Genomic DNA, 72,089 nt, shown 5'->3' with positions numbered 1-72,089 from the left:
CAAAACTGGATACTCTCATAAAAAAACAACCTTCCACACAAACTTCTTTGTGGTTGGACTTTACAAAAACTAGACAAGCCATTTACAACACACACTTTGCTTCTCTACAAAAGAAAAAGGACACTAAACTATCTAAACTACTGCATGCCACAAGGGGCCACAACAGAGGTTCCTTTAACCCACCCAGCAATATTGTTAATCTATCCAACTATACTCTTAGCCCAGCAGAAGAATCTGTCCTATCTCGGGCCCTCTCCTTCTGCCCCTCCCCCCCGACGAACATGATACAGTTCTGGGTGACCTAGAATCCTATTTTTGAAATCTCTGACTCAAGGACTATTTCCAACACACCTCTGAACAACATACTAACTCACAGAGACCTTCCTACCAAGACTACAAAAAGAAGGATTCTGGGTGGACTCCTCCTGAAGGTCGAAACAACAGACTGGACTTCTACATAGAATGCTTCCGCTGACATGCACGGGCTGAAATTGTAGAAAAGCAGCATCACTTGCCCCATAACCTCAGCCGTGCGGAACACAATGCCATCCACAGCCTCAGAAACAACTCTGACATCATAATAAAAAAAGCTGACAAAGGAGGTACTGTCGTCATCATGCATAGGTTGGAATATGAACAAGAGGCTGCTAGGCAGCTTTCTAGCACCACTTTCTACAAGCCATTACCCTTTGATCCCACTGAGGGTTACCAAAAGAAACTACAGCATTTGCTCAAGAAACTCCCTGAAAAAGCACAAGAACAAATCCGCACAGAAACACCCCTGGAACCCCGACCAGGGGTATTCTATCTGCTACCCAAGATCCATAAACCTGGAAATCCTGGATGCCCCATCATCTCAGGCATTAGCACCCTGACAGCAGGATTGTCTGGCTATGTAGACTCCCTCCTCAGGCCCTACGCTACCAGCACTCCCAGCTATCTTCGAGACACCCTGACTTCCTGAGGAAACTACAATCCATCGGTGATCTTCCTGAAAACACCATCCTGGCCACTATGGATGTAGAAGCCCTCTACACCAACATTCCACACAAAGATGGACTACAAGCCGTCAGGAATAGTATCCCCGATAATGTCACGGCAAACCTGGTGGCTGAACTTTGTGACTTTGTCCTTACCCATAACTATTTCACATTTGGGGACAATGTATACCTTCAAATCAGCAGCACTGCTATGGGTACCCGCATGGCCCCACAATATGCCAACATTTTTATGGCTGACTTAGAACAACGCTTCCTCAGCTCTCGTCCCCTAATGCCCCTACTCTACTTGCGCTACACTGATGACATCTTCATCATCTGGACCCAGGGAAAAGAAGCCCCTGAGGAATTCCACCATGATTTCAACAATTTCCATCCCACCATCAACCTCAGCCTGGACCAGTCCACACAAGAGATCCACTTCCTGGACACTACGGTGCTAATATGCGATGGTCACATAAACACCACCCTATACCGGAAACCTACTGACCGCTATGCCTACCTACATGCCTCCAGCTTTCATCCAGACCACACCACACGATCCATTGTCTACAGTCAAGCTCTACGATGCAACCGCATTTGCTCCAACCCCTCAGACAGAGACAAACACTGACAAGATCTCTATCAAGCGTTCTTACAACTACAATACCCACCTGCTGAAGTGAAGAAACAGATTGACAGAGCCAGAAGAGTACCCAGAAGTTACCTACTACAGGACAGGCCTAACAAAGAAAATAACAGAACGCCACTAGCCATCACCTTCAGCCCCCAACTAAAACCTCTCCAACGCATTATCAAGGATCTACAACCTATCCTGAAGGATGACCCATCACTCTCACAGATCTTGGGAGACAGGTCAGTCCTTGCTTACAAACAGCCCCCCAACCTGAAGCAAATAATTAGCAGCAACCACACACCACACAACAGAACCACTAACCCTGGAACCTATCCTTGCAACAAAGCCCGTTGCCAACTGTGTCCACATATCTATTCAGGGGACACCATCATAGGGCCTAATCACATCAGCCACACTATCAGAGGCTCGTCCACCTGCACATCTACCAATGTGATATATGCCATCATGTGCCAGCAATGCCCCTCTGCCATGTACATTGGTCAAATTGGACAGTCTCTACGTAAAAGAATAAATGGACACAAATCAGACGTCAAGAATTATAACATTCAAAAACCAGTCGGAGAACACTTCAATCTCTTTGGTCACTCGATTACAGACCCAGAAGTGGCAATACTTCAACAAAAAAACTTCAAAAACAGACTCCAACGAGAGACTGCTGAATTGGAATTAATTTGCAAACTGGATACAATTAACTTAGGCTTGAATAAAGACTGGGAGTGGATGGGTCATTACACAAAGTAGAACTATTTCCCCATGTTTATTACCCCCCCCCTTCCTCAGACGTTCTTGTCAACTGCTGGAAATGGCCCACCTTGATTATCACTACAAAAGATTCCGCCCCCGCCCCCCCCCGCTCTCCTGCTACTAATAGCTCACCTTACCTGATCACTCTCTTTACAGTGTGTGTGGTTTCAGAATAGTAGCCGTGTTAGTCTGTATTCGCAAAAAGAAAAAGAGTACATCGGATGCATCCGATGAAGTGAGCTGTAGCTCACGAAAGCTTATGCTCAAATAAATTGGTTAGTCTCTAAGCTGCCACTAGTACTCCTTTTCTTAGTGTGTATGGCAACACCCATTGTTTCACGTTCTCTGTGTATATAAATCTCCCCACTGTATTTTCCACTGAATGCATCCAATGAAGTGAGCTGTAACTCACAAAAGCTAATGCTCAAATATATTTGTTACTCTCTAAGGTGCCACAAGTACTCCTTTTCTTTTTACAGTCTGTAATGATTCCTTTAACAAGAGTTCTCTTAACTGTTAAAATGAAAAGAAAAATAGAAATCAAACGTCTGTGTTAAACATTATGTTTCCAATTCAGGAAAACACTTAAGCACATGCTTAAAGTTAGGTGTATGCTAACTGCTTTCCTGAATAGGGAGGCTGTTTTAAGGATGTTCTTAAGTGCTTCTTGAATCACGGTGGTGAAAAATATTGCGCAAGAATTAATTTAAAGAAATTTCTGGAAACATATCACAGTTCCTGGAACACTTTAGATCAATGGTTTTCAACCTTTTTTCATTTGCGGACCCCTAAAAAATTTCTAACGGAGGTGGGGACCCCTTTGGAAATCTTAGACATAGTCCACGGACCTGGTTAAAAACCACTATTTTAGATTAATCACATTAGATTCAGAAAGTATTTTCAAAATTGATATTTGTACACATGTAAATGTTGAGGTTGAAAGATAACTATCAGCTATTGTAGGAAAAATTAATATTAAATATTTTGTTTTCCAAATCAGCATACTTTAAAATTAAATGCTGAAGTTTAACTTGATGTCTACATTGTTAGTTATATCCATAATTCTATGGTGTATGACTTCCAAAAAACAAGGAGATTAAAATACAAAAACTCTACCCAGTGTTTCAGTGAAGGTTGCTCAAGTACAGTAACCAACAACCCAAATATTAACAAAAACTAAACAAACTAGGAATCCCCAGCAACAACTAGAAAGTGCAGTCTTCCTCCAGCACCATTAACACGTGTCACTCATCACATGGATTAGCAAACTGCCCATCTAAACAACCTTAACTCTGCTCTGGAGCAATGCAAGCATAAAATCTGAATAAATCTGAGACAGCCATCTCCATCCATAACAAAGAGGTTTAAAATCCTCAACAGCCACAAGTTGCTAGAATAATTTATTCTTGGTTGTACAGTTATTCTGCAAACTTTGGCCTCCTTTAAGTCCACAGAGTAAGATGTACTTAGGGAATTAATGAACAGACAAATTGCCTGCTGAAAGCCAGCTGTTACAAAGCTGTTCTGTTGGGATGATTGCTCTTTCAGGTTACTTTTGAAATGTTCTGTGATGAATCAGCTCGGGACAGAGCTCGAAAGAGCTCTTAGGAAAATATAAAGCTTTGCAGAAGATGGCTGAGAAACAACTCAAAACACAAACACAAAACTGATTTGCTTCCTTTTTGGGGTCAGATGCTAGATGAGTCCATTTCCTCTGCCAAACTTCTGGAGATGCTTATTTCCAACTGTGCCAAAGAAATCATGTGAGATTACAAGCAGTGTCCTTACTGTCTGGGCTTTCATTTAATTGAGATAACCAAGCTCATTTTTCTCAGGACAGCAACCTAAACTTAAAACCACAGTTCTTCCTCCATGAAGATACTAGAGCTCTGTCTACACTTAGGAAATTTTCTGAGAATTTCCCAGTTGCTAACACCAGTTTAGTAAATTTCCCTTCAGACACTGGATAAGAAGAAACCTGACAGACTAATGAAAGTAAACCTGTTTGACGCTTGGCTTTAGAATGTTTTCACTGAGCTGAAATGTGAAATTGTGTTTGCAAGAGGAAATACGTCAGGCAAGTTTTTCAAGAAGTTAAGATCATGCTTTTAAATGTTTTGCTGAACTGGGCTCTGGGAGCTGTTGTGTGCTCAGTTCTTCTGGCCACTTATTTAGAAGCCTAAATATGGATTTAGAAGCCTAATTTTAGACCATCCTAACAAAAACTTGACTTTACATATATCATCTGAATGACAGATGCCTAATATAATTTATTCTTTTTAAACATAGTAACTTAATTTTTGATGACCAGGCTGCACTAGGAAAATACAATATTAACAATATTGTGTTGCATCTATTGATGCTAACATAGGCAGGGAAAAAAGCTGAACGAGAAATATAAAATGCAACAACTCCTACTTGCAGATGTGAAATGCACATTACTTTGCTATTGCACTGCAAGTAATTAATTATAGAAACACATTGATGGGGCATCTGCTCACTTTGCCTACATAACTCTGCATTAGAATGTGCATTTCCTGCTGGGTTTTTAGCTTTTGCTCTCTTTAATTGATGGCTTCCACACTTCAGTTAACTCTTCACCCTTTTCATTGGCTGATTGTTTGTATATTTCTGCAGTGCAGTGACTTTGTTGCTTGCATTGTTATTCACATGAGGGGGACAGAATAGCTGAGAAAAAAGTCTCCTTCAAATATTTAGTAAACTCTGAAGAGCAGTTTTCTTTCTTACTTTGCAAGCTTGGCACATGCCTTCTGTTACTAAGTGGCCTCTCATTCAAAGGCTCCCCATCTTCTATTCTTCTTCCCACTAGGTGCCCAGACTTACAGCCCTGGCAGCTGCTGTGCTTTCAAAAGGACTATAGACTCCTCTCTGCAGGTGAGCCCCCCTGCCAAAGCAATTTCCAATCAAAGGCTCTTTGAGAACGTCACTAGGAAGCTGACTTTGTATGTGCCACTGCTCAAAGTCCCTTCACAATGGCTGTCCTCACTAAATATGCAGCTCATACTGAGTGCAGCCATTGGACTCTTTTTGTGTCACATAGGAGTCATTGGCTAACATGCGCTGTCTCCCTTGGTTCAGGGGCAGGACAGTCTTACAATTATCATATGTGTTACCCCGCATTAGTCAAAGGTGTGGTGCTCCTTCAAAGAGCTTTTCTGTTTTCAAAGCTGCTGGCAAGCTGTAATATCTATTCATTGCTTTACTTAAGTATAATTGCTTTCTTTGAAGCCTGACAGAGGCAAATAATTTGCACTGCCCTCAGGCAGCAATGGCAACACATCACCCCCTTCCTGGAAGCTGCCAGCACCTCCGAGAGGGCAGCTCCCATACTGAGAAGCAATAATACAGCTTGGGCTGCTCAATTTCATCTTCTTTTCATCCCTTCCTTTTTAACTTTATTAAAAACAGCTTTTGTATCCAGTGACAACTTTGCACAGCGAGACAGAGGGCTCGGAAAAAGTACGTTTTTAGGGGCATGCTAGTGCCGGAGCCACTTCAGAGGAGGGTTGAGGGAAAGTGGGGAGAGGTTATACTGCAGAGGGCAGCCACTTTAATTTAGATCAAAAAGAGTCTCTGGAATGCATGCGGCCCTGCCCCCTCAGCCAGGGAATTAAGGATATAAACACCATTCCGCCTCTCTGTGCTAGGGACCTGCAAAAGGCTCGCAGAGCTAGAGCTCAGCCTCTGTCTTTACCTCACAGCTCTGTAACAAACAAACCAATCAAAGCACACAAGGGCCTGGGCTGGGGCCTGCACTTTACAGTGCCCAGCTTGCTGCGGTTTGTTTCACGCAACTGTGATGTTCAACAGTGCTGGCTTGGGGCCTGATCCTTGACAGTCGCTGGGTCCTGTGCATATTGGTGATGGTAGTTGGGCCATCCCTGCTAACTGAAAGTGCCATGGCAAACACTGACACATGCTGACATTATCTCCCATTGTGTGTTGCCTTCAAAATGTTAAAGTGGGTTGAAACGCCCTAGAATTATGACAGGTGTCAGAATAACAGCCGTGTTAGTCGTATTCGCAAAAAGAAAAGGAGTACTTGTGGCACCTTAGAGACTAACCAATTTATTTGAGCATAAGCTTTCGTGAGCTACAGCTCACTTCATCGGATGCATACTGTGGAAAGTGTAGAAGATCTTTTTGTACACATAAAGCATGAAAAAATACCTCCTCCCACCCCACTCTCCTGCTGGTAATAGCTTATCTAACGTGATCACTCTCCTTACAATGTGTATGATAATCAAGTTGGGCCATTTCCAGCACAAATCCAGGTTTTCTCACCCCCCCCCCCCCCACAAACCCACTCTCCTGCTGGTAATAGCTTATCTAAAGTGACCACTCTCCTTACAATGTGTACGATAATCAAGGTGGGCCATTTCCAGCACAAATCCAGGGTTTAACAAGAACGTCTGGGGGGGGGGTAGGAAAAAACTAGGGGAAATAGGTTACCTTGCATAATGACTTAGCCACTCCCAGTCTCTATTCAAGCCTAAGTTAATTGTATCCAATTTGCAAATGAATTCCAATTCAACAGTTTCTCGCTGGAGTCTGGATTTGAAGTTTTTTTGTTGTAATATAGCAACTTTCATGTCTGTAATCGCGTGACCAGAGAGATTGAAGTGTTCTCTGACTGGTTTATGAATGTTATAATTCTTGACATCTGATTTGTGTCCATTTATTCTTTTACGTAGAGACTGTCCAGTTTGACCAATGTACATGGCAGAGGGGCATTGCTGGCACATGATGGCATATATCACATTGGTGGATGTGCAGGTGAACGAGCCTCTGATAGTGTGGCTGATGTTATTAGGCCCTGTGATGGTGTCCCCTGAATAGATATGTGGGCACAGTTGGCAACGGGCTTTGTTGCAAGGATAGGTTCCAGGGTTAGTGGTTCTGTTGTGTGGTATGTGGTTGCTGGTGAGTATTTGCTTCAGGTTGGGGGGCTGTCTGTAGGCAAGGACTGGCCTGTCTCCCAAGATTTGTCTCTCAAGCTCGTTCACCTGCACATCCACCAATGTGATATATGTCATCATGTGCCAGCAATGCCCCTCTGCCATGTACATTGGTCAAACTGGACAGTCTCTACGTAAAAGAATAAATGGACACAAATCAGATGTCAAGAATTATAACATTCATAAACCAGTCGGAGAACACTTCAATCTCTCTGGTCATGCGATTACAGACATGAAAGTTGCTATATTACAACAAAAAAACTTCAAATCCAGACTCCAGTGAGAAACTGTTGAATTGGAATTCATTTGCAAATTGGATACAATTAACTTAGGCTTGAATAGAGACTGGGAGTGGCTAAGTCATTATGCAAGGTAACCTATTTCCCCTTGTTTTTTCCTACCTCCCCCCCAGACGTTCTTGTTAAACCCTGGATTTGTGCTGGAAATGGCCCACCTTGATTATCATACACATTGTAAGGAGAGTGGTCACCCTAGAATTATGTTAGTTGTGAGGGATCACTGTGGGACCCAATTGAATGCAATCCGCCCAGATAGTTATACTTGTGCTCACCGCTGTACCAACCCAATGCCTGACTCTGGCTGTTTTCATTGGCTAAGGAGCAGGGTTATCTCTCTGGGCAGAGTCAACTTTTGTCAACTAGTGCCCGCTGGCAACGGAAGTGAGGAAAGTGGGTGAGGCTCTCTGATTGGCTGGTGGGTGGGTCTTCTGTGGTTTGGGGAGTTTTTGGTTGATTGGTGCCAGTGGGGAGAGTTAGTGACCTTTTCTGTCACTGATGAGCTGTTAAGAAAGAATGTTCTTTTAAAAGTATTTGTTTATTTTTCACTCAGTAGATGATTAATTATTATTATTATTTATTATTTGTCAGGTGCTAACAATGTCCTTGTGAAGAAAAATAAAGATAGCCTGTGCCCCAAAGACTAACAATATTATATCTGCAATTAGACCAAATTAAATCTAGATGCTTTCTTTGAAACTTATCATTTCCTCAGGGCAGGGATCATTTTTCTTATATGTTTGTACAGCTCCCAGCATAGTGGGAACCCAATCTTGATATGAGTCTTTAAGTGCTACTTTAGTGTAAATATTAAATTACATACAAAAGCTCCATTATTAAAGTTATATAGGTCTCAAAGTCAAGCACTCAGTAATCAGGAAATGGCAGATTTAAGGTTGCCTGATGTTATGTATTTATATTCATATACAATCTTTAATTACATGGTCACATGCTATTTTTTCCCTCACAGTACCCCTGTCTCAGTCAGTGCACAGGGTGGATGGTGCTGAGGAATGAGAGAACTGTTCAATATTTTTTTTCTCATCATATTTTAGCACATGCCCCCTGCTTTGTGTAGTGCATCCCATTCAAACCCTACTTGGAAGATGGGATTAGTAATGGCGTAGTAGTGGCTGTGCCACTGTAACGCCATAGTGTAGATGTATCCTACATCGAGAGAAGGGATTTTTTTCTGTCAGTGTAGTTAATTCACCTCTCTGGATGGCAGCTAGGTTGATGGAAAAATTCTTCCATTGACCTAGCTGCATCTACAGTGGGGGTTATGTCGACCTAACTATGGCACATTGGGTGTGAAATTTAGGTGTAGTAATTTTTAGGTGTAGACCGGGCCTAAGAAATGAGGCACTACGCATGCATGGGCATTACTAACTTCACTGGATAATGACTCCAAACAGCCTTGGCAACATACCATGCTAAGAACTCCTCTGCTACTCCCAGAACAAAATTTCTCCTCCCTCCTAGGGCTGCATTCTAATCCCCCATTTCCCACCAACTGCCCTCAGTAATTGTTTATACTATACAGCCCTTGTTTAGTCAGACCAGGACAGGGCTACTGTAAGGCCCAGAAGGTCTAGAACCCAGGCCTGCCAGGAGGCAGACATCTTCATGCTGCACCCAGTAAAAGTTGTAACCAGCTTGTGCTCCACTACCCATGACTCGCTGTGAACACAGACCATGGGAAGTCCTGTCTCAAGGGGTCTAAAAGGCAGCAGCCTCATGGCTCCTGATTGGCTCCCTGCTGTATATAAACCCAAGGGCATTCCAGGAAATGTCCAGGCAACAATGCAGATCTCCTGCTCTGCACTCCTGGCATTGGCCTTGATTTGATTTGGAATTCACTCCTGATCTGGACCCTGAAGCCTGACTCCAACAGTTGGGGTCAACCCTGGCCTGGAACCTGACTATGAACTCTTTTGCTACTCCCAGCTTCAGGTTTGACCCTGCTCTGACCCTTGGTCCTGACAGCCCTTGTTAGGATCCTAACAGTTTGCCTGGACCACCCTAGACTGTGGGAAGGCCTACGCTGGGGGAACATGGTGGCAGCAGACCACTCCCCGCCTGGCATTTCCCCGCCAGTACTGGAGATGCCTGAATGAATTGACCATTCCCAGGAGGAGCTCCCCATGCTTCAAGCCCAAGCATCACAGCTCACAACAGAGAAGCATACTCTGTTCAGACAATCCACCCAGCTCCATGATGAAAACATGGCACTGCGGGCCCAGCTGGCACAGCCGACTGCAGACCACCATATGCTATGACAGCAGGTTACCCGCCTGCAGGATGAGAACATTGCACTTATGGGCAAGCACTGTGCCTGTGTACCGGATCCAGTCCCCCTCCCAGAACATTTTAATGGGGACCGCCAAACATTCAGGGGGTGTATCAACCAATGCCACCCGCTGTTTCTACTTCAGTCCCGGTCCTACTCCACTGACCAAGCAAAAGTAGAGCTTATTGTTAACCTTCTGACGGGAGATGCATCAGACTGGGCCTTGCCTCTACTCGAATGAGCGGGCCCGATGCTATCAAACTGGGATGCCTTCCTCCATGGGTCCCAACATATTTGATGATCTCCACCATGCCTGCTTGGCAGAGGTGGCCCTGTCCAAAGTCCAGTAGGGGCAGGAACTGCCACCCACTTTTGGCAACTAGTGTTCAACACTGAGTGGAATGAAGCAGCCCAGCTCTACCAATTCTGGTGGGGACTACGCAAGGAGATTAAGGATGAGCTAGCTCATGAGGAGGCCCTGACCAACTTAGATGCCTTTGTCAACTTTGTCATACACGTTAACAATAGGCTTAATGAGCAACGTGAGGAAGAGAAGAGGTCTGTGCTACTACTCGACCGATGCCCATTGATACCTGTTTCCAACCTGGACCCTGAACCCATGCAGCTGGATAGCACCCACTGCCATGTGACCCCTGAGGAAAAAGCATCGTTGCCGCCATAGGCTGTGTTTCTCCTGTGGAGGCTGTGGCCCTACTCTTGCCCACTGCCTATCCTGAGGTCTAGCATGACACAGTTCAGGAAACGACCACACCCAGGCCTGATAAAGGGGGTTGGCCTGGGCAAGCCATGAGATAATGCCCCCTTACTTCTCACCAAGGCATGCCCCTGGCATGGTGAGCATTCCCCACACCTTAAAGTCCAGGTCTGCCTCTGTGTTACAGGGAGCCTTACCGAATTCCACTAGAATGGACATGGTGCAATGACCAGGGCATGGGCAGTCAGGCCTAGTGGCCAGAGCAGGAGTCAGTCCTAATGGTCAGAGTCAAGGGTCAAAACTGAAGACAGCATCAGATGCCAAGCCAGGGATCAGAGCTGGAGACAATGTCAGAGGTAAAGCGGAGGAGCAGGGGTCTGGAGTAAGGCAAGACAGCAGCAACTGGGCGTAGACTGAAGTCTGGGATAAGAGGACGGGAACCAGGAGCAAGCAGGAACCGGGAGGAGGCAAGAATGCAGGACTCAGGAGTCTGGTAAGCAGGAGGGGTCCATAGAAGCAGTAAGCCAGAGATTCCTCTAGTTGCTCAGACAACTTCCTCTTGTTACTTCCTGGTTTATGTAGCGCTCCTCAGCCAACCACGGTTCTGGATGTTTTCCCCCAATTGAGAACTTTGAGAGTGGAGCCCTCTGTGAGCCAACCCTTCTCTGGTTTCTCAGCTGAGCTGCTGGTTGATGTTCCTGGAAAAATCATGGAGCAGGTCCTCAAGGAATCAATTCTGAAGCACTTAGAGGAGAGGAAAGTGATCAGGAACAGTCAGCATGGATTCACCAAGGGCAAGTCATGCCTGACTAATCTAATTGCCTTCTATGACGAGATAATTGGCTCTGTGGATGAAGGAAAAGCAGTGGACGTGTTGTTCCTTGATTTTAGCAAAGCTTTTGACACGGTCTCCCACAGTATTCTTGCCAGCAAGTTAAAGAAGTATGGGCTGGATGAATGCACTATAAGGTGGATAGAAAGCTGGCTAGATTGTTGGGCTCAATGGGTAGTGATCAATGGCTCCATGTCTAGTTGGCATCTGGTATCAAGTGGAGTGCCCCAAGGGTCGGTCCTGGGGCCAGTTTTGTTCAATATCTTCATAAATGATCTGGAGGATGGAGTGGATTGCACCCTCAGCAAGTTTGCAGATGACACTAAACTGGGAGGAGCGGTAAATACGCTGGAGGGTAGGGATAGGATACAGAGGGACCTAGACAAATTGGAGGATTGGGACAAAAGAAATCTGATGAGGTTCAACAAGGACAAGTGTAGAGTCCTGCACTTAGGACGGAAGAATCCAATGCACCGCTACAGACTAGGGACCGAATGGCTAGGGAGCAGTTCTGCAGAAAAGGACCTAGGGGTTACAGTGGACCAGAAGCTGGATATGAGTCAACAGTGTGCCCTTGTTGCCAAGAAGGCCAATGGCATTTTGAGCTGTATAAATAGGAGCATTGCCAGCAGATCGAGGAACTTGATCATTCCCCTCTATTCGACACTGGTGAGGCCTCATCTGCAGTACTGTGTCCAGTTTTGGGCCCCACACTACAAGAAGGATGTGGAAAAATTGGAAAGAGTCCAGCAGAGGGCAACAAAAATGATTAGGGGACTGGAACACATGAGTTATGAGGAGAGGCTGAGGGAACTGGGGATGTTTAGTGTACGGAAGAGAAGAATGAGTGGGGATTTGATAGCTGCTTTCAGCTACCTGAAAGGGGGTTCCAAAGAGGATGGCTCTAGACTGTTCTCAGTGGTAGCAGATCACAGAACAAGGAGTAATGGTCTCAAGTTGCAGTGGGGGAGATTTAGGTTGGATATTAGGAAAAACTTTTTCACTAGGAGGGTGGTAAAACACTGGAATGCGTTACCTAGGGAGGTGGTGGAATCTCCTTACTTAGAAGTTTTTAAGGTCAGGCTTGACAAAGCCCTGGCTGGGATGATTTAATTGGGGATCGGTCCTGCTTTGAGCAGGGGGTTGGACTAGATGACCTCCTGAGGTCCCTTCCAACCCTGATATTCTATGATTCTATGATGGTTATGGCCTGAGCCCCGACTGCCTGGGGACCTGTGGGCCCAGGTTTGAGGCCTGTGATCCCTCACAACTGGTGGATTCTGGGACAGCGGACAGCTTCATAAATGGTGACATGGCCCAAGCCCTGCGTATTTTGGTTCAATCAAAAACTGTCCCTGACCTAATGGAAACTATAGATGGCTCACTCCTGTCATCGGGGCTAATGACACAGGAGATGGTGCCTCTGGAAATTGCCATTTGGGATCATCAAAAAGTCCTTCAGTTTGGAATGATCCACACTTCCCCATAATCCTTGGGATTTTGTGGCTGGTGGCTCATGATCCACATGCCCTTCGCTATGAGCACCAGGTTAACTGCTGCTCCCAGGTCTGCCTATGTATCTGACGAACCCCAGAACCAAGACAGGTCCCCTTTGGCCCTGGATGTAGGTCAGGTGGAGTCCACCCCCAGAGTTGACTCCATCATTGCCCCCCAAGTACAGCAACTACGGTGATGTCTTCGAGGAGAAGAATGCTGACACCCTACCACCACACCAGGATTCAGACTGCCTGATGGAGCTGCAACTGTGGGCCAAGGTGCTGTTCTATGCGGTGTTGGAACCTCAGCTGGCTGCCCTGCGATCCTGTCTCCAGGAGAATCTGGCCAAGTGTTTCATACAGTCATCTACTTCTCCTGACAGAACCCCTGTTCTGTTCATTAAAAGGAAAGATAGAAACCTTCACCTGTATTCCATGCATGGATTACTGGGCCCTGAAACAGGTTACCATCAGAACCGATACCCCTTCCACTCATTCTAAAACTACTGGCCATGTACGATCAGCCCAGGTAGTCACAAAATTTGACTTACAGAGGGCCTACAACCTGGTTTGGATCCAAGCCAGAGATGAATGGAAGACAGGTTTTCAAACCCAGTATGGCCACTATGGTAACGCCATTTGGCCTCATAAATGCCCCTGCAACATTCCTGTACTTTGTAAATGAGGTCTTCTATGACCTCCTAGACCAGTACATGGTAGTCTACCTAGACGGTATCCTCATGTGTTCTGAGGATCCTGAGCAACACACCCAGCATGTCCCATTGGTGCTGAAATGGCTCTGCCAACATGGCCTATATGCAAGGCTAGAAAAGTGCATCTTTGACCAGCACTCAGTGGAGTTCCTGGGCTACATCTTGTCCCCTGATGGCCTCCAAAGAAGGTGGAGGCTGTATGGACTTTGGCATCCCCCAAAACATCAGGGAGCTACAATGCTTTCTGGAGTTTGCTAAATTTTAGAGGCACTTCATCTCTGGGTTTTCAGGCCAAAATACACGATTGACAGTACTTTTCTGAAAAAACAGCACCTCCACCCTTGCACCTACTATTCACAGAAGCTCACTCCAGTCAAACAGAATTACAAAATTCTAGATAAGGAGCTTCTAGCCATCAAAGTGGCCTTTGAAGAGTGGTGCCACTATCTGAAGGGTGCACAGTACCCAATACAGATATACATGAATCATAAAAACTTAGTGTATCTCCGCTGAGCCAAAGTGCTGAATGAGAAGCAGCTTTGGGATTCCGTTTCACCATGCTTCAGTTTCACCATCATGTACCACCCAGGGGCCCAGAACAAGACCACTGGTGCCTTGTCCCAAAAAGGGGAATCCATCAGCCAGGTAATCAATCCAGTGACCATGAAGCTTCAGTTACCCAGATTCCTCAAAATACATCCAGTGTTTCATGTATCCGTGCTAAAACTCTACATCAACAACCCATTCGCTCACTGGGCTCAACCACTGCCCCTTGCAGAGTGGATCCAAGCACACGATGAGTAGAACACAATGAGTATGAGGTCCATGAGATACTGGACTCAAAAATCAGATGTGACTCCCCCTGGTAGCTCATGGACTGATAGGACTATGGCACAGAGGAGCAATCCTGGGAGCCTGCCTTCTAATCTCATGGCAGCCTTCCAGGGGGTAATGTAAGGCCCAAGGGGTCTAGAATGCAGGCCTGTAGAGCTACCAGGCAGCAGTCATCTCCAAAAGCTGTTACTAGCTTGTGCTCCACTGCCCATGACACACTGTGGACACAGACCATGGGCAGTCCTGCCTCAAATGGTCTGATAGGCAGCAGCCTCATGGCTCCCCCACAGGCACCGGCATCTAATTTTCTCTGGGGGTGCTCAATCTCCACTCAGCCCCAGGCCCTGCCCCAACTCAACCCCTGACCCGCTTCTTCCTGCCCCCCACCCCACCCTAGAAGAATGCCCTAGCCAGGGGGTTATGGAATGTTCTACTATAGTGCTTCCTCAATCTCTCCTCTTGGAGCTGTTCCACTTCTTATAACCCTTGATGCGATGTGTCTTTGGAAACAGCACCTTAATCTGTCCCCCGGTCAGGAAGGAACCACTCCCCCACCCAGGGGCTGGTAAAACACAGATTTTAATGAACAATCAATCCAAGGCTTGCCTACACTCATCCTCGTGGTCCATTCTCTCTCCTCCCAAGTCTTCTGTCTCTGGCTTCTCCCACCTTGGTATAACAAAAGGTTTTTGTTAGACCAACTGCTGACTATTCTGTGGTGTTCACAGTAAACCTCCCATAAAATAAAAACACATGATGCTGTAACAGGGACAACTTGTTGCACTTAACATGAGTTATTAAATCTTTATTGCACAGGTGTACAAAGGTTCAGACTAGAAACATCAGTGGAAGGGTGTTCGCCAGGGTGATGGCTTTGGTATGTAAGCGTCAAGCTGCACAGAAACCCTCTGTTTTTCTTTATTGGCACATGCACATGATAATCTTTCCAGACTGCACTTCTAGGGATGTGAATTAGTGAATGTGTTCTTAAATGCCATTCACAATTAGGGTTCCCCAAAGATTTACCGATGCACTATCTTGAGTAAAACTCGATTCACTTCTGTCTAATACTATCTTTCTGCCCAGGAAGCAGTCACATGTCTATCTTAAAATACTTTGATTACATTCCTCCCAAAATAAAATTGCCACCTGTGACTCTCAAATTGTAGCAACCTCCAGTCATTCAGTCCAAAACTCCTTTTGTCTTAGGTGGGGACTTATGATTAACTTCTCCTTTATGTCAATTGAGGGGTGAATTCACACCCATCAATCTCTACAATGTCTGTGATTCATCCAGTCACTAGTACCTCTTTGCTTAACATTAAAAGATAGCAGAAGGAAACTGTTTTTTGGGGGTTGGGTGGGGCTGTAACTTGGGAACCCCTTGCTCAAATGACCTCACATTTCGATCACGATCACAACCCCCGAGCCCCATGAAGCATACTACATTTCAAAGGAATCTCGCTAAGTAAGTCGATTTGAGTACTTAAATGTTGACCTATAAATGGAAGTTGCGATGCATCCTTATCTGTAGTGGTGCAGCTGTGCCACTATAATGAAGATCCCTGCAGGAGAGGAAGACAATTGGCATTCAGATAATCAAGTGATGAGGCTGTATACAAATCTGAATAGAATAGAATCCATCTGGGTGCCTGGAAGAGGGCTGGGCTAAGAGGAAGAGTATATAGGGGAAAGTGTTTTTTGAGTGGCGTGAAGTGGTGTTGGCCCCAGGCCATATTTAGGCTAAATTCACCTGTGGTCAGGAAGGGTCACAGGCAGCATGGCTAAAGGATGGGGGCAGTAGCAGCTATGACTGGGGGCAGGCTCAGATCAAAGACAAGTTTGGAAGAGAGGAAGCCAGGTTTTACTCTCAGTCCCATTGGCACAAGTCCAATGGCTGTAATGCAGTCAGTGTAGTTACTCTTGGTTTACACCCGTTTAACTGAGATCAGCAGATCACCTGTGAAGCATTAAATGAGTGCTAAGTAGATATGAGACAAGGCAACAAAGCTCTGGTCTGAGAAAGACTGGAACTCCCCTTAATCTTGGGGTTGTTTGTACCTGGAGTTTGTTTGGGCCCAACTCTTATGCTGAGTATTACTTGTGTATCTTCATGGGTGGTGCGTGAACCCCCCGTTTGGGGAGAGTAGCCTCCCGTTTGGAGAGACTAGCCACATCATCCCACTTGCCACCAGGGCCCTGCCCCTTCCGCCACCCTGAGCCCCCGCCCGGTGGCCTAACCTAGCCTTGTAGTTTCAAGGAGGAAATGACTATACCTGTGGGTGCAAGAGGATAAAGTGCTAATGAGTTTGGAGCCATGACTATGAAGGACTTGAACTCACCATCATCAGATATAGGATCACAGAAAGCAGCTCTTCAAGGGCAACTGATTTCAAGAAAACAATTTGTGGGGCAGGGAGTAGTTTTTGGGGAGAAACTCTGTAATTACTGCATGTGGAAGGAGGCAGGAAGCACTGACGTTCCTGTGTGAGGAAGCAAGGAGGAATCACTGATGTTCAGACGTAGGGAAGGCGCCTGTGACTGGGATGGGAAAACTGTGGTGACAAAGGCTTTGCCAACTTCCCAGCCTAGTTTGAATTTACCAACTTTTTATTTTCGGTCATTTGAAACCAAGTTCTCTTTTGCCAGGATGATTCATTTAAAAAACAAACATGTTTGTAGGGAAAGTTTTTCCTTTACAAGGATGAATGGCCTGCTGCAGAGCCTTGGCTGGCCCAGTGAGGTCAGGGTGGGGAAAGAGATCGTCAGTTCATACCGATGCTATATTCATTCTTCATATTTATTTTATTTAAAGGAAGGCAGAGTTCAGGAATTGTGCTTCTGTGAAATGGTCTCTCTGGCGTTTCTAACTTAGGCAATGGTTTGCTAGAAAGGAGCTTGCTTACTGGGCAAGTGTCCAAACTAGGAACGGTTCTAAAGAAGGTAGATTGGGGCTTCTCTTCTCCCTGTCTCTAGAAGAAGAGCTAGAGCATATGTAATGATCTTAAAATGTGTCAAATTCAGAATCGATAAAAGGAAATACTTTCTCATGGAACACAGAATTAAAAGTGTCGAAGTTACTGAGGTCAAGAACTGAGGCAAGGTTCACAAAAGGATCAGACATTTATATGGGTAACAGAACCATCCAGAGTTATAACTGCTGTTAGTAACAATACTTTTGGAAGGGTATTTGGATATTAAACCTTCTGCTTCAGGGCTTAAACCAATCTGTAACTACTAGATCTCATCCTGATCCCACTGTGGGCGGCAGATTATTTCACCCCCCCATATGCTACTGGAGAGTTCTTACACCTTCTTCTGCTCTGGGCACCATCAGACACGATAGGGGACTAGATGGACTGTGGGCCTGACCCCATCTGGCAGTGCCTATATTCCTGTATTCCTATCAGCAGCAGCTCTCCTGGTCTTCTCAGCAAGGAGTGCATAGACTGCAGGAGCTTTGGAGTCTGAAGGAATATAAGTGTGAGTAAGGTGCATTCCTGTGTCACAATGTCCAGGACGTCTGAATTACAGCTGTCCAGCTGGTACCTGTTATTGGCACAAACTGGGACTCCATCCTCCAGGATGGCAAATCCACCGCCCCCCACGCTCCCCAAAACACACCAGCAGTAAACTCATTGCTAAATAAACATAGAAAGATGTTCTATGGGGGTTTAAAACCCACTGAAAACAATTCACCTTTTTCTGTACCTGAGCACTCAGTGGCTCTGAGAGTTATGCCATGGCAATCGATGCAAGGGAGCTGGTGTCCAACACCAATTCCCTTTCCATTTTGTAATATACTGCCTTACCATGCTTCAGGGCCTTACAGAACTCCTCAATCTGTGGCAGTGAAGATCAGTTGTGGGATGCTTTAACTGCACCTTTCACTGATGTCTCATATATGGGAAAGATCTTGCATGATTAGTTTTTAAAGCTGCTTTTTCTGGGCCTGCCCCTACATGTAGGACTTCCCTTGCCTTCAGCAGGGGCTCCTCGTGAGAGGGTCTGTAGGGTCAGATGCCATGATTAAGCTATTTAAGTGAAATATAAAGAGACTACACAAAAGTGGCCCTAATTATAGCATATTATTGGAGGAGGTTTGGGCAGACATGCAATTACACATGCCATGGAGCCAGGCTACACTGAAGATTGTACAAGAGTGATTCATTACGGCCTTAATTATTTCTCAGTTATAAAATCTGAATAAACAGCCCTGTCCCTGTGTGACTGATACAGTCACTTGACTCACATTGTCCATGGTCTGAGCACTACTGTCCTGATGTAAGAGCTGTCATTACCCAGGAAACAGGCAGGCTGAAATTAAGAAGCCAGCTGAAAATCAGCCCTCCTTCATTGATTTTGCAACTGGTAATAAAACTCTCTTCCTTTCTGGACAATTATGGATGTTTTTGCTGCTTGAAAAGCAGCTCTCAGTTTATACTGTCAGCAAGATTTACTGTAGTAGTTGGACTTCACAGACTTAATATTTACTTACAGCTTTATGCTGGGCAGTCTGCCGGGAGTATTTCTTTCAGTATCTTTCTCTGCCAAAGATCTCCTCAGTGATTTCTTCCACCTTTTTCATTGAGGTAGCTGCCCAGGTCACTCCATGAGAAATGCTAAATCTCCCCTTCAGATGGCTCTTCTAGATGTCATACAGCAAAATCCGTCATTGCCGGGAGTGGACAACAGGGATGGATCACTCAATAAATTGCTCACTGTCAGATCCTGCAATATTCAACACAACCATTCTGCCCTTCAGTACACCTCCACGCGAGAGGCAGTGTTGTGGTTTGGATGGAGAGTCTGGCTGGTAGCATTTAATTTGCAAAATGTAGTTCTGATCAAGATGACCTCCTGAGGTCCCTTCCAACCCTGATATTCTATGATTCTACATCTTCAGACGTATCTCCGATGCAAATGCAACCTCCATAACGAAGGTGACCTTTGCAGGAGGAGAAAACCGTGGGACTATTGTAGACTCGATTAGTCAAATATTTGTTAGGATTTTGTCTCTTTATCACAAAACACCAACATAAGTTAAACTGGCTTCTAAAATGGAATATATATAATGAATTTTAGCAATAAATATCTTTAACACAGCAGTTTTGGTCACCTTGGTGCAGAAAGGATGTAAAGAAATATTCTTCAGAAAAATCATCCATAGACAGGTGACAAAAATTACTTGGGGCATGGGAAAACTCTCATCTGAAGAGGGACAAAAGAGCTTGTGACTGCTTACTTTCAAAAGGAAATGAACAAAAGGGGAGATGATGAAGATAGAGATAATGGCTGCCCTACAGAGGGGCAATCAGGAGCTTCTAGCCACCCTGTCTCATTGCACAAGGACATTCAGTGACACTGAAAGATGCCAAATTTTAAACTGATAACAGGCTCAACAATTTCCTGTGAGTTTCTACTCTGTGGAGACAGCAATAGCTCTGTTATGTTTTCTTTCTGGGGATGTGACTCTACCCAAGACAACTGGGATAAATGTCTGTTTGAAGCAGCCAAATGTCTTTCTGATGCAGTGTCATTATTGTGGTGAAGCTATGTAATGTACCTTGTTTTACAAATGTAGTGCCGTGCGCCAAAAATCTCTGTGCAGTTGAAGCTGCAGTTCCAGGCACAGATCAGAGAGCAAGTGTCACCTTCCCAGGACATCAGAGTTCCCCAAAGCAGCAAAGGTTAGAGTCCCAGCATGTTCAGAATTGAGGCTGTACTGCCACAGCAAGCCACACCGTCAAGTTCATTTAACCTGAACAACCTTAACTTTGCTCCAGCAGAGCAGAGACAAGTTAGCATTCTCGGAGTGATGGGAAAGGAACTGCATAATGTTATTGTCAGGTTCAGCTGGAGGAAGGCTGTGTTCAGCTGGATGCCTTTAACGGAGGGAAGCCAGGAGAGTGACTGTGAAATTGCTGAAGTGACTTATGTGCCAACTGTTGATGAATGCCTGGCAAAGAAGGTTATTGTCCCTTATTTTCTCCTGGGCCCTGATTCAGCAAGGCGTTATCACATGCAGGCCCTCTCAGAGGTCCAGAGAGGCCTGGGCCACTTCCAGCTTTTGAGGCTCCTCACCATAATAAAAAATGAAAAATGACACATGAAAACAAAATAAGGCACCAAAAAAAAAAAAAAAAAAAAAAAAAAAGAGTGGGACAATTAAAAAATTTTGTTTAACAAATGCTTTTCTAGTCTCCCTCTGCAAATGGGATGCACATTAAAAACAAGTTGTGAAACTTATCAAATGCCAAGAAATTAACAAGTGTCTAAATTTGAGGCCCCCTTTGAGCTTGAGGCCCAGGCCAAATGGCCCTCCTGCCCCCCCTCCCCCAAATTGGCCCTGATCACATGCCTGACTAAGCATAAGAGAGACCCATTGCACAATCTGGCTCCTGGTGAAAATCAGAATATTCAAATTTAATGAGAGATTTGGCTTTTTCTGTCTCCTGGGGGAGAGTTAAGGTTGTACTAGTTATGTGAATGACTGTGGCACTGTGAAAATGCTACCTTAACCCTACATCTGCTGGGATACTAATATTCAGGTTTTTTAGTGCTAATTTTCTGGGAAAGTGGCAGGCAGTCACCCAGTGCATATGTCTAGAACTGAAACTTCATTGACACAAAGGTGTTTTTATTCTTGCATTGGTGTGCAGGGAGAGGAGTGTGGCTGGGAGAAGGAATAGGTCTGTAATGGGGCGCAGGGAGTGATGTCTCTCTCCAACACAAGCTACACTAGGCTTTGCAGCACCAGAGAGCTCCCCACCCTGGCTCTGTCTAGGCTGAGCCATAGGACCTGTCTGGCTGTCTCCTCCCTGTCGCCAGATCTGGCAATACTTTTGCACAGACAGGATGGAATTTCAGTTTCGGCTGGCGCCAGTCTGGGCATGGCACAAGAAACTTCATCCCTCTAGCATATTTCAGCCCCCTGATTGGCTGTCTGCCCTGCGGGCCTGCCTCCTGGAGCAGAATAGCCAATCACAGCTGCTGCAGGCAGAGATCTCTTCCTGTGCCCCTCCCCTCAGCAACCCAAAGCTGTTCTCACAGGAGGGGATGGGTGCTGATGGGACAGGGGCCAGGCAGATGTGGGGCAACAGCTCCTGCTGCAGGAGTCAGGCGGTCTTGTACTTGGGTGGCTAGCCAGTGCCGCTGCCCATGCCAGTGTCCACATTGCTATTTTTAACATGGTGGCTCAAGCAGCACAGTGTGAGTCTGTCAGCTTGGGTCCGAACTGTAGTGTAGATATACCCTAAGAGCCAGGTTCTCCAAGATTAGGTGCCCAAGGCCCCCTAATGTCACTTGGAGTTGGGCATTGTAGGACTGTGGCCACTTACTGCCCTGCAGGAGCCCCTTTGCATGCAGGGTTGCCTTGGTGGCTGTCTTGTCTCTATTTACTCTTCATCCAGGCCCCTCTAAGAAGTAGGTCTCCAGTGACCTTCTATACTCACACCCTTTAATTCACTCTTCACCAGTTTGCTTCAGGCTGGCAATAGTTGGTCAAAAAAAAAAAAAAAAAAAAAAAAGCAGAAATCAAAAGTCCAAAATGAACAAAGATTTTTCAGCTCATCTTCCCAGCTTTAACTCCCAGCCTTTATCTGGCCAGGGCTCTGCAGGAATCAGCCTCTCCCCTTTCACTAGCCCCAGCTCCACAGAGTCTCCTGTTTTGTGGTCTTGGCTGCTTCTCTCTCACACCCATTCCTGCAGCTTCCTCCTGCCCTTTATATGGGAATCCCCTGATTCTGCTCACGTGGGGCTCATCTTGTAATCAGGTTTGGCTTAGTTCCAGGCTCTCCAGCCCTTGGGCAAACTGTCCTATTACAGGCCCCTAACTAATTTTGGTACCTTGGACAATCCCACTTGGTGCCTACCTACACTGTTAAGCACCTAGGGCCAGGTTTCCATGAATATTTAAGGCTTAAGTGATTGTGAATTTCCCACCTTTTAATGTCATGGAATGCTCCCTTTTTCCTGTTATGAGGCAGGGGAACAGAGGCTCCCCCATCTGCCCTCCCTGGACCATTCACTATTTTATAGAGCTATATCATGTGGCCTCGTATCCACCCCCTTTCTAAGGTAACAATCCCCTTCTCTTCAATTTCTTGCCTTAATCTCTTGTCATGCCTTAAACTGGCAGAACTTGGAGCATTGTGGAGGAGGCAGACTCTGTTTCTGGTGGGGGTTTAAGTCATACTGGGGACCCCATGAGTGCGAAAGTGCAGGAGGGAAAGCAGAGTGAAGGATGGAGTGAGACCTCCTGCCCAGGACCCTTCTCAGATCCATGCTTTAACTCTGAGGTTCCTCTCACCAGGGTGGCCCAAATATCCCCTCCCCTGCACCCCGGGCCCAGTACTTTAGAGTATATTTAAAAACAAAGGGCAAAAAAGGAGAAAAATCAGCCCAGGAACATGAAAGGCTTGCCAGGCCTCTGCAGCATAGGGAGCTTTTCCACAAGGGTCCTAGCCCTTTTGCCTGAGTTCGCTATTCCACAGGAGCAATGCCAGTTGTTTGATCAATGTACATGCAGCGTATTTGTCCACAGTGAGGGCTGTCAACCAAAACCCTGGGTCCAAATATCCCAAGATGTGGGAGAAGTTTGAATCCAGACCCAGATTTTGCAGCTCAGTCTCCTGTCTAGTTTCTGGAGGGGAAAAAAAAAAGTGGGACATTCACAGTGGTGAAACTGCTTCGGTGGAAATCAGGACTTCTCCATTGTATTCCCAGCACTGCCATTGTCTGACCCTTAGGGAAATGGAGGCACAGAGCCCCATGTGTAAAATGGACTCACATTTACTGAGCTCACAAGGTGCTGTGACAACAAGGGTATGTAAAGCACAGTGATGTCGTCAGCTGAGAGCATCTCAGTGTCATGAAAACTTTTTATTTTTAGTGGATCACTAGGAGCTGGTGTGGGATGACAGGAAGTTCAGTGGAACTCATGACCCAGCAGAACATCCTTTCTTGACTCCACAGACTGAAAGGACTTTCTCTAGAAAGATTTAGATCTTTGCTTGACAGTCTCCAGGCAGCTAACGTTCTGAGCAGTATTCTAGAGAGGAAACCGGTCATGAGGAGTTCAATAAAACTTGAGCCAGACACTGGCTCTGACAGTCTGATATACTCAAAACCACCTTAGCTGGCATGCTCTTCCTGATAAAAGCAAGGATCAGACTCACCCTCAGAACTTTACATGGCTTGGCTGGTTGCAGCCAAAATTCTTACCTGCTTTGCTGAAACAGAAGCCAGTGTGGGAGAATGGACGGGGAAGGAATGGGTTGTGTTTCTAGGAGTGTTTTGAGAGCCCAAAGTGATGCCAAGGGAACATGGAAAAGCAAGACATTCTTCAGGCGGGGCATGTTTTTACTTGGGCCTGGATTTTATGGAACAAAGCTGAGCTATCTGGGAAATGGCATTGTAAGGTATTGATCAACTGTTTTTTCTCTTGATGAAGCTTTCATTCCGTGTCCCATCCTTGGCTGCTGAGTGGGGTGGTGAATATTCTGTTCACAAAATGGGGCACTGCTGGCCAAGCAGCTGAGAGCTCCACTTCCAAATGGAATTTAGAGTCAATAAGTGGACTCTTCCTGGTTCTGATTATTTCTCTTTCTTAGGGCACAGGAGCTCTGAGGTCCCTTACTAGTCCATCTCTGCTATATAGTGCTGGTGGCTGGTTCCTTGTCCATCTGGCTATCTCATATGGGTTAACAGAGAGCATTATATCCTTTGGGAGGAGCTGCACCTGGATCCAGTTTCCAATATCAGGGGTCCCCTTGACAATGGAAGCTTGTCCTCTCAGCATGTGGAGAGAAGGATAAACACAGAATATTCTGTATTTGTTGGCTCTCCAGCATGCTTTTTATTTAGAGGTCTTAGCTGAAGGCAAATAGTTCACATTTGAAGTTCGGAGAGACTCACCAAGCTGCAGAGCTGCTCTGCTTTGCATTAGGGAGACTGGTTGCCTCCTTCTTGGAATGGCATTCTTGTTTCCTGAATTTGCTTCGTTTTTGTCATGGTCTTCAAGGCTCCTTTTTTTTGGTGTGGCAGGTTGCTTCAATTAGTCTGATAGAACACATGTGACATCAATCAAGGCTGGCATCTCCCATCAGTAAGTGCTCCCACTGATTGGCTTGCTATGCTAATTAAAAATGCATGAGGAAAGAGTAGAGTCCCCCTGATTGCCTTTTATGTTCTTATCCACCCAGGTTTTTCTCTTTGTGTAGAAGCATTTAATACTCTGAAGGCCTGCAGCTGACCGCTGGCAAAAGGCTTGGCTTTTTGGTTCCCTCGTGATCAGTTTGGGAGCTATGGTTTGCTTTAGAAATGCTGCGGTGCTGGTGGCGGACTCCATTCTTTAATGAAAAAAGAAATTCTTTATACAGCAACATTACAAATAACTTTCCTGCCCTGCTTGTAAAATATGAAGGTAGCTGTTCCTTGCCATAGATGTTACCCTTTAACAAGCATTAGGCAGATACATATGACAGACAAAAGATATGGCTTCCCTTGGCATGTTTCCTTAAAGCAGTGAACATAATGGTTTTCAGCAGGCTACATATCACACGTATTCATTAAGCCTACAGCTGCATTGATTTCCAAACTTGGGTCTCAGGCATAAATCAATATTAAGGCAACACAATCAGTGGCCTGGCTTGCACAAGTGCTGAACCCCCAGATGCTGCCACTGACATGACACCCAAGTTTGAAAATGTTGGCTAACCTTTCACCTAGATTTGGAGAATCCTACATGATGAGCAAACTAGCTTAGCTTTGAACTCAGCTGAGCTGAAAACCAGTTGTCTGTAGCTTGTGCTTCCTTTCAAAGAGTGGGTCCATTAACTTTGAGACCACATTAGACACAGAGATGTAGCAAAGTCAGCTGCGATGCAGCGTCAGATTGAGGAGGAAAACAAAGGAGAAAGCAGGGAACTAGAGAAACGAGGCAATGGTGTCAGTGGGGAGTGGAGGGATTCACCAGCTGTAGCAACCATGGAAGAAGCTGATGATGATAGGACCTGGGAGAAGTGCCAAAGAATCAGCAAGAAGTGGCTGACGATAGCATGAGCCTGGGTCCTGGAGATGCTGCTTCTTTTGCTGGAGCACATCCCCAAGGACAACTTTCCTGCAGGGCGTCCTCCACAGGGGGCTTGTGGAACATATCCCTCTGGTGGTTTGCCAGAGCTCTGGGCTCCCCTAAGCATTTGTTTGACTGCAAAAGGTGTCAGATTCCCAGATGCCAAAACAGTGGTTGCAGTACACTTATACAGGACTTTGTTCAGCAAATATAAAATATATTCCCAGATAGAAATCACCTCAAGCTGGAATTAAGATGGACAGCACTTGTCAGTATTATAGGGTTAAAAACACTAGGGGGCTGGTGTAATTATCCCCCAAACAAATGTTATAAACCCAAGAAATTCAGGGTGAGAAATCAAGGTATGGAAGCATACGGTTAATGCACCCAAACAGCCTTAACTCTGCCCTGTAGCAACATCATGCAATGACCATAGGATGTGATTAGTGTATAGCATTGTTTGTAGAGGTAACTGGCTTTTTTTAAAGACACATTACTCCTAGTGTCATGACAGGGCAGAACTGGACAACCAGTGGAAGCAACCAACAGCCACCTCCAAAGCTGCAGCACCCAGCAACGTATTCAAGAGAAGTGCAAACTGCTGCTCTGGCTCCTGCGTGAGAGGGTTTCAGATGCCATATAATGGTTTATTTTAGAAGGTATGTTCTGTATGAAGCAGCTATGCACCTAAGAATGCTTCTAGTCAGAAATTCAGGCAACGAAGAAACTGTACCGTGTGTGATAGCTTCCCAAGGGAATGGCACCATATGTACTAACACATAGATCTAACTGCCAATACACCAGTTAAACAGAACATATAGGACTATGTGCAGTAGCATCACCTGGTGACTGACAAATATTAGAGACAAGCTGGGTGAGGTAATCTCTTACTGTGAGACATGCTTTTGAGTTTACACAGAGCTCTGGGGTCTGACTTGTGTGGATTTGTGCAGGTGTCAAATGAGGGGTGTGTGTTAATTTGTGTCTGGGTGTGGGCTGTGCTGGGAAACTTGTGGTGCTCTGAGAGGGTGGTAGTTGGGCCAGGTAATCCACCATCTGTGCAACCTTCTTCCTACAACCTTTGCATGCAAATTAGCTGTAGGGTAAAGGTGGTGATTGGTTGAGTTACCTCTGATAGCACAATGATCTAGGACTTTGGCAAGGCATAGAGTCAGGCCTCACTGTAGCTGTACACTGCATTGGTCTAACTTGTAAAGTCAAAATGGCTGAGAACTTAAACTGGATGGTGTAACAGGATATATACACCCCATCACCCCTTTGGCACAGGGTAGGATTGTGATACCGCCAGTGTCACAGTCTCCCTGACAGTTCTTAGGCTGCAAGTGGCACAGCCCAGGGGCCAGAGTCAATTCCAGCAGCCCCTGGCATTCAGGGCAGTGCAGCCCAGGGGCCAGAGTCAATATAACAGCCTTTGGGTACAGGGTAGTGCAACCCAATGGCTAGACTCAATATAGTAGCCCCTAGATGTAGGCAGTATGGGCCAATGGCCAGTACTTGGGGAGGAGAAAGGGGCCACCACCAAGAGGATGGCACCCCAGGCCCACCCAACTCCACCAGGCCTCAACCCAGGGCTCTGACAGTGGTAGAGTGGTCTGCTACTGGGTCAGCAGGGACTCCTACCAAAACACACTGACCTCACTCAGGTGGGAGCTACCAGTCATGGACCCTCCCTGGGTCACTTCCTACCACACTTCCAGACACTGTAGTCCATTGAGCATCAGGGCTCCTCAGCACAGGTGGTTCACTGTGGCTCTGTCAGCTGCAGCCCTCCAGTCTGGCTCTCAGGGTCTCCAGTTCCCCCAGGCAAAGGCTGTGATGGCTCTTCAGCTGACACCTCCACCCAAAGTCCTTCCCCTCCAGTAGTCCACCCAGAATGAGCTGGGCTGCTCCCTTTTGTACTGAGGCTGTAGTTGGAGCATGCCCAGCACGGTCTGAGGGGTGGGACTTCTGCCGCTCAAAGTGTGGGGTTAACCCTCTCTTGTCCAGTGCAGGGTATACACATCCCATCACAGAGGGTTACAGACCACAAAGCCCAGTGACGACTGAACCTGGGGATATTCTGAACAAAAAGAGCTCTCGGCTATGCTTGTAGCTGCTTCCATTACTTTACGCTACCTCACCAGACATTCTAGGCTTCAGAGTGACATTCCTGGAATCTTAGCGACTAACAAATTTATTTGAGCATAAGCTTGCATGAGCTAGCTTATGCTCAAATAAATTTGCTAGTCTCTAAGGTGCCACAAGTACTCCTTTTCTTTTTGCGAATACAGACTAACATGGCTGCTACTCTGATTCCTGGAATCGTATCCTATATATAATAATGGGGATGAGGGAGCAGGGACAATGGGTATGAGGGGAAGCTGGGGATGTGGTTATAAGGACTCCCACTATTTGGTGCAATGGAAGAATAGGGGATCCTGAATCCAAAATTGCTAATAATTCCTTCTGCAGTTGCACCATCCTCAAAACTGTGCAGGCCTTTTCACCAAGTGATCCCTTATGGGACGTGGGGCTTTGCTCTGACACTTCAGGAGCGAGTTTTCCTCCATTCCATACACATGATTAAACAGTCAGTTTCTAGCAGCATGTGCACAAAGGACCAGCATAGGTAGGAGGGTAAACTGGGTGGGATTACAAAAACAGCTTTAGCTCACCCCAGGGCCAAGCCTAGCCTGAAACCAACCAGTGGAGATTTGGGAAATTCAGCTTGTTCTCTGGAGGGGTTAATTTCTGTTCACTTAATTTCCAAGTTTCAGCTCTTCATGGTTCCAGATAAGACTGAATGTGGATGACTCTGAAATTTGGGGAGGAAGGTTGCTCCTATGGGTCTTCTGGTCTGACCTCAACTGGGAGGTACCAGGAATTCCTGGTGAAAATTCTCATTAGATTTCCATCCTGTATCCAGGCCCAAATGGCTCAAAGGTCTGGGTGGTTCTGCATGAGTGCCCCATCTTTTCCTTTCCCCTGGTGGAATCCCAGGGCATCTTCATTTGTCCTAGTGGAGTATTGCCTCCTGGACAAATGTAGTGGGAAATGGAGTTATTGTTGGCCCTTGTGGCTGAATTCTGGGACAAGTGCAAAAATCTGCTCCTCCCAGCTATGGAGAGAGGCATGATGGAAATTCTGGCGCCCTGCAGGTTTTGGTGCTATTACTTATTGCTGGAGGAATTCCGGTGGTTGATTTGCCATGGATTTCTTTTTGGAGGCTGTGCTCTTCACCACTAATGTCCATTTCAGTGACTGACACCGTCATTCCTACGTGCAGAGCTGCAGTCTAGTATTTGTGCTAGGCAAGGAAAGGAGAACAGGATGTTGCAAGGCCTGTGAGTGCAGAAGCAGGCCAGGATTGTACGCTCCCTAGGGCAGGGATTGTCTCTGCTTTATATTTGTACAGCACGTAGCACAATGGGGCCCTGGCCTCACAGCACTACTGTCAAACCAGCAATAGGGTAGAACAGCATGTGACCGTGTAGATAGAGGCTGTATCATAATGTACGACACACACTGAGTTAGAGTTGGAAGGACATTTTCTAACGTTCGAGCTGGGGATTTTCAGAAGTGCTCAGCGTTAGTCTGATCCTGCTCTCACTGAAGCCAGAAGTAAAGCTCCCACTTTAATTTCAGTGAGAACAAAGTTCAGCCAGTACCGAGCACTTAGAAATCTCCTTAATGCTTCGTTTTGCAACCCTAACTTTCAAATGTGGCTTTCAGATGGGAAATAAATGATAAATACACAATGGATCAGCAGGAGGAGAGTAGTCTAGGGTCAGAGCAGGTGGTCATGACTGCTGGGTTCTGTTTCTAGCTCAGTCACTAGTGACTTTGGACATTTAACATCTCATTTTACAGAGGTCCTACCCGAAAAATAAGTACAATTACTAATGTGCCTCCTTGCAGGAACATTGTGAGGTTCATGTCATGTTCCTGATGTGATTTTTTTTTTAATAAGCTGCGCTTTTTGTTTTGTTTTTTGGTGGCCTGAGTGGTGTTTTTTGGGGGGACTTTGGGGTTGGTGACACTGCACGCTCAATGCCAGTCTGGAACAAACTCTATTAACAGCTTTCTGGGAGAACAAACTTGTTTGGGGGAGGTCTGTCACGTTTCCAATATAATATAAACCCAGTGCAGGTATCCTGAGCCTATGATGGCTCCCACCTGTCTCTCCAGCTATGGCCCATCCCCTTCTCTCTTCCCTCCAGACCCAGAGAACGCACCAGTTTACAGGCATTGCCATAAATCTCATCCTCTAGCACAGGGATAGGCAACCTATGGCATTCTTGCCGATTTTCAGTGGCACTCACACTGCCCGAGTCCTGGCCACCGGTCCAGGGGGGCTCTGCATTTTAATTTAATTTTAAATGAAGCTTCTTAAACATTTTAAAAACCTTATTTACTTTACATACAACAATAGTTTAGTTATATATTATAGACTTATAGAAAGAGACCTTCTGAAAACGTTAAAATGTATTACTGGCACACGAAACCTTAAATTAGAGTGAATAAATGAAGACTCGGCACACCACTGCTGAAAGGTTGCTGACCCCTGCTCTAGCTCCCTCCAGGTTCCATCCAGCCCAGCTCATCCTTTCACTCTCGTCAAATCTCCTCCATCCTCACCCTCTTTGGCCTCCATGTTGCTTTTGACCCTATTGGTCCATCTTCTCCTCCCTCGACTTTTGTGGCTCACTCCCCCCCTTGTTCACCTCCATTTCTGCTTATGCCTGTTCCCTTTCCTTTGGTTGTCCCTCTCCCCACCTCCCTTAGGGCTCTGCACTTGGCTCCTCCTCCTCTTGAACTCTCGGGGGCGATTTCCTATGGGATTCATGTGACCTTACCTTCATGCTGCTGACTCACAGATGTGCTCATCCAATCCCACATCTCAGCCTGCTCCCCGACCACTCCCACAATGCAATCCTCTCCGTGCTTCCCATTCACTTGTAGCTGGCAACAACAGCATCCTCCTTCTGTCAATCAATTCTGTAAAACTAGGGGATCCACACTGGCTCCTATCTCTTGTCCATGCACCCAGACTGTCCTCAAGCCCCACCTCGTCTTCTCCCTCTATCACATTTCTAGCCCTGATGCTCATCCTTGTGTACAGGCAGCCAAGCTCTCCCGCAGGCCCTTTCCACCTCCCGCCTGGGTTACAGCAGCTTCCTCCTCACTGGTCACCCACCTTGTGTGTTGCTCTGACCTCCTCACACCTCCCCTAGAATCCCTTTCCTGGATCCCCCTCTCCCACTGCATCGGGTGAAAGATTCTTGTCGTCACCTTGAGGCTCTTTGCAAATCAACCCCTTGTCTTGTCCATCCCTGCCCTCTCCACTCCCCACACAATGCCAGCTATGGCCTCCTGCTTTCTCCTCTGCTCCCCTAGGCATGGAACTGACCCACCACCAGCCTCCCTCAAACACCTTCTCCAAAGCCACTTCTGCCTCAGCACCTCTGTGGAACCAGCCACAGGCTCAGAGGCAGTGGGGAAAGCCAGTATTTATCCATTCATATGTATGGTTACGTACATACAAAATATTGAAGTATTGCAATGTCAGTATCCCAGGGTCTCCTTATGTGCCACGCTTTGTGTCCCCCTCATCTTCTTATGTCAGCTGTCTACAGCCGTGGCCATGCCTAATGTTCTCATAGTACCTAGCACACTGGGGCTCTGAGCCTGGCTGGGGATTCTTGGTCCTAATTCATACAAACAAAGCAGCAGAAGGAAAAATGCTTCAAAACCATCATTCCTCCTTGCTACACTTTTAAGTATCTAATTGTCATTGAACTTGCTTTGGACGCCTACCACACCTCGTTTGCTCTACTCTGTTGGATTCCATTGCTGATTTGGGATACTCCTCCTGGGTTTGTGTTGTAGAAATGTGGACATGTCACTGCTGGTTAGTTTTTACTTAGCACAAAAAGCTTCTGCACATTTTGCAAACGCAAAGTATGAAAATCATGTGTAAATACTCTGACTGTTTTACTAATCAGACCCAGTGTTAATGACCATTTCACATTACACCCAACCGTAAATAAGCAGGATGAGAAAGTTTGTGGTTGTTTTCTTTAGACATTAAAACCTAATTGAGGGGCTGTTCTCAAAGGCCTAACAGGAAAGCTGAGAAGTAAATCTGTCCCAATCAGAGTAGCCCATAGAATGAAATGCTTTCTTCTACAGCTAATCACCATATATCTCAGCTGGATAGAGGCTAGCTATGTCATTTCCTTAGGCATTTGGTACATATTTGAATTTATAATTTGAAACATAAGTGGATCTTTGCATTTAAGAGAGAAAATCTGTGATTCATAGGAATATGAGAAACCTGGCTCCATCCTGCGCTCCTCAGCTTAGAACGGAGAGAGGGAAGTCTTATTTTATTTCTGCTCTGCCACTGTTTGTAGCTGTGTAACTGGAACTCTAAAGACTCTTTCTTGTCTTGTCCTTTTCTTTCATCTGAAGCAAAAAGTTGCTCTTTGTGTTTGGAAAATATGTTAAAAAATCTTAATATCCCAGATAACTCTTCAGAGTATCTTCCACTGACTCTCCTGGTGCCTAGTGGTGGCTGCATTCATTTCCCTGGTGGAGGAAGAGGTCTTTATTACATCTGAACATGACTGACAGCTTTGTAGAGCACTTTGAGTCTTGGGACGTTCTGTATAAACCAATCACTAATACTCACTCTCAGTGCAGTGAGTCCGAAGACTCTGCTTCAGTGACTGAGGGGAGCAAAGTGTCATGAATCGTTGGGGGGTAGGGGTGGGGGGGTCATTAAAGCACTGGTGCTCCTGAAGTCTTGTAAGGAATATTATTCCATGCTGTTTGTTCACATGGACCTGATCTCTGGGCTGTACAGTTGAGTTTCCACCATGGGAATCTGGTCAAGGCTGTTTCCTGTCTGCCTTCCCAGTATCAGGGAGCGGGTTTGAGGGTGGGACGATGTTTACTAGAGGATGCCGACCATAGTCCATTTCCAGCCATTAGACCCTAGCTAGTTCACAAAAAGGGTCGGTAGCTTGGCTAGTGGGCACTACAGTTCAGCATGTCAATCACTCCCTGCAAAGCCCAAAGCTTGCCTTCTCCTTCTGGGTATGGCAGTTCCTCACTGTGGGCTTTCCAAGCGCATTGCACTGGTGTTTGGAGAAAGAAGGCTGTGCTGTGTGTGTGGGAAACAGTTTTTGTAGAGGACTGTCTGCAAAACGAGGGCTCAACCCTCTATTTCCTTTCGCCCCCAGACTGTATACTTACCAACACGGGAGTGTGGAGTACACAGGAATGGCAGGATCGGCCCCTCCTGTTGTAGTTCATCACTGTGGTTGGCTGGGAGTTGCAAAGGAGCCTAATCAAATGTCAGTCAGTGGGTTTTGGGTGCCTAACCCCCTTTGGCAATCCCAGCCAGCAGGATTAGCTTTGCAGTGCTGACATGGGTCACGGTCAGGATCTGGGCTCTGTGGTGCTAGGTGCTATACAGACACAAAGGGAGGTGTGGTCCCTGTCCTAGAGAGCTCAAGCCGACTCCTGTGGAAGTCTGTGGGAAGACTTCAGTGGGGTCAGACTGGACCCTAATCTAAGAGGATTCAAGTGTAACAGGCAGTAAGAGGGAAGGGTGAGGGAGTAAGAGATGGAAGAGCCGCATGTTTCCTGCCATTGATCTGCTCCATGGCTCCCCATCATTTGCATGTCACTGTGCTGGACTGTACCTGTTAGTGTGTGGTGTCTTGTGCAGAGATACATATTTATCATCAGACACATACAAACCAGATCTCCCCAGCTGCCTCTCAAACCCAGCCCCTATCACTGCAAACTCCCCCATGGGCTGCATAGCGATGCCCAGTATTTTCTCCACTGGACGCTGAAGGATGCTCCTCATCTGGCATGCATCTTGTTCCTGAACAATTCAAACATGCCAGCAGCCAGAGATTTCAGTCAGGAGAAGAGGGATCACCACAGGCTAGGTCTCTAGCTTGGGTCTTGGGAGCTGCAAGTTTAAGTGACTGCTCTGCTACAGACTCTCTGCATGACCTTGGGGGAGTCACTCAGTTTTTCTGGGTCTGTGTTCCCCATTTGCACAGTGGGGATAATAGCGCTGCCCTACCTCCCAGGGGTGTTGAGAGGATAAATGGTGACGTGATCAGATATTACAGTGATGGACGTCACTTTTCCCATGTAAAACATACACATATGTAATATAGGACTTTCCGTGTGTTTGTTATATGTATTGATTGCATTGTATTGCATAATCCTTTAAAATATAGTTGCTGATATAACATATTAGCAGTTATATAATTAGCTGGTTTTATTACATTGAAAATATGGTGTGACACTTTTTCAATAGCTTTAAAATATGTTCCCACATTTTACTCTCTATATACACATACCACATGTGTATGCAGACGTAAATATATTCCAACTTTGAGACATTTGATCAGATATATGGGGCATGTTTGACATATTGGGAGTACATTATATATTGCAGGGTGTGATATATTGTGTAGTGGGCAACACATTTAGCAAACACTATGTTAAAAAAAATCCCAACCCCCCAAAAACCTCAAACCAAATGGCAATTTGTTTGCTTTGGTGCATCTAGACACTGACCCATTCTTCATTTCCTTTTCCATTTAACTCTTCACGGGAAGGACAACTCTGGGGGAAAACTTACTATTGCTGGGAAAGTAGCATATATTTAGGTCTAGGGAAGAGTGGCTAAAGAGTCCGTTCCTTCCACTGGGACTGGTGGGGTCTGATTATTAGTACTCCTAAGACATAAGCAGCCTTGTCCTTTGCCCCATCTTCCAAACTTCTCTGTACTCTGCCAAAGCAAATCTCCTATTGCCTTCTTTCTGGAAAGCAGTCTTTATAGCCAAGCCCATTTCAAAACACATTTTACAGAATAAACGAGAAAGGGGAATAAATTAAGATCAAACGTCTGCAGTGAATTAGCAAATTATAAAACAGATCAAATTAACAAATGTTGCCTTTTACAAGCTCTACTGTGCAATTTCACATTTGATACAAATTAAAGTTGACACAAAATTTCTTATAATGCTTGATCAACTCAAACCACAAGAATGTGAAAAACAAGCTTAACATTACAGAATTGTTGTTTTCTATGTGAACTATTGTTCGTGGTTTGGATGTGATTCAAAAGAAATGTTTTGAAGAGCAACAAGCAGATGTGAAGTATTTCCTCCTAACACCCAGTCCAGAGAGGCGAGCAGATGAGAATGAAATCAGATCATCGCTCCATCTTGGGATGGAGGCATTTCTAGAGCAGATACATGCCTGCCCCTTTTATCGACTGGAACTCTGCTTTGAGTGGCCTTTTAAAATATGGATGAAGAAAATGGTCATCTTCACTTTGAAGGGAAGAATTTTTGAAGCCTTAGTGTTTTGTTTCTCTTAATATTTGACAAGTAAGTGCTTGGGATCTCCAATTTATGCCTTTCCAGGAGAGAGCTGAGTTATTAGCCAGAACAAGGTTTAGTATTTCACTGTGATTGAGAAAAGATAATGTAGTGAAATATCATTTAAAAATGTACATATAGCGGAAGGGACTGGGCCTATAAGACCCTGCTTCTAGGGGAACAGGGGTCCAGGAAGCCCTTCCAGAGAGCTTTTTCTATCACAAGGATACAATAAGCAACACATATGCAACATAGGCACAGTTGTCTGGAAACAAATGGGGTCTGTAAAATCATAATACGCGTTCTAGAGCCTAGACCTAATTAACAAAATACTCTTGCATCTGCAGTGTGGCTCACCCCAAATCCTTGCAGTGCTTTACAGCCAGGTTGGCTATGAACCCTCCTGGCATGACGGAAGCCTGCTGTCATCTTGCCTCCTAGGTGAAGGATTCAATGTGTTTCTTCCCTCCCACCCCTCAAGATACACCAGTTCCATCCTTTGTCTTTATTCATAAGCAGAACCCCACCCCTGCTGTTTGTTTCATCTTGTAGATCTCCTTTCCTGTAGATTTCACAGTCTCTTGTTGTGCCTGTGGCTCAGTATGCAAATAGGCCAACTCTGCGAAGCACAGAATACACACTAACCCACTGACCAGACTTGGAGATAGGGGTCTGTTACCTGCTGCCTGAAAGGAATGTATATAAGAAACGTAACCTCCTGGTGACCTGCCTTAACTCCAAGACCTTGAGAACATATTTTTAGTATAGATACATAACTCCTTAACTATTATCTGTACATGCAATGATTAGATCAACCAGTGGGCTTCTGACTCTTGCTAGAGACCTCATGCTGTCCCTCAGTGAAGTATTATGCATATATCTAACCCAAGGGATCCCTGCAAATCTCTGTGCACCCCTTGCGCCCTCTTCCAGTTATCCCCAAGGGGTCCTTGGGTCACACCACACATATCACTGTCTGAGAGCAGGACCTCTAGGCGGAGCATCTAAATCTTAGAGCTGTCAGGGGGTGCAAATTGGGGGATAGCGCGTATTTGTCCCTGCAGTGCCCAGATTGGCATACTTGGCCTTGGAGTACTGCAGTGATGAGTGTGGTAGAAGACCTTACAGAGAAGAGAAGAGGGAACCTGGGAGTGACCTCTTTCACCTTGCCTAGGGTAGGACCCCTGTGGAGCAGACACCTCACTTCCTTGCTGCTGGGGTTGCCATGAGTCAGTGATTCCTCCCCTGGGTGGCTGTGCCACGTCAGTGCTACGCACCCTTACAGCAGCACCAGAGTGCTCACACGTTGTATCTTCTCCCCCCAGTACACAGGCAGTGGTAAAAAGGAACAAAGCTTCCTGCTCAGTTTCTGCTGCCCTCTCCCACCGTCCCTTTGAGGGACAGGGAATTGTGCCCAAGTTCACAGAGGCCAACATGCACAGAGTTTAGTGGGAAGACTTTCATTGATTTGAACGGGCTTTGGATCAGGCCAAAGGAAGTTAGTGGGAGAAGCAGGAACAGAATTCAGAGTCCCCCACTCAACCCACAAACCCTCCTGCCACCTGCAAAAGCCACCAAAGACCATCCCTCCTCTTGACCCACACACCTGTTGAACTGATGCAGCAGGAGTAGGGTAAAGAATGTGAGCCTTGTGAACTAGGGGCCAGCAGAGAGCTTAGCCACCTCTGGTGGCCTGGGCTACCTGGTGAGGAGTGCATTATCCAAACACACAGCTGACAAAGTACTCATGGTCCTGCAAAAATAACACAGCCATGCACCCCCCTTTGCACAGAGACCTTCCTCAGCTGGCAGGAGATCCAGGGAGAGCAGCGAACAGACAAGGGACCTCTTTCCAGCTGGGACTGCAGAGCTTGCTGTGCCCCTCCATGGCCTGAGGAAAGCCCCTGGCATCACGTGGCCATGCAGCAGCCCTGACCCAGCTCTCTGGACTAGACACACCCAGCTTTCTGCTATTTCTCTGCTCGGCTCCGGCCAAATTAGTTTTGTTTGGAGAGGGGCCAGGTGCAATGTCTCATGGAGCTAGTGAGGCAGTGGTAGCTGTGCACTGGCATTGAATACGCAACCACTCCCCGCAGGCTCTGAACTGGCAGCAGGGGCAGGCCTCAGGAGGTGGCAGCCATGAGATCCCCATACAAAAGCCAGGGTTGCTATTTGCAGGGAGTGCGCCTTGCTATGACCTTCTGCTGACGCATACTGCACATGGCGTCTGTGCTGCAGGAGATGCTGTCGTTGAGTAAGGCATATCTGTCCCTGACAACTTGCGCTGGTCACTAGAGAACCCAGGGCCTTTCTGTAGCAGCCAGGACCATTGCATTCTCTACCATTGTCCTGTAGTTCCGTGGTGGGGAAAACTCACTGCCCTGCTCTGCTTGCATTACTCAGGCAGTGCAAGGGAGAGGAAACTATCTGCCTTTGCAGAGCAGCTGGGGGGTAGACTTGCCTCAGCTCGACCCACTGGCTGGCCTACCCCAGGAGCTCCCCAAATGCTGCACTACACCCCCTGCACTGGTGGCCCTGCAGAGGTGAGTGTGTGTGCAGGGATGGTTCCCTATAATAGATGGGGTGTCATTCCCAAGTGGGCCTGTGACCAACTCCCATGTTACCTCTCCTCTCCTGCTTGGTGCTTCAGATTCCCTGCCACAGGCTGATGGCAATGGGAGCGGACACCTCTGTCCATGCCCTTGGCTGATATGGGGCAGGAGTTCTCCCACTGAAAGGCTTGCAATGGCAGAGCTCCCCTGCCCCTGTGCCAACACAGACAGTGACAGGCATTTGCTAGCTCTTGATTGATCCAATTATTCTTGGGGATTTAGTAATAAATAAAGCAGCTGGATGAGCACAGGATTCTTAGGGCTTCCTGTTCGCTCTAGATACTGCACACAGCGCTGAAGCGATTAGTAATCACACAAATACAATATTCCAAGAATATTTATAAAAGAAATAGAAGTAAAATAAGCTCTGAGCTCTGAGCACTCCAAATAGACCTTCCACCTGCTATCTGCAACCAGGGTAGGTAATAGTGGTACAACCAAATAGCGGCAGCTCTGCTGTCCAGAATACGCGATGCTGGGAATACCCATGCCAGCCTGCAGCATCATCATTACACTATAAGGACTGAACTGGGCCCTCAGTGGAGCCCGAGGCTTTGTCACTGAAATCCGTGGAAGCTGCACTCATTTGAGGCAGAGTTTGTAGCTAACATTAGAGCCAATGAGAGAATGTGGCTGCCCGGAGGGCTAGGAGGGAAGGGCAAGCCCAGCAGTTTTGGTCAAGAGGCAAACCTGTAGCATGAGGCAGCTTGGAGTTGCCCCAGAACGCAGCTCCGATGATGAGCTCTTTCCATGGCATGGGATGCCTCTCCTCTGGCTCCCCCATGGGAAATCCCAAACGTTTGTTCCTGTTTCACTTTGTGGGGCACTCAAGTTTACAATCAGTGAGCATGGCCACCTCAGTCCTTGTTTGCTGTGGAATTCAGTGCTACCATGGGGTGGACATTTGGGCTCTTGCCACATCAGTTGGGTCTGCAGGTGTGTTTTCTTACATACTGTAGGCACGGCATCACCACAGTCTCTGAGCAGCTCCCAAACAGAAATGACTGTAGCCTCGCTACCCCCACGAGGTACTGGGTATTATTCTCCCCAGCGTATACATGGGGAACCGGGGCACTGAGAGACTGAGTACCTTGCCCAAGTCACGCTGAGACTGTGTGCTAGAGACAGTATCACAGAAACCACAACCTGTGCTAGTTTATTTCCTTTCTGGCCTTGCAATGAGAGGAGGTGGACAGCACATGATGCTATTGTTGCACAGTCATGGCCCAAGGCGTGGTACTGACTCTAGTGCAGTGCTAGGGCCTGGGCCATGCACTGTGGAACTCTTGGGTCTACTTGGTGAGGGGATATGGTAACCACGGCTGTGTTTGTGAATAGCGAAGCTGGGCAAATCCCATCAATCAGATTCAGCAGGTAGAGTCACGGTTGTTAAAACAACGTTTGCACATGTCCTTAGTGTGATTTGCCCATGCTGATTTTAGCCAGCATTGTGCACAAGAGCCTTCCAATGGGCTGGTGCAACCATGTAGGTCATACGTGCTCTCTGATTGTGCAATGGGCGCAGGATGCCTGGTGCTGGCTCTCAGCCCTGCCCACACACAGCTCCAGTGACTCATTGAGCTTGGCTTGTTGAGGACACACGCAAGAGTTGGCTTCTGAAACACTTCCTTGGCTGCTACACGTCCCAGGGCCCAGCACTATAGGTGACAATCCATATGTCATGTATGTCAAATAGCCCCTTGTTGTCACCATAAACTGAAGTGCTCAATTTAAACTCTTTCTCAGCTTCAAAGCCCACCTCCTAGCAATGTGTTCTTTAATCAAAGCAGAGCCTGCAACTATAGAGCATTTGAGATCTCCAGGATGATACATTTCTGTGTCTCAGTCCCTTCCTGCTGGAGCTGACGTGTTCAGGTAACAGAGAACGGAGTAGCATGGCAGGCAGAGAAGGGCTTTTGATGCCGGAAGAACCAAAAGCAGAAGGAACTGAGTAATTGTTGACGTTCCCATGCAGCTGAACACTCCTGTCAAGAGGGGGCTGCCAGCTAAAACCCAAAATATCAAAACTGCAGGAACTGCCCATCTCACAGCCATTGACCCATGTATCTCTCCAGCTTCAGAGAGTGAGCTATCCCTTGATCCACACCCACCTATTTTTCCTAAGCATCTCTATGGCTAATGGATAATTTGAAGCACATGTGTTTCTGTATTTTATTAACTAACTTTGAAAGGTAACATTTGCTCACCAAAATGCAGCACACCCATTGCAGCCAGCCTTCCTCCACTGGGCAGTGACTCCACTAGTACATCACAAAGGTCAGCTTTATTCAGCTCATCTTCTGCAGCCGTTTGTCCCAAGGTTCCTACAGAAAGACAGGAGTAACACTGGGTTCCGAGGAATTATCCAGTGCCCTATGCAGTGGCATCTCAGGGAGTTTTGTTTGATTCCTCCCTGAGACATAGACCTGGCTGGTCATCATCATGCAGGTTTTAGCTGCTGAAACAAAGACCAAGGTTATCACCTTGAGGCTGGAAAGTAAAAATCAGCCCATTTGTTACAGGCTAGAAACCATTTCTCTGACTTCCTTCCCACTGTTGGTTCCTAGGTCTTCCCTCTCATGGTTTGTTGCAACATGAGGAATCGATGCAGAGGGGAGACAGTTTGTCCCCTCACCTGAAGCCCCAGCTCTCCGTGTTGTCCTGTATCCCTTCTTGCTATTGTGAAGAGCTCCTGCTTTACCTCTCCCTCATGTGCACCTGAACCCCTGCCCTCTGCTGCTTGAGGGCCAGGCCCATTACAGTGAGTACGGAAAGCCCTGACAGACCCAGAACCAGCAGGCATTCTCCTTGCTCAGTCATTTGGCATAAGAAAAGAGGCATCCTCTCCTCCCTGCCCTGCCCTGCCCTGGGTGGCTCTGGTGAACAGCACAGTGAAGGCTGGGCATGCCCTGTGGCTGCAGAATCCAGACACTAAAAGGAATTCATGACCAAAGCACCCCCTCTTCTGCTCCAGGGATGTGTGGAGGGGAGCTTGTACCTCTCCTTGTCAGGGGCTGCGAGGGCTGATGTAGTCCTGGCACAGGCATGAGCTACTCAGGGATGCCTGATCTTGCTTCTCTGCTGCAGTGACCCCTATGGCTGGGGTACAGGTCCACCCTGCCATCCCATGCTACAGAACCCAATCCACATCCTGCCTCCTCTGGTCCACCCCAGACACACTTCCGCTCCACCCCAGACTGTCCCCTGTGCTGGAGCCTGCTGCTCAGGAACACTACCGGGACTGTCTGCACCATTCCCTGCGACCATCTCTAGCTACAGGGCTTCTAGCACGATGATGCCCCAGAACACTTGGCCCGTGGGGACTGGCACCCAGGCAGTGACCTTTCTGGAACCCGAGGGGGTCTCACCCAGGTCAGAACACCAGTTCAAGGCATTCCTACTCAGTAGTCTTAGAGAGACCGGTGCTGAACCCTGTGCCAAGACTGGTACTGAACAACTGGAACAGGTCCCCCATTCAGAGGACAGAGTGGAGCCTAGGGCAACATCACAAGCCTCTTCCTCCTTTTCGCCAGAGGACACACTGGTATCTAAGGGGGCATCTGCATGCCAGGTTGACTATAAGGCCCAGCAGGACTTACTAAAGTGGGTGGTGTTGAACCTGGACATACATGTGGAGGTCGTGAAGGAGCCAGCCCATGGCTTCTTGGACATCTTGGCAGCTGCAGGCCCCACAAGAGTTGCTCTTTCCCTTCATGAGGCAATTGTGGAGCCCATCGAGACTCTGAGGCAGAATCCAGCCTCGCTTCCTCCTACAGCTAAATGGATGGAGTGGAAGTATTTTATACCTGCCAAAGGTTGGGAATTTTTATTTTCTCACCCTCCCCCTGGTTCACTTGTGGTGGTGGCTGCCAATGAAAGGGACTGTTAAGGCCATGCGGGGCCCACACCAAAGGCAGAGGATCCCAAGAAGCTAGACTTGCTTGGGAGGAAAGCCTACTCCACGGAAGGGTGGTGGGGGGTGTTACAGCAGGCCTTGCTGGGTTGCTATGGTTTTAATATGTGGGAAGTAATGAAGGACAAACTTCTCCAGGACAACCGTCAGGAGTTCTCTGCCCTTGTGGGAGAGGGCAAGACAGTGGCCAAGGCCTCTCTGCAGGCAGCCCTAGACACCGCCTATTCTGCGGCTAGGTCAGTGGCTATGGCTGTCACCATATGTAGGAACTCATGGTTGCAGGTATCAGGGGTCCCTCAGGAAGTTCAACAAACTTTACAGGACCTTCCATTTGAGGGATCCTCACCTTTTTCAGAGCAAACAGATATCAGGCTGGACAGCCTTAAAGACTTAGGATGACACTAAAGTCCCTGCAACTGTACACTCCTACACAGTGTAGGAAACATTATAGGCTGCAGCAATACAGGCGGTACTACCCCCAACCAGCTAGACACAATCAGCGGAGGAGAAGAAACAAGGGATTTGGGCATAGGCCACCTCCTCCTCATCATTCCAGCACCTCAAAGCACTCATTTTGACGAGATGCTCAAGGACAACCTATCAATCCCTTCACTTCAGGATACAGTCACCCCCATTTTTTCCAATCACCTTTCACATTACCTCAGACTGCTGGGTCCTAACCCAGATTCCACTGTGTTATACCCTCCAGTTTGTATCTATCCCACCTTCCCACCCATGTTCCCCATCCCTCTTCATGAACCCTTCTTACAACCTTCTGTTGGAGCAAGAAGTGTAATCCCTTTTTCAGATGAGAGCCGTGGAAGAGGTTCCACAACAGCTAAGGGGAAAAGGGTTCTATTCCCATTACTTCCTGATCCCCAAGGCCAAGGGAGGTCTCAGACCAATCTTAGACCTACATCATCTTAACCGCTATTTCAAGAAGTTGAAGTTTCGCATGGTCTCCTTGGCCTCCATCATCCCATCACTGGGTCCAGGGGATTGGTATGCTGCCCTCGAGTTGAAAGATGCATACTTCACATATCAATTTTCCAAGGCCACAGAAGGTTTCTGAGATTTGTGGTAAAACAGGCCCCATTATTAATTCAAAGCCCTACCATTCGGGCTATCGGCAACCCGAGGTTCTTCACCAAGCGTATGGCTCTGGTAGCGGCCTTTCTGAGGAAAGGAGGAGTCCACATATTCCCATATCTCAATAACTGGCTCATCAAAGGTTGGTCTTGGGCGCAAGTGGAGTCCGATCTTGTCCTCATACAATCTAATAAACATACAAAAGTCGACCCTTACGCCGTACAAAGAATAGAGTTCATTGGGGGCAGTTCTTGATTCAACACAGGCGAAGGCCCTTCTCCCAGAGGACTGCCTCCAGGCCATCTTGGTACTAATAAGCTCCCTGCAATCGCATCCAATCACGACAGGCTGTGTTTGCTTGAGCCTGCTTGGCCACATGGCATTCTACACCTACGTGGTTCAACATACGAGGTTGAGACTCAGACCTCTCCAAGCCTGGCTTGCCACGGTATACTGTCCCTCCAGACATCACCTGGACAGGGTTCCCATCTCAAATCCTCGACTTGTTGACAGAGTGGCTAGACCGATGCACAGTCAGTGCAGGGGTATCCTTCACAAGGCCTCGTCCGTCCGCATATCTGGTCTCTGACGCCTTGGCATTGGGCTGGGGAGCCCACCTGAGACATCTTAGGACTCCCAAGAGGAGCTTTTGCTCCATATTAATCTCAGGGAACTCAGGGCAGTCCACCTATCTTGTCAGACATTCTTGCCCCATATTACAAACAAGACAGTCTCGGTTCTCACACACAATACATCAGCCATGTACTACATCAACATGCAGAGCGGAGCTCATTCTTCCCCCCTATGCCAGGAGGCAATTCATCTGTGGGAATTTTGCATCATACATTCGATTAGGCTTGAAGCATCTTATCTGCCAGGGGTGCAGAACCAACTTGCAGGTCATTCTCTCCTCATCACAAGTGGTCCCTGTGATGGCTTGGACCCCCTTGTCCAGGATGCCACCTGATGTGCTGGGGTCCCACTGCGTCTGCCCGTGCCACCAGCCTGGACTTCCTCACCCTGTCCTTGCTGTGCCAAGCCCTCAAACCTTCTTTCACACACACACACACACACACAAGTAAGGCCACACCCAGCTGCAGACACAGACTGAAATCAGCTCTGTGTGAGAAGATTCAGCTCAGGGATTTATGCAGCACTCATGTGCACACCTCCTTTGGGGTGTAAATCCAAAATAATATTGTCTTGCGCTATATAGAGAGATTTGCAGAACGCAAGCTCATAAAAATCACCCCCTCCCTCAAGTTGGAAAAAGCTATGCACAGCTTTTTCCTCCCCCACCCCCAGATATGAATTGCACAAACTGGGTTTTGAAATGAACAAGAAATAAGTTTATTAACTACAAAAGGTAAATTATAAGGGAAAGCAAACAGAACAAAGCAGATTACTGAACAAATAAAACAAAACACGCAAACTAAGCTTAATATACTCAAGAAACAGGTTACAAAATGTAATTTCTCACCCTCAGTGTTGTTTTAGGCAAGTTGGAGAGTTTCTGTAGCTTAGAGTTCCAGTTATTTCTCTTTACAGAGTGGACCCATGTCTCAGCCTGGACTCAACCCTGCCCTTCCCTGCAGGTCTTTTTAGCAGTCTTCCTTTCTGGGCAGGCAATGGAGGTGAGTCCTTGCTTCCCAGCCGTAAATAGAATTTACATAAGGCAGGAAGCCTTTGTTTCCAGTGGAAAAATACCAGCTGCGTCCAAGGTAGTATTTTGTACCAGGTGACCTTATCACCTGAACTTGCAGTGTCAAAGCAACTATGAAACAAGGTTTATTTGCAATGTCCATAGAAAGGAAGTCCAGGGAAGATGGGAGATCCACATATTCAAAGACTCATTGTCTTTTCCTAATGGTCCATTAAGGCTCATTGCTTACTGTCTGACAGGCGTTTCCCAAGTACACACACAGTAGTAATTCTTACATAGACAATATTCCTAACCTCAGATACAGAAATGATACATGCATACAAATTGGATAAACACATTCAGTAAATCATAACCTTTCCAATGATACCTCATATGACCCATCTTGCATAAAACATATTTTAGTTATGCCATATTCATATCATAACAATATTTCTATGAAGGATATGGGGTGTAACAGTCACAGTCCCTTCGCCCAGATGTCACAAGGGACATCTTCCACAGGTGGGGGTTTCCCCACATAGACCTGTTCGCCATCCATGCCAACAGGAAGTGTCAACAATTCTGCTCCTTGAGGGGTAACAGCCCTGGATTCCTTACAGACTCCTACCTGATAACATGGTCAACTCATCTGTTTTACACCTTTGCCCCCATTCTGTTGATTCACAAGGTGCTAACGAAGATCAAGTAGGACCGTGCTCTGATCATTCTAATAGCTCCAACGTGGCCAAGACAGCACTGGTACACCATGCTGGTTTGACTTTCAATGGAGGCCCCAATCACGCTCCCTCTGCAGCTGGACCTGATCTCCCAGAACCATGGGTGGTTGCTCCACCCGAACCTCAGCTCTCTGCACGTGAAGGCCTGGAATCTTCATGGCTAAATCCTGGAGAGCAGGCTTGTTCAGAACAGGTTTGTACGGTTCTTCTGGGCAGTAGGAAACCCTCCACAAGGGCAGCTTACCGAGCAAAGTGGAAGTGGTTCTCAATCTGGTCTTCTCAACATGGAGTCCCACTCATGCCATCTGCATTGCAGCTCATTCTGGATTACCTTCTATCCCTGACGCAGCAGGGCCTGGTCCTCCCATCACTCAGGGTACATCTGGCGGTCATCTCAGCATTCCACCTGAAGATCGACAATGGGTCATTCTTCTCTCATGAAATGGTTGTTCATTTCCTCAAAGGCCGGGAGAGGGTATTTCCTCAAATGAAGGAACCAACCCCACTCCTCCCCCCGCCACTCAGGGACCTGAACTGTGTCCTCTCAAAGTTAACGGGCCCACCCTTCGAGCTGCTAGCAACATGCTCATTGCTGCACCTCTCTTGGAAGGTAGCATTTCTGGTGGCCATTATGTCGACCAGGAGAGTGTCAGAGATCTGAGCCCTCACTGCAGAGCCCCCATATACAATGTTCTTTAAAGACAACGTGCAGCTGCACCCACATCCACAATTCCTCCCAAAAATGGTGTCTCAGTTCCACTGCAACCAACCCATTTTTCTCCCAGTCTTGTACCATAAACTACATATGGACAGGGAAGAGCAACGCCTGCACTCCTTGGATGTTAGAAAGGCCCTGATGTTTTATATTGAGAGGACCAAACTGCTTTGTAAGTCACCACAGCTCTTCACAGTGATAGCTGAAAGGATGAAGGGTGTCCCCATCTTCGCTCAGAGAATTTCATCCTGGATCACGTCATATATCTGGGCGTGTTATGACCGCGCGGGGCTTCCCCCTCCTCCAAACCTGGCTACTCATTCCACGAGGTCCCAGGCTTCTTTGGCGGCCTTTCTAGCTCAAGTCCCAGTTCAAGATACTTGTAGAGCTGTGACTTGGCTCTCTGTACACATGTTCTCAATGCACCATGCTATTACTTAACAGGCCAGAGATGATGCACACTTTGGCCATGCTGTGCTACAGTTGGCTTGTCATTGAACTCCATGTGGTACAAAGTCAAATGCCTTACAGAAATGTAAGTATATTATATCAACACGAATACCTTTATCAACCACACTTGTAATGTAATCAAAACAAGATATCAAGTTGGTTGGACAGGATCTTTTTTCCATAAACCCATGTCGGTTTGCATTAATTACATTACACTCCTTTAATTCTTTATTAATTGAATCCCTTATCAGCACTCCATTTTCTTGCTTGGGATTAATGTCAGGCTCACAGTATGAGCTTTCTTCCAGTCTTCTGGAACTTCCCCAGTGCTCCAAGGCTTATTGAAACCTTAATGGTCCAGTTCTAAAACTCTTGGATGTAAGTTATCTGGAACTCCTGATTAAAAATATCTAACTTTAGTAGCTTCTGCTTAACATCCTCTAGAGATACTAGTGGAATGGGAAAAGTATTATCATCCCCATATGATGAGACTGCATCATCTGTTTTCCCCCTTAAATACTGAACAGAAATGTTTATTGAACACTTCTTCCTTTTTTGCATTATTATTATTGATAATTCGATCATTTCCATCTAACAATGGGCCAATACAATTATTAGGATTCTTTTTGTTCCTAATATATTTAAAAAACTCCTTCTTACTGTCCTTACCTCTGCTGGCCATAGAGTTCTCCTTGTGGCTGTTTGCTTCCCTTATCAATTTGCTACAATTCCTAACTTCTGATTTGTATTCATTACTATCAACTTCCCCTTTCTTCATTTGTTTTACGTATCCATCTATATATTTACAGCTGCCTTCACTTTCCCTCTAAATCAGGTTGGTGTTTTAACCAGTCTGGCCTTCTTCCTCAATTGTGGCTTTTTGGGCATCTCATCAGGTGTTGTTAAATGATTCCCAATTATCAATCACATTTTTATGATTAAATTCTTCTTCCCAGCTGATTTGGCTCATAATTGTTTTCAGCTTTGTGAAACTGGGACTGTTAAAGCACCAAATTCATGTGTCACTGGCTTGGACTTTATTCTGCTTGCAGATTATAAATTTGATCAAGTCATGATCACTTGTACCTAGGTTACCATTAATTTTTACTTTTGTGGTTGGTGCCTCTTTATCTGTTAGGATGAGGTCTAAGACAGAATCCCCCCATGTTGGCTTGTGACAGAGCATTATCAGCAGCACTTTGATCACTGACATTGCTGCAGCCTAGAGAAGGCTGCAGGCCCAGCTGGAGGCAATTATACACTTTCTGTTGGGGGACTGTGAGCTCCTGGGTGGCAATCACTGGGCTAACAAGGCAATCGGGAGAATATAAACGGAAGAAAGAGGAAGCAAGGGGCAGCTCGGAAGTGGGTTTAGTTAGAGGGTGAGCGTGGGCTGAGACACGAGGGCTGCAGGGAAGTGTACCTTGCTGTAAGCCTGCATTGCACGGTGTTACTATGTAAGAAAAGAATGAATACATACACCCCTTGGCGAAAGGTAACAACCCAGCGTGTGTTTGTGACTGTGAAACCACCTGGACTGGCCAGACAATGCGGTTCCCCAGGGAGCGACAGAGGGACCCTGTGACATGGCTGCAATGCTTTTGGAGTTAGGAAATGGTCATCGATAATGTGTAGAAATTCCATGGATGTTTAAGTGCTGGCAGCATGAAACCTCCAGCCTACATCACTCAAGTTGAAGTCCCCCAGGATCACCCAGCTTTTGTCCTACACATTATAGATCGGCGTGTAAGGAGCCGGTCATCCTGTTCCCTCATGTGATCTGGTGGCCTGTAGCAGACACCAACTAGTACACCATCTTGTGCTTTGTCTGTTAGGACATGAATTCATAAGCATTCAAGATAATTTTCTTCTGAGTTATCCATGACTCAGAAACAGGTAATGCCATTTTTGACACTCCCTCTCCCTTTTTGCCCACTGGAGTCTTCCTAAATAGGTTATACCCATTGATTTTAACATTCCAGTCATGTGAATCATCCCACCAGGTTTCCATAATGCCACCTAACCTAAGTTCTCTAAGCTGCACAGCCGCGGAGCAGACTATCAAGGGCCGTGCAGGTGCACAGCGGGGAGAGGTGCCTCTCCCCCGGCCTCTGAGCTGCTACGGCAGGGAGAGGGCTGGGGGGAGTCCTCTCTCCCCGCTGAAGCCCCAGGACAGCCTGCACCCCAAACCCGTCATCCGTGGCCCCACCCCAGAGCCCGCACCCCCAGCCAGAGCCCTCACCCCTCTGCACCCCAATCCTCTGCCCTAGCCCTGAGCCCCCTCCCACACCCCAAACCCCTCAGTCCCACCCCTGCCACACATCACCTCCATATTGGTGCACATCACAAAATTCATTCCGCACCTGGATGTAAAAAATTAGAGGGAACATTGCACCTAACTCAAATTAATTTTCATAAATGAGCAATTCCAAGTCTTCTTGTTTGTTACCCAGGCTCCTAGCTCCGGTGTACAGGAAAGTGAAAAATTTCTTCTCTTCGTGTCCTTTGGTTCCTCAATTTCATTTTGTTCTCAACATCTCGATTTTGTGCTGAGCTGTCATATCTTCCTTCTTTTTACCCCCCCTTTTGCTATTAGTTTAACCCCCTCCTCAGTACTCTACCCAGCTTGATCCCCAGGAGATTGGTCCCCCTTCTACTGAGGTGGAGGCTATCCAAACTATACAGCCCCCTCTCCCCACTGAAGGTGGACCAATGTTCCACAAATCCACCACTCCACCTCCACCACTTACCTAGCCAGTGATTCACTTCCAGAATCTTCTGCCTTCTGTTTGCTTTTGCTCATGAGACAGGATGGATCTCCAAGAAGATAGCTTGGATAGTCTTCTTTTTCATCACTCTTAGTAGATGTGAGCATGGGTGTGTGAGCACATGTTTGTGGGCATGAATGTGTATGACAGCATGCCTGTGTGTGTGAGAATGGGTGTCTGTGTGTGTGTGAGAGAACGTCAGTGCTTAATTTGTGATGAAAGAAGTGCTGGGGCTCAAGCAATTTTTTTACATTCATAACTGATGCTGCAAGCCCAGAAGTGCCGGGGCTATGAACGGCCAAGCCTAAAGGTGCCGGGGCTCAGCCCTGGGAAACCCTGGCAAAAATTAAGCACTGCACAGCGTATGTGTGAGAGCATTTGTATGTGTGAACATGTATGTAAGGTAATATCACATGAATGTGTTCCTAGGTAGAAGGTTTACAGCTTGGAACTAGCTTGGGGCACTGAAATGGAGTACTTGGCAGAAAGAGATCAAAGTGTGAAAAGCTTGCAGAAGTGTAAGATCCCTACAGAAGATCAGAGACTGGGACCAGAAAGGGCTCCAGCATCTGGCACTAATGCAGGAAGACTACTGTAATACTCCCAAGAATGATCTGACAGATTCATAAAAACATCACCTTGTTGTGGGGCCTGACTGGTCCTAGGCAGCTGATAACATTTAGACTGGTCCAATAGCACTGGGCTCTAATTGTTCTTGCCTGTCCCACCCGAATGACAGTGTCTCCTGAAACAAACCAGAAAACCCCAAATGTAAGGGGACTCTTGCCCCCTTACTAACATTCAGTGGGGGTGTTTTGGTTGGCTAGCTCCCAGTACTAAAAGGGGAAGGGTCTATGGGAAACAAGGACCCTGAGACTGATAGTCCCCAGGAACAATGGGGAGAGGCCAGTGTTCCAGGTCAGCCTGAATGACAGGGCGGGCAGGCTAATCAGGGAGTCAGGAGGCCAGGGAGGTTCCGTCCTCCGTGTGAGCTGGATTTGCCTGGGTCAGACAGAGTGGGGCCGAGCTAAGGAGAAAGCAGGGACCCAAGCTGAGCTGGGGAGCAGAGCTGTGCCAGATCCAGAGGGGCCAGAAAAGCAGCCCAGAGAGAGCAGACCCTGTCCTGGGAGCAGAGCTGCAGCCCCAAAGCCAGAGGCACAGCCCAGAGAGAGCAGACTTGCCCTGGGAGCAGAGCTGCAGCAACCAGAGCCAGAGGGGCCAGAAAAGCAGCCCACGAAGCAGGTCAGTGCTGGGAGCAGAGTCACAGAAGCAGCCTGCAGAGCAGACCTGTCCTGGGAGCAGAGCTGTAGCAACCAGAGGCAGAGGGGCCAAAGAAGCAGCCCAAGGAGCTGGAGGCAGAAAAGCAGCAGCAGCAGTGCAGAGACGGAGTGGTGGAGCTGGGACTGGAGCAGTCCGGAGCTGGGTGCGGTGAGCAGCTGGGGAGAGCGAGGGGGACCCTGGGCAGCGGGCCCAGCACTGGGAGATGCCTCAGCCAAGGGGCTCTGCAGGCCAGGCTTGGATCGTAACCCCGAGAGGGCGGCGGCGACACAGGGAAGAAGGGTCCTACCACTTAGAGCCTGAGAGCATGTGGCCACCACCAGAGCAAGTGTCCAACCCGTAGCATCCCTGCAGCACAGCCAGGGCCTGAGGAGGAGGCCTGGGACTTACAAGGAACAGACTGTGAACTGCCCTGACATTCCAGAGACACTGTTTGTGATGTTCCCTGCCACAGAGCGGGGTGATGTGTTTCCTTTAACCTTTCCCATTTTTCCTTATTCTTTTTAAAATTAATTGTTGATTAAATAACTTGCATTTGCTTTAACTTGTATGTAATGGTCAGTGGGTCAGAGAAGTGCCCAGTGCAGAGAGAGTACCCCAGAGTGGGGACACCCTAGCCCCTGTCCAAGGTGACCACAGCAGGGTTGGGGGTCGAGCCCCCCAGAAATCCTCGGCCCAGCCTTGTTGGGGTTACGAGGACTCTGCCAGACAGGAGAGTGGAAGGGGAGTCCTCAAGGGCAGGGAGGCCATTGGGTAAAGGAAGTGGGAGTGAGGACTCAGATCCTTTTGCTGGCCCACTTCACCGGGGTAGTGCAGAACCAGGAAAGTTCCCCACAATAGTGGGACTATTCCACTGCTTACACAAAGGAAAAGGGAAAAGATAAGTAGGGAGATCAAAGCCCTTCCTCCAGAACACCCCCTCTCTAACGCCCCCCTGGAGCGTGGTCTTTTTAGCCTGTCCTCCTTTTGATCCTGCTAACTGGGAGTGCTGGGGAGTGTTATCAGTTACTTACACATCTCCCGGGTAATATCTGAATAAGGGAATTACCCAGGAATGCAGAACTCAGTGTGAAAAACTAGCTAAGGCTCTGCCAGGGAGCTAAATACTTCCCAGGCCATGATCTGTGATGGAGTTAGCTGGGTACTGACTGCACCAGCTGAGAGAGCAAGAAAGATGCATTGCCACACAAACAGATCTGCACATACGGGCACTTGGCCACCTAGACAGACAGACAGACAGACACTCTCTCTCTCTCTCTCTCTGTGTCTCATGCACACCGCTCCCAGAAAACATAGAATCATAGCAATGTAGGACTCGAAGGGGTCTTGAGAAGTCATTCCCCTGTGCTGAGATAGAGCCAAGTAAAGCTAGACCATCCCTGACAGGTGTTTGTCCAGCCTGTTCTTAACAACCTCCAGTGATGGGATTTCACATGTATATCCTTGGGAGAAGCCCACATGGCTTGGCCTTCCAGAGAGCCCAGAATGGGGACATCCAAGAAGACACTTAATGCTCCGGTGCACTCAGTGCTCCCCTCCAGCACACACAAACCTTCCCCCACTGCCTTCATGGGCTGTGCCTCCCCTGCCCCATTAACCTGTGTAACTGGCACCTGGGGCTGAGCACCCAGGTTGGCCTAGTCTGGCTGTGAGCGCCCCCACTGCACAGCTATCCCTGAAGCATACCCGACCTGCTGTGTCCACACTGACACTGCATTCACTCATGTGAGGTGCTAGGACTTCCAGGGGCACATCCCCTGGGTCTTAGTGCCACACTAAGCTGCACCACTTTATTAATTCTTGGGAGAGCTTGTTGGTCCTTCCTGGGCCCCTGTCAGAAGTGTGTTTAGCACAACAATGAGTAAAATAAGCCACTTCCTGCTTTAGTCTTCTGTCTACACTCCATTCCAACCGGTGCCACAGATGATCCAGCTCAGGAGAGTGACCTATCCCAGTGGCTGGCATTAACACAACTCTCATTTCGGCTACAGGGCAGCAATTTAATGGGCAGCAGGTTTAAAACAAATAAAAGGAAGTTCTTTACACAGCACACAGTCAACGTGTGGAACTCCTTGCCTGAGGAGGTTGTGAAGGCTAGGACTATAATAGGGTTTAAAAGAGAACTGGATAAATTCATGGAGGTTAAGTCCATTAATGGCTATTAGCCAGGATGGGTAAGGAATGGTGTCCCTATCCTCTGTTTGTCAGAGGGTGGAGATGGACGGCAGGAGAGAAATCACTTGATCATCACCTGTTAGGTAGGTCAGACTAGATGATCATAATGGTCCCTTCTGACCTTAGTATCTATGAATCTATGTTAGGTTCACTCCCTCTGGGGCATCTGGCATTAGCCACTGTCGGTAGACAGGATACTGGGCTGGATGTACCTTTGGTCTGACCCAGTATGGCCATTCTTATGTTAGGAGGCAGATGTAGGGCATGAGATATGGCAAAGGGCATTTCAGGAACAGCTTGTTCCCCTGGATAGGGAGGCTGCATGCAGATATGGACCAGTGCAGACAGCTGATGCAGTTAATAGGTGTGAAGCCCGCCTATGCTTACCAGCAATTCTGGAGCAGGGCCACAAGCATAGAGTGGTGGGATCACATTGTCATGGAGACGTGGGATAACCAACAGTGGCTTCAGAACTTCCGCATGAGGAAGCAGACCTTCATAGAGCTGTGAGAGAAGTGTCAGCACCAAGACACACAGAAGGGAGGTCATTTCCAGTCCAGAAGCGGGTTGCTGTTGCCATCTAGAAGCTGACTACCCTGAAGTGCTACAGGCCTATGGCTAACAAGTTTGGTGTTGGAAAGTCAACTGTTGGGGCTGTGGGGATGGAGGTTTGTGAGGCAATTACTGTTGTGCTTTACCCACTGATGGTGGAGCTTGCTAATGTCCCCAAAATAAAAGTAAATGGGGATCCTGAACTGTGCTGGGGTCACTGAGGGTGCACATGTGCCCACTGTCTGCCCCCTCCAAGGTGCACATGAATATGTCAACAGGAAAGGATAGTACTCACTCATTATGCAGGCCCTGGTCAACCGTAGAGAGAGGTTCAGGGACACCAACATGGGATGTACTGGCAAGGGCACGGGATGCCAGGGTATTCCAGAGATGTGGTGTTTTCCAACTAGGACAATCTGGGACTTTATTTCCCACCCAATAATATGGATATCAACAGGTTGTGTGGGCCCACTGTTATTTTGGGAGAGCCAGCCTGCTGCCCTGACTCATGAAGCACTACCCTGCTGAGAGAGCACCTGGCATGGGAAGGTTCACATGCTGAGCAGTCGCAGGGTGGTGAGGGAATGTGCCTTTCGCCCACTGAAGGCAAGCTGGTGCCTCTTGCAAACCCATTTGGACACCAGTGAGTCTAATGCCATCCAGGTTATTGGGGCATCCTGTGCAGTGCACAGCAGATGTGAGGAGAAAGGGGAGAACTTTTGCCAGCAGGGGACTGATGCCTGCACTGGTACAGGCAGCCAGACAGTGTATATATGGTAGCTGGGATAGGAGCAACACCCAATGATGAGTCCAGGTTAATGCTGCAGTGAAAATATACTCATGGAATGATACTGCCCCAGAAGCATGGGTCTAATCCAGTGCAGTGTCTGTGTACAGATGCTCAAGTTGTCTACCAGTGACAGCTCCTGATGTGTGAAGGAGTATACATCCCCTTTAAGGATCAGCCAGGTGCTCACAATCAGCACAACTTGGGTATAATCAAGGAAGTTTTCTGCCCCACCCTAGGCTGACCTGTTGAAACAAGAACAGGAAACCGAACAAGAGAGAGGTACTCTAGTCATTCAAATGGCAGTGTGTGATGATGTCTCTTCCAGGCTCAGAGACTTTGCTTGAAGACTTGGAGTTGAGGAACTTATAAAGCAGGGGTCCTCAGGCACCTCTTGAGCTGTTATTACAAATGTTCCTTCTGAGAGACCTTATCAAAGGGAACGCTCTCTTAGTTTTGACTAGTTTGTTTCTTTTGGTTCCCCTGGAGCAGATCCCTGTACAGGGAATGTTTATTGCAGGTCCAGATAACTTGCATCCAAGAGTTTTAAAAGAGCTGGCTGAAGAGCTTGCTGGATGCTAAATGTTGGTTTTCGATCAGCCTTGGAGCACTGGGGAAGTTCCAGGAGACTGGAAAAAAATCTAATGTGCCAATTTTTAAAAAATGTAGATGGGCTGAGCTGGATAATTATAGGTCTGGCAGCCTGACATCGATCCCAGACAAAATAATGGAGAGACTGATACGGGACTCAATTAATAAAGAATTAAACGAGGGTAATGCAATTAATGGAAATCAGCACAGGCTTATGGAAAATAGATCCTGTCAAACTACCTTGATATAATTTATTTTGATAACATTACAAGTTTGGTTGATAAAGGTAATAATATTGCTATAATATACATAGACTTCTATAAAGCATTTGACTTGGTACCGTGTGACATTTTGATTGAAAAACTAAAATGATATAAAATTAACATGGCACACATTCAGTGGATTAAACACTGGCTAACTGATAGGTCTCAAAATGTAATTATAAACAGGTAATTGTCATTGAGCAGGTGTGTTTCCAGTGGGGTCCCGCAGGAATTGGTTCTTGGCCCTTCGCTATTTAACATTTGTATCAGTGACCTGGAAGAAAACCTAAAATCACCACTCATCAAGTTTGCAGATGACACAAAAATTGGGGAAGTGGTAAATAGTGAAGAGGACACATCACTGATACAGAGCGATCTGAATCACTAGTTAAGCTGTGCCTAAACACAACCTGTATTTTAATATGGGTAAATGTAAATGTGTACATCTGGAAACAAATAATGCAGGCCCTACTTATACGATAGGGGACTCTATCCTGGGAAGCAGTGACTCTGAAAAAGATTTGGGGGTTGTGGTAGATAATCAGCTGAACACAATCTCCCAGTGTGATGCTGTGACCAAGACAGCTAATGCAATCCTGGGATACATAAACAGGGAATCTTAAGTAGGATCAGAATTTTTTACCTCTATATTTGGCACTGGTGCAACCACTGCTGAAATATTGTGTGCCGTTCTGGTGCCCACAGTTCAAGGATAATGATAAATTGGAGAGGGTTCAGAGAAGAGCCATGAGAATGACTAATGGATTAGAAAACCTGCCTTATAGTGATAGACTTAAGAAGCTCAGTGTGTTTAGATAGGTGAAAGGGTGACTTGATTATAGTCTATAAGTACCTATATGGTGAACAAACGTTCAGTAAAAGGCTCTTCAATCTAGCAGAGAAAGGTATAACATGATCCAATGGCTGGAAGTTGGAGTGAGACAAACTCAGGCTGGAAAGAAGGTGTAAATTTTTAACAGTGGAAGTAATTAACCATTGGAACAAATGACTAAGGGCCATGGTGGATTCTCTATCACCGACCATTTTAAAATCAAGATTGTATGTTTTTCTACAAGAGCTTCTCTAGGAATTATTGTGGGCAATTCTGTGGCCTGTGTTATGCAGGAGATCAGACTAGATCATCACAATGTTCTCTTCTGGTCTTGGAATCTATGCATCTATGATGCCCCAGTTGTGGGGAAAATAAGGCGGGCTCACTTGACATGCTAAACCTTGCCACCAGGGACAGCCCACTCCTTCACTGGATGCATGTGCAGTCTCCTTTACCTAATAGAATTGTGGCCTGCAAATTAACTGGAGAGAAATGGTGATTGGTGGAGCTATCCCTGATGTCACAATGACACTGTCTGAGAAGGACCTGACCTAGTGACCTTCCCCTGAACTATAGTCATAACAATTAGATAAAACAGGCTAGATCCTCAACTTGTGCAAATCAGTGTAGTTCCATTGACTCCAATTTATACCATCTGAGATCTTACCCCAGAATAGTTAACATCTCTGCTTCATTACAGAAACTATATTCTCCAAAGATAGCCTGTAACACTGTCGGGTATGGCTCACATGTGAGTACCAACCTAAGGGCAGACCATCTATACTTAGATTTCACCAACCAAGTAACAAGTATAAACTCCTCTGGCACTATACAGCCTTAACATGGAGTCAAAGACAGTCCCCTGGGGCATTCCAATCTATCTTGCTACGCAGGCAAGCCTGCCTCTGTGATAGATGGTTACTTTACACCAAAGATCACAAAATATTCAGGTTATTCCAAGTGCCAAAGGACCAGTCACTTACCCCAGGCCAATTTCCACCTTGGATCTCACAACAAAGACCGCTTATAGTCAATCCTATAGTAAACAAACTAAGGATTTATTAACTAAGAGAGAGAGTTATTTATAAGGTTAAAACAGGTAAACACACACACTCAAGTAAGTTGCAGTCTTAAGTTTCAGATGGTGATAGAGCTGCTGAAACATGCCAGCTCTATAAATCCTTTTGGGCTAACCCAGGTTAATCCTGGGGATTTCTTGCTTATGTTTAGGAATCTTTGTTCCTTAGGGTATATCTACACCGCAGTTAGACACCCGCGGCTGGCCCATGCCAGCTGAGTCGGGCTTGCGGGGCTTGGGCTCAGGGGTTCCTTAATTGCAGGGTAGATGTTTGGGCTCAGGCTGGCGCCTGAGTTCTGGGACTCTTCCACCTCACAGGGTCCTAGAGCTTGGGCTGCAGCCAGAGCACGAACATCTACACTGCAATTAAACATCTCCTTAGCCTGAGCCCCACTAGTCCAAGTCAGCTGGCACAGGCCAGCTGTGGGTTTTTAACTGCAATGTAGACATACCCTTACAGTCCAAACAGCATAAAAAGACCCTAATTCCTTCTGGTCAGGGATTTTTATTCCCATCTCCCTCAAATCCAAGCTGATGGGATGAGCGTTTCTGAATATCCCTCCTTCATGTGTATGCCAGGAGCAATCAATAAAATCCGTGTTCTTTGATAGTTCTTTGGATCCAATAGGCCTTCCTGATGGGCCAGAGATAACCCCTTCTCATGGGACCAAATCAGTGTTTCAAACCTGGTGATATTTCTTTCCTGACTGGATTTATAGTTTCAGAGCAAACATTTTTTCACATACAGAACAAACACCTAAGTATTACCTTATCGCATGGGTTACAGATGTTCTAAGTGAGATTAATGCATGCAGCAATTTACAAGCATTTCATAAAGTCTAAACACATTGTTAGAAGTCTAATACCTATTTTAGCGATACTAACACACAGGTGAGTCAGTCTGGTTTCCAGCTCTGATAGTGTTCACTTGAGGCCTAGGGACCTTGGCATGAGCTGGCACCTGCTCTGCCAGCGTCACATAGCCCATGCTTGAGTCTTCAATAACTTACCTGTATGGAAAGTTTGAAAGGTTTTTAACAAATCAGTTTCTAACTCGAGGGGTATGAAGAAAGATGAGAAAGAAAAAATAGGAAGGGCCCTTTTATCATTAATTAAACTTATAAACTAGTGAACAGATTTACTTGCACTTTCACAGAAAATTAATTCTGTCCTCCGAAAGCCAGGGGGCATCATCTATGTACAAAGACAATAACTGGGCCTCAGGAGCATTAGTAACTGATTACCCTTATTGTTGGGTACATATTTGCCCCCTATTTGATGAAGTTATTGCCTCCAGCTGCTTATTATTATTGCTGCCAACAAACTGTGTGTAATCAATGAACATAATCCATTGGTTTAGTGGTGTATTCTCGAAAACAATGAATAACTGGAATTGTACAGCAAGTTTGTGCTTTACAGCGTATACGACTGAAAACATCCTGTGCTGTTAGAGTAAGAACTGGGTGTATTTTTTTAGCTGTTCTTGAGACTTAGTTTTCTGGATATTATTTTAATTTAGAAATATGACATCTGTCCGTCACATGTGGTCACACCCCATTTTATTCCTAAAGCCCCAATCCTGCAAGCACTCCTGCATGTGCTGGTCTTTGCTACCAGGAGCTGCTCAGTTCATATAAAACCGTTCCCCAAAACAGCAATAGATAATGCCTTGCTTGTTGTGACATGCCAGGTGTGATGCTGGCAGACCAGACACCAGCTCTTACCCAGGCTCACAAACAATCTGCAGCATGCAAGTCACTCCCAGTTATGTCTCTGTGAGCTGCAGCCAGCTAGCCACACCTCGACTCTTACCAGCCCTGATTATACTGCAACCCCAAAACATTCCCAGTCTTAGATTTCCCCCCAGAAATGTCCAGAAGAGGCTGGGCAGGACAGAACATACAATACAAAGTTTATATAAAGTCTGTTATTGCTTTAATAGAAATAATATACACATAACTCGCCACCCCACCTGGAATTTCCCAGACACTTCAGTTAAACACACTGGACTAGATAAAAGAATAAAATAAGTTTATTGACTACAAAGAGAGAGATTTTAAGTGAGCACAAGTGATGAGGCATAAAAGTCAGAAATGGTTACAAGAAAATAGTTAAAACGCTACTGATGCCTAACTTAAACTGTATCAGATTCACACAGAGTTTTCTACCATGTGCTTTCAGTAGTCTTACTGACCAAACTTCTTAGGTCAGGACCCCTTCTCCAGTCCAACAAATGCTTCCTTTGTCCTTCAGATACTGTGAATGCTGTGGGCAGAGAGAGAAGGGGGTGTGTGCCTTGAGGTATTTGTCCTTTTTTGTAATGTCAGTCTTCCTCTTGAAAAACATTTCCAGCTGAGATTCAGGAGACAAAGAATCTATATGGAAGGATGTTCCCTGCTGCTTTTTGCCAACCTGTTTGAGCATCCTTCATTTCCCTTCCTGCTTTATGACTCTGTTTGTGGTTTAAATGCAAATTAAGCAGAGCACCCATTCCTTTGTTTGGGACAGACCTGTTTGCAAACCTCTGTTTGAAACAGTTGTTAATAACACCATAGAGTGGAATCTTACAACTTCACATACAATGTTGCTACACATATTTTATCAGGACAATAATGACCAGCAAATTATGGGTTTTCAAATGACACCTCAGAAGGCATACTTTGTACAAAGATTATTACAATAGTGTGTAGAGTGTGGACACTGGGGTATATTCTGTCACACTCATTCTGTCCAAAATCTTCCCCTGCTGGAATCTGAAAGAAACCTTGCAAGGTCTTCTCATGGACATAGCCTGCCTGCCCTCAGAGCCCTAGGGGCATGAGGGATGGGGTATATTTGAAACATTGACTATACAGGGAAAAATTACAGGAACTGATTTCCATGCTGGTATATAAATGTCTGTTTAGCCCAGGCAATTGCTGTTATTTTTCCCTCCAGTTTGTTTTAAGTCGCTTAGGGTGTGATCCATGAAGGTACTTAGGTCCCTAAGTCCTGTTTTTAAGTGCTGTTACAATCCACAAAACTCCCACTCGGCTGCCACCTAACCCTGTAGGTGCCTAAGTTACAGCCTCTGGACACATGCCCTGCAACTTCCCTTGCACCTACCTCCTGCCTGAACCCCAGAGAGATTCACAACGTGGGGAAGATAGGTGTTTGGCTGCTGAAGTTGTGTGCAGACACCTGATCCAGTAGCCATGCCCAGAGGCTACCTATCAGATCAGGCTGACTTCACATAAAGTAGCCGGGTGGGGAGGAGGAGCTCCCTTAGGTGTAAGAAAGGAAAATATTCATCGAGCATCCCTTTCTCTCTCTCTGCATTTTGAGTTATTCCATTGGAGAGGCCCTAAAATTGCCCAGGCAAATGTGCTATTGTGAATGTCTGAGGCAGAAGTGATTAGAGATAATCAGGCTGAACAGTAGATACTTGGAGACTCTTGGATGACAGTTAATACGTTTTCCATGAATGATATTTAATTAGAGCCGTAAGGGTTTGGGAAGCCAGATCCCTTTGCAAATCTCTCCAAATTCCCTGTAATCAGCTGAATTCTATTTACTCATCCCTTAGCAGCTGCTGGGGTTTAGTGTGAAGGTGAGTAACTTTCAGCATGGATTTGTGGCTGTGGGCTGGGGCTCTTTGGTTTCCCTCCTCCACAAAGACTTATGGCAGAGTTGGCACTGAGAGAGACTAGATGCCAGGGGAAAGTCTGGCTTCCCATTGAATGAGACCCATTTCTGTTGCACGTTAATGAATTGATTCTGAGCCGTGTCTGTCTGCCTCATCCCTTGTACCAAGCACTATCATTAAAGCACAGCTCTGCTCTGAAAAGTGACTCTGGAAAAATGGCATTGTGGGGTCCTATGGATACTGTGAGCCAACTCAGATGCGCTCCATTTACAAGTCAAAAGATAATTTTCCTACCTTTGAGTGCTGCACACTCGCCCTGGGCTCTGAGAGACAAGAACTGGTGTTCCCGTCTACTGTGTCTGGCAGCATGAGCTAAGGCTGGCCAGGCCGCACATTCATTCAGGAAGGGCAGAGGCCTCCTGTCTGGTTATCGGAAAGCACCTAGAATAAGCCCCCCTTTGACTTGTTCCCCAAGACCGCCAGCTCCATGGCTTTCCTGCAGCACTGTCTGTGCTCTCAGAGCAGGCTCCTGACAGAATGCTGCCATGACTCATCTGCCAGAATCTGGAGGTGAGACAGGTGAGATCAGACCCAGGATGGGTTTGGGTTTAGATTAGTGTTTATGTCCAAGGAAGAAACGGGGCGAGTGTTTAGATTTGGATAGGGTAGTGCAAAACCTTCACAACATTTTGAAAGACTTCAGCCCCAAATGGCAGTATCCATGAGGTTTCTGACATCTGGAAAGGCATCCGAATCAGCTGTCGTCGTGCGATTTCCCACATCAAGAGCACAATTATGTGAGCTTGTTTTTCGCAAGGGTTTGGCCCCCTATAAACTGGAACTGGAAAATGCTGGGTTCCTTTTGGATTTCCTGAACACGGACCAAAACTACAGAGGTGATGCTGGCCAGGGGGTCTTGACAGCGTTGCTCAGCCCTGAGCTCTGGAGTTCCGCTATGTGTCCATCCCTGCTAGATCCCTCTCCCCTCCCAATGGCCTTGGGGAGCCTCAGCATTGTTTTGATTCATCTCTAGTGTCTAATGAGACATTTCTGTGAGCTGTCGTGGAAGAGGCATTAGGGCAGCAGAGCCACAGGGGCTTCTCAGAAGCGGAACGCAAAAGAACCCCTTTGGGTTTGTTGATCCAGCTGGAATTCTGCAGCTGGCTGAGGAATGGTAAAAAACACAGAGACCTTTCCTGAGAGCTGGCACTGTAACGTATGCCAGCTCTAGCCTCAAGGCCACACTGGAAGAGACGAGAGTCTCTTGAAGCCAAAAGAAAGGCATGCGGTAAAGTACTACAGCAACGAGTAAGTATAATTCAGCTGATTTCAGGGAACTTTGGAGAGACTTTCAAAGGGATCTGGCTTCCCAAACCCTTACAGCTCTAATTAAACATCATTCATTGAAAATGTATAAACTGTCATCTGAGAGCCTCAAGTATCTACTGCTTGGCCTGATTGTCTCTGATCACTTCTGCCTGAGACACATTCACAAGAGCACATTTGCCTGGGCAATTTTAGGGCCTCTCCAATGGAATAACTCAAAATGCAGAGAGAGAAAAGGGACACTCAATGAATACTTTCCTGTCTGTTTCACAGAGAGACCAATTAAAATAAACCTGACACTTTTGCTCTTCTCAGTCTAGAGTTCCCATTTCCTCTGCCATATACTTAGCTCTATTGTATGCACTTAAATGCTCCTCTGGACTCCTGCAGGGGAGCTCATTTTCCCCTTAGCCTCTTGTGCAAACATTACTGCACTGAAAGATTTCCACTCTACTGTACAAAGGGGTTTGGGTAGCGCTCAGGGATGATTCTTTCAGATCTTAGCTCTATAATTAGTCTGGTCTGGTCTATTAGATACAACAAAGTCAGATTGTTATTTCAATTGGTGACAACAAGGATGTCCCTGTAAAACCAGTCCCTTTCTCTTGGGCAAGATCAACAACAATTAGGGCTTTCACTGTTGGCAATGGAACATTATTGCCTTGTTAAGAAATGGAATCATTTAGCAGAAGCTCTTTGATGATAGATGAATTTGGATTAGTGAGTGGTTTAAACAAATCACATTCCCTCTCAAAAGGACCAGAATGCTGATTTTGTGTATTCCACTGCATTTCAGCATTGCCTTCAAAGGAGTGGCAGACATTGCCCCGTACCTGTAGAAAGTTGCAGTTAGTGGTAGTTAAATGTTCTGACAGTTTTCATTGTAAAAAGAACAGGAGTACTTGTGGCACCTTAGAGACTATCAAATTTATTTGAGCATAAGCATCTGATGAAGTGAGCTGTAGCTCACGAAAGCTTATGCTCAAATAAATTTGATAGTCTCTAAGGTGCTACAAGTACTCCTGTTCTTTTTGCGGATACAGACTAACATGGCTGCTACTCTGAAACCTGTCAAAGTTTTCATTGTGGCCTTCTGATTTTACCCACTTCACTCACCCTGCAGGCTGGAATTTTCCAGATTTGGTCGATGCCCAAAATTCTTCTTTTTCTTTTTTGGAAAGTTTAACAAAAAACATTTTTTGTGGGAAATGTTTAGCCAAAGTCTGTATTGTGTGAGGATTGTGATTAACACCTATAAACATGCTAGGTTCATCGAAAAACCTCGTCAGCTGCCTTTGATGTAGAGGAAGCTGAAAAAATACCCTTTCTTCATTGCAAATACAATAATAAGAATAATAAAGTCCAACCACACTCTTTTTGAACAGAACTAGAGCCAATCTGGTTGAATTTATAACTTGAAATTTGTCCTGGGCTTAATTCTGTCTGAAGGAGAATGTGTCTGGGGGTGGAGGTGGGAAGTAAAAATCAGAAATTTGGAAGAAATTGACCAAGAGAAAGCATGATCTGAAGGCATTGGCTTGCTCTGCAAGGAGCAAACTGCCCTGAGCCAGCAGAAGAACCCCAGCAAAGCTCTACATGTTAAAGCTCAGTTTCCACTCACCCCACCCGTTTGCTGAATGGGGGCAGGCTCAGACCCATAATTACTAATTCCACAATGCAGCAAAGCGTCTCCATTGCCATTAGAAGCAAATGAAATTATGGAGTTGAAAACCCTAAGGAATTGGTTAAGATACAGTCTCTGAACAGGATTTTCATTTTCCTTAAAGCTCAGCAAACACTCTTGTAGGCAGGAGATGGACCAAGAGTTGCTACAAAGTCATAATCTACCCTATAAATACAAAAAGAAAAGGAGTACTTTTGGCACCTTAGAGACTAACAAATTTATTTGAGCATAAGCTTTCGTGAGTTACAGCTCACTTCATCGGATACATGAAGCTGTAGCTCACGAAATCTTACGCTCAGATAAATTTGCTAGTCTCTAAGGTGCCACAAGTCCTCCTTTTCTTTTTGCGGATACAGACTAACACGGCTGCTACTCTGAAACCTATAAATACAGTCCCCTTGTCTGCAGCCTGACTGACAAATGAGACCAACTTGCTCTTGCATGGTAAAACCATTCTGAAAAAAACATGATTTTCCCTGTTTATAACCGTGGTCCTTCAGCCCATTCTGACAGGCCTTCCTGTCTGATAGTCTCCAAACTTTTTCCTGGGACACAGGAGTTTCTGTGACTTCAGAAAAAGGCAGGAAAGAAATCCACAGCTCTTCCTGATAGGCTGGCAGAACTCAATAGCTGTTCTGCACCAACAGCTGTGACAGGTTAAGGGTTGACTTTACTGGCCTTTAATTATCCAATCTTGGGAGCAGCCCAAGCATCACTGCAGGCTGAAAAACAATAACAGCTTAGATCTATGGGCTGGCATCTGACAATGGAAATGGCAATGGAATAGCACACTGGGTTCTTTCTTGGCTGGGCTAGTCGAATGGGAGCACTGTACTGCGAAACGCTTTGCGTTAGGGTTTTGAGCAGGGGCCCAGTGCACACAAGCTATCTCCTCCTGCCAGAGCTTAAGGTTTCTAAAGATTCAGGAGTTTTCATAGACTGGTAGTCCAGAGCCCATGTGTCCCAGAGGGAGCTACAGAAGACACCTCTGATATAACACTGCATTTGTACTCCCTATGCTAAGCAGAAGAAGGAGGTACCTTTCTGGTGACATGCATCCTAATATTGGCTCAGCTTACTCTGCCTCACCAAGGGGATGGAGTTCAGATCTAAAACACATCCTCTGCCAAAGCAAGAGATGCCAGGCCATTGATCTGGGCATCCTGGTGTCAGAGTCAGCAGAGAGGGGACAACCCAACAAGCTCCTGGCTATTTTAGAGAGGCAACAGATATGTTAACCTGTCAGCAGGGCTTCCCAGGACCTGTCCCCCGCCTCTGTCGTTGGTGGCAGAAAAGGCCAGCACAACCCAGTGTGACAGTCCTCTCGCCACTCCTAGCCCTCTTGTTGTTATGGCAGCCACCAAGGTAGTCAGCTCAGGGCTGTTATGGCAGCAATATCTTCACCCCAAGAGAAGAGCCCTCCCCTCCATTTTCTGGGCTATAAGGATGAGGACCACATATTACCAGCCCTTAATGGCCTTGTACTATGGAGGGGAGATTCAATGAGGCAACCTGCTTTCCATTAAAAGTTTGATTTTGCCCAACCCCAAATCCTCAAATAACGTCATTTCCACCTCAAATTTTGCATGTGTGGTACCTTTTTACCCAAAATTGAAGTGACTTGGATACAGGATATGGGTGATACAGGATTCCAAATAGGTAGTTTAGGGTTAACATTCAGTGTGACCTAATCACAGAACAAGTTAAAGTGTACAAAGATTCACAAACTTGCATAAACTTCCTTTATCTAAAGAGTCACAAACTTCCCCTTGCAGTGATAACTGCCGGACTTGCAGGGAAAGTTTCTGAGCATTGCTACATATAAGCAAATACAATGCCAGCACTGACTCTGCCTCTAAACTTTGCTCCACATGTGCCGAGAGTTACTGTGCTTACAGCCAGGAATCCACATGTTACAGTGCTATAGTGAGGAAAATAACATGTGTCACCACTGTATCACTCTTTCAGAATTTTAAAATGTCTTTTTTATATATGTATTTATCTCTTCCAGACTTTTCAAATTTAAATGCATTTAGAGCTTTTTGATGAATGGGCTTTCATTATGTATCCTTATTACTTGTCTTATTTATAGCCTTGTATTTCCTTTATTGCTTCCACATGTTTAACTCAACATAACGTGCAGCTCCAACAAAGATGGAAACTCCAAATAAATGTGTGATTATGTAAATTGTAGATGCTGGGGAAATATATAATATAAACGCTAGAACAAATTGAAGTGAGATTGTCTTGAAATGAAATGGTAACCTAATTTCTCCTCCCTCTTTGTAAGTACAGTGAAAAATTAGCTCAGTGGCGTTTTAACAAAGTTTCTGACCCATCAGTCTTCCATCCACAATGCAGCACAGAACAAAGCTTAGGGAATACACAAGCAAACAAGCAGCTGTGCTTTAGAAGGGTTTACATCTCTGTAGTGATAAAGCTGCATTCACAGAGATATTCAGGCTCCTAAAGCTGGAGATATTTGCTTAGTGGGATTTTCAAAAGGGCCTAGGTGAACTGGGTGCCTCAGTCCCATTGATTTCGGCAGGCGTTAGGTGCCTCCGTTCCAGCACAGGCGGCACCCTAAATAGGCTCTGCCCAGGAATGGGGCCCAGGTCGTGCCATGCCGACAGAGGGGCACTGGCAGGGCCTGGGTCTGGAGGTTGCATCATGACTGCCAGTGCTGCAGAGAGGGGAAGCAGTTTGGAGGAACGGAGGCATCACCCCAAATTCAAACAAAGATGTTCTGGGGTTTGTGCCAGCCTGGTTATGGTCTCCCATATGGTCTCCATTTGCGCTCATCGCTGGCCAGTACAGGACGCCCAGCATCTAGCTGGGACCAACAGCAGGAAGGCTGAAAATACAGTGCAAATTACCCATGGTGTTTCTGGCCTGGCCTGAGACAGGGAGCACCAGAAATCTTGGAAGACAACCTGTGTTTTTTTTCCAACCCAGTTGAGCAGCCCCAGATGGGGAGGATAAACTTCATATCAGCCTCCAGCCTGTCAGGCCTGGCTCCAAACCGAGCCATAGTTCTGAACCGCTACCACGCTGGATCTGGGGGCCTCTCGCTCCAGCTCAGGCGATCCTGCACCTCCGCCCAGCACTGCATTCATGTAAAAGAGGGGAAATGGGGTTGGTCCCTTGTCTGCTTCCTACTGACAGATAAAGAAGGCCTAAATGTTCTTTGCTTAAGCCAGGGTATTTCTTGGGACTGTCCCCCAAGGCAGGTTGCGGACTCGGGGCACAGAGTTAATATCAGCAGGGAGTAGTTATTACTCTGCATAACTCCACCCACAGCAAGCAGCTGGCTGTAAGCCCACTAACAAGCACTCACCCTGATGGCCATTCTTCTTGGAGGAAATTTCAGCAGTGCTTAAACAGTCACTTAATAAAGACAGAGATTCTCCTAGGCCTTTGACAAACCTGCAGACAGACTAATAGATATATTTTTCTTTCAAATGTCTACTTAAAATGCTTTCCCAACGTTACAGAGATTTCAATGATTCATAATAAACAGATGTTCATTGGAGTAAAAAAGGCAGTCATCCCTTAATATTGGCCATGTTTCCTCGGAGCAGATGCTGGCTTTGCTTTGGGACATACAACACAGGGAGACCTCTTCATTTTGTTAATTGTTTGAACTTGTAGGAACAAAGTCAGGAGATAGAACAATCACAAGGGAGTGACAGCAGCTGCCCAATTTCATCTTGTGCTAATGCTTGCATATAAATGGGCAACCGAATGCACAAGTGCTGCTCTACTAGTGAAGGCTGGTGAATGAACCCATTGTTGTCAAGGAGAGAAGGGGGACATTTTTGAAAGCACCTAATTGACACAGGAGCCAACATCCCATTTTCAAAAGTAACACAGGTACTTAAGACTCCAAATCCCAATGACTTTCGTTGAGTCAGGCTCCTAAATCTACCCCGCACTGGCCCTGATAGGATTAAATCCCAGCCTGGAGGACTGCAAGGAAACAGCCAATTAGGGCAGTGGCTGCAGCCAATTAGGGCGGTGGCTGGACCAGCCAATCAGGACCCAGCCGGCCCATATAAAAGGAAGCTGCAGGCCAGAGCAAGTCAGTCTGCTGCAGGAAGCCCAAGGGAGGGGACTGGCTTCCTAGAGGGCTGCAGAGACTAGCACTGTGAACAGCGCTGCTAGGGCTTGCAGGCCTGAGGCTCTGGGAAGAGGATGAAGGAACCAGAGGCAGGAGCCGAAGGTGGTGGGGAAGCGGCCCAGGGAATTGAGACAGACTGGTGGAGAAAGAAAGGAGTGGCAGTGGGAAGCTGTTGTTTACAGGGTCCCTGGTCTGGGACCCAGAGTAGTGAGTGGGCCTGGGTCCCCCAACTGCTGAAGAAGTGGCCAGGCTATGGACTGCGAAGTCACTGTGAGGAGCGGCTAGACTGTTGAGTGGAACGGGGGAACCCGATTGTGACATGGCCAGAGGGCTGTGTCATGAAGCAGAGGCAGTGAGACTGGAAGTGCAGTGGGTCTGCAGGTGGAGATGAGGATGGGAGAGCCGCCACCACCAGAGGGCACACCCGCTGACCAGAGCTAATTCCCTAAATGGCCAGCAGGAGGTGCCAGTGTGGTGAGTGAACCCATGACAATGAGGCAAACTGAACTGCAAACTTCTTTTTATCACATGGGTCACCGCTAGACAGAACTTCAGCCAAACTGGTCCTTAAACAGCCATTATGAATCAGATCCAGGGCACTTGGACCAGACATAGGGAAAGAGCTAGAGGGAAGACAGCACAGCACAAAGTGAGGATGTGGTTGGGAGATGCTCATGGAATCACCATGCCTGATTTTAACACTGAGTGGGAGGAAAATCAAGTGAGAGGACACAGCAATAGAGAAAGGAACAGCAGAGGGTAGGAGAATGGACATCAAGGGGAAAGATAGTGCCAATACCAGTGACACTGACAATCCAGTAAGTGAAACTGGCAGTAGAATGACTGTACCTAATCAGGCGAGGAATCTCTAGGCTAAGCCAAGCAGAAACAACTAAGATGTGTGTGTACACCAGTGCAAAGATCCTGGGTAACAAAATGAAGGAGCTAAAAGTACTGGTGCAAGAAGTGAAACCAGATATTACAGGGGTAACAGGAACATGGTGGAATAGTAGTCATGACTGGAGTACAGGTGTTGAAGGGTATGTGCTGTTCAGGAAAGACAGAAATAAAGGTAAACGTGGTGGAGTAGCATTGTATATCAATGAGGAGGTAGAGTGTAAATAAATTCGAAATGATGGAATGGATAAAACAGAATCTGTTTGGGCCAAAATCACTGTGGAGGAGAAAGCTAACAGAGGCTCTACCAGGATAGTGCTTGGGGTCTGCTACAAACCCTCAGGATCCAGTCTGGATATGGATGGAGACCTCTTTAACACTTTTAATGAACTAAATACTATTTGACAATTTTGGGATTATGGGAGAATTTAGTTGCTCAGATATAGATTGGAGGAAAATGCTACTCATAATAGTAGGGCCCAGATTTTCCTGGATGTGTTAGCTGACAGAATTCTTCAACAAATAGTCACTGAACCACCAAGAGGTGATGCCATTTTAGATTTAGTATTGGTAAGTAGTGAGGAAATCATAGAAGAACTGGATGTAGAGGACAACCTTGATTCAAGTGATCATAAGTTAATTCAAACAAAAACAGAACTGCAGCTAGGGTCCTTGATTTAAAAAATGCAAACATTAAAAAAATGAAGGGAATTAGTTAGGAAAGTGGACTGGACTGAAGAACTCAAGGATCTGAATGTGGAGGAGGCTTGGAATTACTTTAAGTCAAAGTTGTGGAAGCTATCTGAAGCCTGCATCCCAAGCAAGGGGAAAAATTTAATAGGAAAGGGTTGCAGACCAAGCTGGATGAGCAAGCATCTGAAACAGGTGATTAAGAAAAAACAGAGAGCCTACAAGGAATGGAAGATGGGAAAGATCAGTGAAGAGAAAAAGTGAGAACTGCCAAAAGCCAAGCAGAGCTGGACCTTGCAAAGGAAATTATAGCTAATAGTAAAAGGTTCTATAGCCATATAAATAAAGGGAAAACAAGGAAAAAAAGCGGGATTGCTAAGCACTGAGGATGGGGTGGGGATTAAAGATAACATGGCCCATCACCTAAATGAATACTTTGCCTCAGTTTTTAATAAGGGTAATGAGGAGCTTGGGGGCAGTGGCAGCATGGCTAATGGGGACAAGGATATGGAAGAAGAAATGACCTCATCTGAGGTGGAAGTCAACCTCTTACAGCTTAATGGGGCCAAATCAGGGTGCCTGGATAATCTCCATCAAAGAATATTAAAGGCACTGGCACATGAAATTGCAAGCCCAATAGCAAGGATTTTTAATTAATCCATAACTTGGGGGTCATACCCTATGCCTGGAGAATTGCTAATATAGTTCCTATTTTTTTAGAAGAGGAAAAAAGTGATCCAGGGAACTACAAACCTGTTAGTTCCCCCTCAATTGTATGCAAGGTCTTGGAACAAATTTTGACAGAGAAAGTAGTTAAGGACATAAACATAAGGAGTAATTGGGGGTAAAATACAGCATGGTTTTACAAAAGGTAGATAGTGCCAGACCAACCTGATCTCCTCCTTTGAGAAGGTATCTGATTTTTTTAGACAAAGGAATTGCAGTAGATCTAATCCACCTGGATTTCAGTAAGGCATTCATTTGATACAGTTCCACATGGGAAACTATTAGTTAAATTGGAGAAGATGGGGATTAATATGAGATTTGAAAGGTGGATAAGGTTAAAGGGGAGAGATTACAATGGGTCATACTGAAAGGTGAACTGTCAGGCTAAAGGAAGGTTTAGTGGAGTTCCTCAGAGATTGGTCTTGGGACCAATCTTATTTAACATTTTCATTAATGAGTTGACGTGGCACTAACAGTGGGAGTGTGCTAATAAAATCTGTGGATGACACAAAGTTGGGAAAGAGTCCTGTGGCACCTTATAGACTAAGACGAATTGGAGCATAAGCTTTCTTGGGTGAATACCCACTTCGTCGGATGTTGGGAGGTATTGCCAATATGGAGGAGGACCAGAATATCATACAAGAAGTTCTGGATGACCTTGAAAGCTGGAGTAATATCCAATGAAATTTAATAGTGCAAAGTGCAAGGTCATGCACTTAGAGAGTAACAACAAGAATTTTTGCTGTAAGCTGGGGACATACCAGTTGGAAACGACAGAGGAGGAGAAAGACCTGGGTGTATTGGTTGATCACAGGATGACTATGAGCTGCCAGTGTGATGTGGCTGTGACAAAGGCTAATGCAGCCCTTGGATGCATGAGGCAAGGTATTTCCAGTAGAGACAGGGAAGTGTTAATACCATTATACAAGGCACTAGTGAGACCTCATCTGGAATATAGAGGGATGGGGAGCAGTGACATACCTGGCTGAGATAAATGGAGAAATATTGAGGAGTGTGACTGGAAAAGAAGAAGGAAGTTATACTGCTGGTGACTATCAAGACAGCACATGGCTCACCTTCTTGCTGATTGCTCTGTAGACACTGTCACTGGTAAAGCAAAGTCTGGCAATGGGGAATGAAAGCCGGGGAAGACAGTTGACGACAGCTCTTTTTGATGGGCAACTTCAACCAAATGGGGGTACAAGCGTCCCGAAGTGACACAGACAGATCCGCAGCTGGGGCTCCAGGCCAGCATTTATCCTGTTAACATGTGTGAGTGGAGCTGGGTGGACAGAGTGCAGTTACTGCCGCTGTCTTGGCTGGGCTGGCAGAGCTCCAGAAGTGCAGGGCGCCACTGGGACTGGTTGCATACCGACCCTTGGAATGAAGTGGGGCTGGGTGTAGCAGTTACCAGCACATGGGGCCCCTGACACTGAACTCACTTAGCTCATTGTAGGGTTCTTTTGTTTTGTTCTGACCCAGCTAAAGCCATTGCTGTTAATTGCATAGGGATCCCATGGCTTGCTGGGGTCTTGGGAATGCAGTAGAAGGCTGCATGGAAGAATGCACTGTTGGGGATGGAGAGATGCTGTTGGCGTGAAGTGGGAGACGATTTCAAGGCAAGGGCACAAAGGCAAGAGTGATGTAATGAGATGGGGGTGGGAAGCAGTCAGAAGGAGGCAGGGTTGGGCGTGGTGTAGGGAGGGACAGGACAGTGGATTGTCCACATGGGAGAGGGGAGAAGGAATGGAAAGGGGACATGAGGAAAGGAGAGAAGCTCAGTTTAGGACATATTGGGCTAAGTTCACCCCTGATGCAAGTCCATCATAATCACTGGATTAGAGCAAGGGTTAAAGTGGCCCCATTAGCTCAGCACCCAGGAGATGTTAGCACTGGGAAAATGGGCAGAAGAGTAGAGGCTGAGGGCAGGCATGCAGCATAAAGGGAACAGCTGAAGTGGACACAATTACACAGAGGGGCGAGCGGAGAATGGCCTGAGGACATAGGGATGTCGGCAGACAGAGGGAGGATGAGCAGTTGGCAAAGGAGATGCTGAAGGAGTGGGTAGCAGGGCTGGAGCAGAAGCAGGAACCACAGAGTCTGGGAATCCTAGGGGAACAGAAAGCAGAGGGAGAGTGTGACTGAGGCCATGAAAGGGAGGAGAGATTAAGAGCTACAAGGACAGAGTGGTGGCCCTTGTAGTCATCTTGGCTAGGAGGAACCCTGCCCCTGGAGGGATGGCCCACAGAGTGGGGAGGTGAAAGAGGAGCCAGTAGGACCCAGAGTCTCTGTTTTCTAGGGTTTAGTCAGGGGGGAAAGGGGAGAAATTATCTCCAGAACGTTTGTGATATTTTAATTATTGCAGTAATGCTTGGGAGCCCCAGGCATGGACCACTCTGCTGGGTACTGTACACATAGACAGAGACCGTGAATTACTTCCCAACCGGCTGCTTATCATGATGTATTATCCACAAACTTCCTGTTACTTTTTGGTCATTAGATACTGAACAAT

General features: G+C 46.4%; 1 long non-coding RNA gene across 1 annotated transcript; it reads right to left on the bottom strand.

The window, feature by feature from the left end:
• Positions 1-17,396: 17,396 nt before the first annotated feature.
• On the bottom strand, positions 17,397-27,497 carry LOC122466726. The gene is made up of 3 exons (XR_006292466.1): positions 27,264-27,497; positions 21,875-24,886; positions 17,397-19,265 (listed from the first exon to the last, which is right to left on the bottom strand). It is a non-coding gene; the product is annotated as an uncharacterized LOC122466726 (long non-coding RNA).
• Positions 27,498-72,089: the final 44,592 nt, after the last annotated feature.

Source organism: Chelonia mydas, chromosome 7 (genome assembly GCF_015237465.2).
Source record: "Chelonia mydas isolate rCheMyd1 chromosome 7, rCheMyd1.pri.v2, whole genome shotgun sequence".
Lineage (NCBI taxonomy): Eukaryota > Metazoa > Chordata > Testudines > Cheloniidae > Chelonia > Chelonia mydas.
The sequence above is the reverse complement of the archived record's forward strand: the minus strand, read 5'-3'. Positions and strand labels throughout refer to the sequence as shown.